A 72,089-nucleotide genomic window follows, 5' to 3' on the forward strand; every position below is an offset into this window, starting at 1 on the left:
ATCTGTTAAAAAGAGGGACACTTCAGTGTTCTTCTCCCTGTGCAGAAACCCTTTGCTGCCTAGGAGAAGCTAATTTTTCAGTTCTGAATTGCTGCAGTTACTAAACTGTTCATCTGCTTAAGGGACAGACTCATCTCTCAGGAATGGTGTTTGAGCTGACTGACATAAATTGTCTCACCATTTAATTAACAAATGTGTGGTCATCATCGTCTAAACCTTCTAGCATATAGCTGCAATGAGTATAAACATTTGCCTCTTAGATCCTTTTTGTTGTGGCTTCTTTACATTTATCATCCCTTAGACTTTGTGTTTGGAAGGCAACATTTTTAATTTATTCCTTTCAAAGAAAGTAGTTGTTTTGAAAAACACAGTTTCTCCATTGAGCCTTCTGGTGAATATCTGATGACAACAGTAACTAATTAATCTGTTTTTAAAGATCTCACAGAACCTTATAAAAGCTTCTAAAAAATTTATCATAGAATCACAGAATCAAACAGCACAGCAAAACAAACTTCAAACTGCCCTTATTTTGGTATGTTTTAAGAACAAGGTTGTATTACAAAGAAAATATATTTCTTATGTGGTGTTAATGAAGCTAGGAAGAGTGTAAGCAGGGTAAGAAGAAAGCAGACAAGATTCAGAAAATCCAGAGGAGGGACCCAAGCTGATATGAGTTTGAATGACAGGATAGGCTGAATGCACTTTATTTGATCAAGAATGCTAAGAAAGACGGAAAAATATGGTACTATGTTATGTAGTAAAGAAGATGGTGAATGGTTTTACTCTATGTCAGCTGAAGAAAAATAAAGACATAAACCTCATTATTAGCAAAGGAGATTCAAGATAAATATTTACAAGAATATCTGCTCATGCATTTCTGTTTAAAACAAATTTCCAATAAGAAAAGTAACTGATATACAGGAAATGTTTAGAAAAATGAGATGTGGAGATAAATAATTTGCCAAAAACCGAAAGACAGTTTACACTGAGTTTGGACTTATCCCAAAGAAAGAAATTGGGCTGAAAATTGGAAGCCAATGCAAAAGGGCAAAAAGTTAGTGGAGGTACAAAAGGTGCAATACAGTCTGCTTAGCTTCAGCACTTTCTTACTTCTAGGCAGCTGCTATTAACAGTCCTTTTATGGTTGCCTGTGTGAAGATCACCTGAAAGGGACTGTCTGCCTGAATTTAAATCTATTTCTTAGGCAAAGTAGAGCCCATTTATGCTTAACATCTGAAGTACCCAGTCTCAAATATCAAGAAATATTTGTGTAGGTAGATGTGTAGAAAGAGCTGAAAGCCTGAATGCCAAAACTATGATTTCACTGAGGGATCAACAGATCTGGATGGAAAACTGCAAAAGCCAGAATATCTATATAGAAAGTTTGTGTTTTTCTATATTAACACAGATTATTTTATCTACAGACTTTGTGTTTTTCAGAAGGACACTCTATGTCCTTCTAATGACACTCTAATGGCCTTCTCAAGGGTAGAACATGAGGGAATCTTAGTCATCTACAAAATTGTTTGAAAATATTAGACCATGACATAACAAGTTTTAGGAGTGTGTTGGGTTTTTCTTTCAAATAGCTGAGTAAGTGACTAAATGGACAGTACAATTTACTTCTGTTGAAAAACATGCTCCCTGATAACACAGACATAAAACACTATCAGCGTAACAACTCCAAATGTACTGCTTACTCAGAGAGGTCATAGTCATGTTTCTATTTTATTGCATCAGGAGCTTAAAAGTGATAGACAAAACAATTTAAATCCCTGACTCTGGAATAGCAGTGTGCAGACAGAAGACTGTAAAACTCAGGAAACTGCTGGATTTAATCTTACAGTATAGTATAATAGAAAAAATATTAATTACCACATGACAGTCTTAAAAGCATAACAAACCACTTGAAGGGAAAGAGAGATAAGAATCACAATTTTAAAAGCATTATAAATGCATTGGAACCTCATAAATAATGTGGCAGGGGGAACAGTGAGATAAACATGATCAGGCCTATGACTTTGCTTTCAAACTGATAGTTAAAGATTGCTTTGTGACAGGGATTTCAACTCTTCTTGCAGGCATGATTAAATCTACAACCACCACAACCAGTGTGGGTACTCAGATAGAGATACCTATGCACACATATTTATGAGAGAAAGGTCTTAGGATGGATTAGTGTGGAATAAAATTTAGGTGGCAAAATATGGGTTTCATGGATGGACCATTTGGTGGATACAGAACTGGCTTGATGGCCACACCCAAAGAGTGGCTGTCAATGGGTCCATGTCCAAGTGGAGGCCAGTGACAAGTGGAGTCCCTCAGGGATCTGTACTGGGACCAGTCTTGTTTGACACTTTGTTAATGACATGGACAGTGGCATTGAGTGCACCCTCAGCAGGTTTGCTGAATGACACCAAGCTGTGTGGTGGGGCAGAAGCACTGGAGGGAAGGGAGGCCATCAGAGGGACCTTGGCAGGCTGGAGAAGTGGGCCCATGTCAACTTCATAATTTCAACAAAACCAAGTGCAGGGTCCTTCATCTGAGGTGGGGCAATCCCAGGCAGTGATATAGGCTGGGCAATGACTAGCTTGAGAACAGCCCTAAAGAAAAAGACTTGGAGCTGTTGGTGGATGAGAAGCTCACCATGAGCCACCAGTGTGCACTTGCAGCCCAGAAAGCAAATCACATCCTGGGCTGCATCAAGAGAAGCACAGCCAGCAGTTCGAAGGAGGTGATTCTCCCCCTCTACTCCACTCTGCTAAGACCCCACCTGGAGTACTGTGTCCAGTTCTGGAACCTGTATTACAGAAAGATATGGAGGTGCTACAGTGTGTCCAAAGAAGGGCCACAAGGATGATCAGAGGGCTGGACCTCCTCTCCTATGAGGACAGACTGAGAGAGTTGGGGTTATACAGTCTGGAGGGGAGAGGCTCTGAGGAGACCTTATTGTGGCCTTCTAATATCTGATGGGGGCCTACAAGACAGTTGATGAGGGACTTTTTTGGATGTTGGGTAGCGATAGGACTAGGGTAAATGGGTCCAAGCTAGATTAGACGTTAGGAAGAAGTTCTTCACCATAAGGGTGATAAGTCACTGGAGCAGGTTACCCAGGGAGGTGGTGAAAGCCCCATCCCTGGAAGTTTTTAAGGCCAGGCTGCATGTGGCTCTGGGCAGCCTGGTCTAGTGAAAAGTGTCCTTGCACATCTTCATTATTCAGAGCTTTGCAGTGAACTGCATTCCTTTTTTCTTTACATCTCATGCTTGTTTGAATTGTGAAGTTTCCATAAGATACTTCAGTCTTGATTCCATCTCTCTGTACATATGAACACAACGGAGATGTCCCCTGGGTGTGAGGTGGGTGAGGAAGGGTGAAATGTCAATTCAGGCAGAGGTAGGTGATGCAGCTCAGAGCATGGGGGACAGCTCTAAATCCTGGAACTAAACCAAGGAGAGGACTGTAGAGGCCTAGAATTGTTTTTCTGTCAGGTTCCTGAGGGCACCAATAATCCAAATCCTGGCCCACCCTAACCATGGCCATGGCCCATATCCTCATTATAGACCAGCCTCATGTCATCAGTCCTTGCCCCAGCCCATGTGGAGCTACTGACCTTCACTACTGTTGGATTTGAATTGTTTTCTTTGTCTCTCTTGAATCTACACCTTTTCATAGGTGGAACTTTATGAAAGAGTCACTGCTTACAAGACAGTTTAGGTATGCCACCTCCCTGGAAAAAGTGATTGTTGTGTTAAATGATGTCTTAGATATTAGCAGGTTGCAGTTTCTATCTTTAGCTGTAGGTATTGATTGGCACAACTTCTGAAACACACAGAAGAAAAATATGTATAAAAATCCCAACAATCAAAAATACAGTGGGAGTTTTCACCACTGCTCTCAAAAAGAGAGGAATTAGGATTGCAAATTCTGCACTATTTGCCAAGATGAAGCTTTCAGCATAGTGAAGGTCCAGAATATGCAGGCTGGGCAGTGTGGAATGTTTGGTCCACACCCTGCAATTCTTTATTCAGGCACATTGTGTTAATTAAACCATATTTTGTGCAACGTTCTTATTATGAACTTTTATGTTTGTTTTCAAGATGAAAAATTATATGAAATATTTAATTAGTGTATTACACTGTTGGTTTTGTTTGGGTTTTTATTTTTTGGTTGGTTTGTTGTTTGCTTCTTGTTGTTGAAAACTATCTTTAGGACACTTTATAAAAACAGTTTAGTTCATGCATACTTTAAGAAACAAATATGGATCTTGTATGCTAGCTCTGTGAAGGAAAAGGGGCAGGTTTCAGCACTAAAACCTGGAAAAAACTCTAAAAAGGAACAATATGATGAGGTTCTCATATAGTCAAAAAAGATCCCTGTGGCTTTTGGTGAAAATACAGAGTAAGAGCGCTGATTTCATTGCCAAATGTTTCAGTATTTCATCCACACATCACTGCACTCGTTCCCTGCTCCAGTTCCTGTTTTTCTGACTCTTGTACTGCTGTATTTATCTCCAGTGCTAGCTCAAAGAAGGAAATTACCCCCAAGAGGATTTGGAGCCCATATCCAGACATTCAATGGATTCAGTGGGGTTAGGAAGTTTGTTACTTCAGCTCCCCCCTGCAGTTTATAGAAAGCAAAATAGAACTAACGTGCTGGAGGACTGAGAAGAGTTAAATACGGTCTGTCTGTGCTTGCACTCACCATTTAGGTTGCCCTTACTTCTCACTATAGACATACTGGTGTATGGTCTTGTGTCTTGACTGAACCTCTTCTGTCAGAGTGTACATACTCAGAGCTGCTGAGATATAGGGTGAAGTCTTAAGCTTGGTGAATCATGTCGGAGAAAAATAATCAGTACCTGATCCTTTCAGTATCCTCTGAACAATACTATGAAAAAAGACCATCTGGGTAAGTAAGTGTGAACTGATTCAAATCTTGAAATTGGGGTGTATTGACTGCAATCCCACTTAAGATGTAGTGCAAGGGGTCCATCTCCATAGATGAGTTTATGGTTAAATGTCCTATGCTGAATAAGGCATATATCTAACCTACACTCATTTCTTTCTTGCTTGCTTGGATAAGCTGTGCAGCTGTTCCTTTGTGCTTTATATGAGGAACACACAGTTCACACTAGGTACTACATGAGATGTTAAGAATCAATCCGAAGTGCTTCAACACCTAAGTCTGTTATGGTGGTATAGAGTTGAGCAACTTGAAAGCATCACTCAGGAGATCTGTGGAAAAACTGAAACTTCATTGGGTATCACACACTATAGGGAAGAGTAATTACCTGTTCCAAATGGAACCAATTCTTTACCTTCTTGTGTACCTCACGTTGGCAACCTCTTAATGCTTTAGTGCTTCTTCCAGCCTTTGGCCCTTCACATGCTTGTTTGATATTTCTGGAATTAGATTGAGAATCAGTGCCTGGCACCAGAGAACTCAAAGGCAAGAGGAAAGCAAGTGGAAGAAGGTACTTTAGTGGGAAAAGTCCAAAGGCTATTTTGTGCAGCTAGGGTCTGAAAGGGCTTCTGATGATCCTGTCACTACATTTCATTATTAATGTCCCTGTCCCTTTATAGCATCTTTCCCAATCTTTTCCAAAGTCTGGAGATTCTCTTCAGGAATTAAAGCTAGGGGAAGCATGACTATGTGAACTCAGAGTGATTCACTGAGGTCAATGAAAGCAAGTAACAGAACATCATACCAGTAAGGAGGCAAAGAGGACAAGGGAATTTCTATTGCAATGCCAAAATTGAGAAGGAAGAAAACGTGATGGTGTGAAGGAAATAATAAGAATTGCTTTGGAGAAAGCCAGATTTCATTGTGGAAAGAAGACTAAAAATTGAGGGCATGATAGGTAAAAGCAATATGAATGGATGATAGTCAAAGAGGAAAATAATAGCAAAATAAAAAAGGAGAACTGTTAGGCATGTAGAGGATCTATTTTAAATTGAATGGAAGTTATTTTGACTTTTAAAGCATTAAATAATAGAAGAAAAAAAGAACAAAACATTGGAATGAAAGTTGATAGGGAATATTTGTGAATATTAATGGAAACCAGAATATTTCCTAAATACTTAATTCATTTTTGTAGGATGATTCTGTTCTTCTAAGAAAACCTAAGCAGGAAATAAAATTTAAAATTCATCACAAAAGCCAGTCTCTTAGAATCTTGAGGCCCTTGACTAACTGTATTTGGAAGTCCCCTGAAAAAAACACCAAACCCTTAACAGTGAAAAACTTCACTCTACTATTAAGCATCTGTTTTGTAATTCAGGATCAAATGAGACATTCAAACAAGTAGCATACTGAATTTCATTCAACTGTGTTAATGAAGAAACTCTTTGTTACTTTAATTAATCCATTCAGTTGGATTACACCTTACACAGTCTCTGGGGCTAGAGATTTCTTATCCACTACATACATGAAGAGAGGCGCACATACCTATAACAGATAAACATCAGAGTGTCAAACAGGTAGCAGTAATCAGAACATCTGTATGCAAGATCTACCCTGCCAAATATTTGTATCTCACTGTTTTCTTTAGTCAAACTACTCTGCAGACTTCCCCAAAATGAAATGACAGGAGGCTACCAGAGGAGGAAGCAAGTTATTGGCAATGGAAGAAGTGAGCAAAAGAGACAATAAAACTTTCATAAAGGTCATCTTGCTAAGCGTACATCTAGAACTGCTCCCCTGTTCTCCTGAACATTTTATTTCTCATAGCTGGGTGAGGATTGTTATAGGAAGAAAAAGCTCATTTTACTCAGTTAAATATCAGGGGCCAAGATTGAATCAACGCTTCTAGTTTTATAGGAAATACTTGATATTTTCATAAGGATATAAAAGCAAAGGAATGAGAGCAAACTATAAGTCCATCTAGTCAAGTATGCTGAACACTACCCAGTAAGAAGAGAGAAAATGTCTTGCATAATCCCCTTGCCTGTAGCAGCTGACAAAGAACTTTTTGTATTAAATAGCTTTAAATAGATTTTTTGGGTTTTTTTTTTTTTTTTCAGGAATCCTTCCCTGTTGTTTTCTGAACTCAAGTAAATGAATGGGAGCAAGTAATTCTACAACTTAGCTGTGCAAAGGTACACCTCCTTGTCTTTTGCATCTGTTTTTGTCTCTTTTTGGTTTGGATTTTATTTGCTTGTTTCTTTGCCTTTTTATTTATTTATTTATTTATTTCCACTCTAAGGGGTAACAGATTCCATTCCTGTATTTGAAAGAAGAACAATTCACTACAGAACTCTGAACTCTGTCGTGTCTTACCTCAGTGGTCTCTGCAGGATAAAGAATTCAATACAGTTCCAAACACGGTGTTTGCTATTCTGGAACTCTGATTCAGAAGACATTCTCATGGAACTGTCAATTGTGTTCAAAACCTTTCATTACTCAGAGGTGAGTTTTCTAATAACAGCTCAGAATCTCAGCAATTTGGGGACTGTTTTCTTCTTTGTATATCACTGTTATTTTTTTTTTTAAGTTATTTAATGTCATCAGAGGTTTCTGTGATTCATCACACTCAGTTGTCATCTTTCATACTTGAATAAGTTTTTATTGTCACCAAATGTGTCAATTCATTATTTCTCCTCTTTGCTTAATCTTTGACATTTTGCTGACCTCCATGAGACTCAGCACAAATCTCTGTGGAATCCCCTGCCGATCTCCTAGCTTTGTTAAAATAATTGAAAATGCTGATTACTTTCTCTTGCTGTCTGTTGCCCATCTGCAGTTCTTCATTTATGGCAGGTTTTTGCTTCTCTTCCTTTGCCACTTTGGTTCCTTCAGGAACAGCTGAACAAGTTTTTTTCAAACTGAACTGACGACATGCATTGGATTTCCAGTGTCCACTTTTGCTCATTTCATCAAAGAAAACTTTGAGGCATGACCTTCCTTGAGAAAGAGGAGGCTTCTATTAATTCTTCTTTGTGAGTAATGTCAGAACAGACTTCACATCGCCTCCCAGGATCATCTAGTTCCAACCCCCCTGCCATGGGCAGGGACACCCCACAGTAGATCAGGCTGGACAGAGCCTAGTCCAGCTGGGTCTTAAACACCTCCAGGGACAGGGCCTCAACCACCTCCCTGGACAACCCATTCCAGGGCTTCACCACTCTCATGGTGAAGAACTTCCTCCTCATATCCAGCCTGAATCTCCCCACCTCCAGCTTCATTCCATCCCAGGCCCAGAGGCACTTCTCAATTTGACATAGGACCAGACTTAAAATGAAATTTTGATGATTTCAGGCCTCAGAACAGGGTGTAGGAGTGGAATTTATTGTGCTGGCACATACACCTTAGTGAATGGCATGAACCCAAGCCAGGTGTCAGCTGATTGTGGTTTTGGCAAAAGGAATTTCCCTTTGTGTAGAAGCCTGGTTGTTATGGATGTAATGTTAGAGACTGGAGATCAAAGTTCAGATTCTTTCTCAGCATGTCCCCTTTCACTCCTTTGCTGTCCAAACACCAAGCTGTGGAACAGTAAAGAGGAAACTGGGACTTAACTGAAATACAGCCAACTTAGACTATTCTGAAGACAAGAATTCATGATTTTAGATGAGCTGTGAAGTTCACCTTGGCAGAAGAAGACATGGTTACTAGCAGGAGATAACTGCTTATTTTTTCCACCTTATCAAGGCTTTCCCAGTTTCACATTGCTGCAAGCTTCCTTCCCTCTTTTCTGTGCAGCCCTTCCCTTTCAGATCTCTGCTCACAGCACCTCTCTTTGGCTATAAAACCTCTGTGCTTTTTAGCTGGGTCTCACCTCCACAGTTTTTACTATTCTTTTATTCTCTTTTATCTGCCTATCTGGCCTGGCAGCCAGCTGCATTTCCTATGGTTGAAACGTACCCCGGATCGCCAGTGCTGATGGTGCAGTTTCACAAACAGCTACTCATCTTCCGCAGGGAACCTGGCAGATGCCACTAACCAAAAGAACTCTGCTTAGTGATTTTAGCTGCAGCTCTACAATTTGTTTCTTCTGCATACATTGGGTAGCTGGCAAAAATTAGTAATTGCATTTCCCCAATGTAAAATAAAACAATATTAATTTAATATCTCCCTGGACTGATTTCTAAACAATCCTCTGCTGTTTCAGTTTGTTTCTAAGACTAGAGCTATACAAGAATAAATGTTCCACAGTTTTTCTGCCCTGCATTTTTAACATCTTCCACTGCACATAAAGCAAAATAAGCTAAAAGCTCTTTGCAATGACAGGGAGTACTGTAGGGCAGCATCTGCATGTCCTGCCTCAGATAGGGAATTTTTCTCTTAATCATTTGTGATCATATTTTTCCAGACTGTGTTTCAATTGTGAGAGACTTTGAACATTTTTTATGGTAGCCTTTCCCTGATAAACTCCTGTTACCAGAGAGGATTTCAGGACTTTGCCTTACAAATTACCTTTTAAATAAATAAGGCGTGGGTTTGTTTAAATGTATTAATTTGATATTCCATCTGAATAATTCTCCAACTGAATTGGAGAAATCTTAAGCTACTCTTGGTCCTTGAAGCTTTTGCCCCAACAAAAAATATGTTGGGACATACAAGGACATGTTGGTCTCAAAAGGAGATTGCATTTATTGCATTAGTTTTGTTCTATACAAACAGGGCTTATGAGCTTGTATAATATGGAATAGTGATCACAACTTAGATTGTGATATAATCTTCCAATAATAATTTTAATTTCAGCAACTGCCCACAGCTCTTGCTGAAGTGAAAAAGCACCTAGCTACTTTTCACCAGTCGTACCTGAATACAGGACAGACTCTTTAATACAGGACATGTAACTGAGCTTTCAGATATCTTCCAAATAAATAAATAAAGTACAGAGAACAGTAAAATGCCACTTCACACTTCCACCTTCAGTCTCCTTAATTCACATGTGATCCCAGCTGCAGATAAACAAAACTCAAAACACAATTAGCGTTAACTCTTTTTGCTGACTATGAGGAAGAATCTTTTAAACCAGTTTTTGTTCCTATGTGCTCAGACTTATTTACTACAATGTTTTTTTTTTCAACACAGCTATCAGGAAAGCAATCATTTAAAGCAGGTGTGTTAAAGTGGGAGGGAAGGAAGGAAAGAAGGGAGGGATTTGCAGTCATCAGTCAGAGCTTTGGTTCAGCCTAGCTTTTGTATTTGGTGGGAGCCATGGCTTGAGATTTGAGGACAAATGTTTCACACTGTGTATGAAAGCTTGGAGCATAATAACTTATTTAATGATCTGGAACAGTTCAGGTAAGCCTTATTTCAATTAAGCACAATAGCACAGTTTGAAAAAAATAATAGTTACAGTGGTGCATCATGAAAATCAGAGTCTCCTGGTACCTCTCATGACATGACAAAACAAATATGACTTTAAAATTGTGTTAATTCCTTTATCCCCTAGCAAACACCAGCAGTTTTATTGCTACTGGAAGAGCTTTTTCCACATACAAGAACTACCTGCATTGAAGATGTTTGATTTCAGCTACTGTGTTTATAGGTTTGGGATTTTTTCCTATCAAGCATTCAGCTCATTATTCTTTTAAAACAGAATCACGGAATGGCTTATGTTGGAAAGGACTTCAGACATCATCTACTCCAACCTCCCTTCCATGGGCAGGGACACCTCTCAACTAGACTCAGCTGCTCAGGGCCTGATCCAATTTGGCCTTGAACACCCCCAGGGGGGAGGCATCTATAATGTCCCTGGGCAACCTATTCCAGAGTCTCGCCACTCTTGTACTGAAGAACTTCTTCCTAGGATCCAGTGTAAACCTCCTCTCCCTGAGCTTCAAAACATTCGCCCTTGTCCTACTGCCAGACACCCTTATGAAAAGTACCTCTGCAGCCTTCCTGCAGGATCCCTTCAGGTATTGGACTAGATGAAATCACCCTCATTGTTTGAAGGTGTTACTGATTTAGGCAGCAGCTGCAAGTGACAGAAATTCTAAGTGCTGGATGGATGACAAGATGCTAGAAATAAGCAATGCACAAAAATAAGCAGTGGAGAAATCATCTCTCACACTTGATCTCATCTTAACTGAAATAAGGTCAGGCCTGTTTGCTTCATGATTGAGAACTGTCTTCCTGGTTTTGTTTATGTACTTCTGTGCAGAGCAACCTTGTGACACTGAGGAATCACCAAAAGATTTTCCTCACAAGCAATGCTTTTTAACTGGGTTTCACTCACTTTTATTCAAAACATTGTAAAAGAATAACCAGTTTTTTAGATGCTGCTGAAATAGTTGCAATCTCCAGAGAAATTTCTTAATTTTTTTCAGTTAAGTGATTGCCAGAGAATCAGAGCAAGTTTAGAAGCATCGGAAATGCTATTCCATAAAACCAAGGCTGTTTATAGAACATTTATTATAACAATTTCCTGCATTTGTGTGGTTAGAAATCTGTGGGCAAGAGCTCATTTTTCAAGGAAGTTCAGAAGTGGTGTCCCAAAGTCTCCTGAGTGAAAATATCCCAAATGTTGAAACACAGAACCACCCTCTGAAATGGGCAGTGGGGATCTTCAGCGAAACCAAAGGAGGCAATCTGCCTCTTCAGGTACTTTATTGAAGTCTGTAATATTGTATTTTAGGCAAACATGTATGCTTTATATATGAACTTCTAAGAGCAGTGGCTCTTGTAATTTCTTCTTAATGGAGCAGGGAAACAGGGAAATAAAGAGTGCTAGAATGGACCACAACCCCCATTTTCTGAACCCCTGTGCTGCTTGTGTAGAGAAGGTAGAAAAATTTGGAGTGAAACTGAGCCTTGGAAGAAGGTGAGGAAGGGAAGCTGATTTTAGATTTGTTCCTCTTGCTCACTGTCCTACTCTGGTTTATTGGTTATGAATTAAATTATTTTCCCTAGAACAAGTTCATTTTGCCCATGATAGCAATCGGTCTCTGGGTCTACTACAGGGTTGCCCAGGGAGATTGTGGAGTCTTCTCCACAGACATTCAGAGCCCACCTGGATAAAATTCTGCCTTAGTGGAGGCTTTGGACTAGATATTCTCTACAGATCACTTCCAATCCCTACTATTATTTGATTCTATGATGTTCTTTTCTCAACCTATTCACTTTTATGGTATTTTCTTTCCCTGTCCACTCAAGGAAAACGAGTGATAACACAGTTTGTTTGGCACCTGGCAGACACCCAACCAACCCACCATACTTACCTAGGTTTTTATTTTGTTTGTTATTTTTAGTATCTCTTCTCAATCTTTGCTTTTCTTCTAATTTGGTTCCACAGTACTGTCATGTTAGAATTGTTAGTCAGAATCGTTAGTCTATTTTCAGTCAAATCCCTTGAGGCTGTTCAGGTAATACTTCTCAAGTCTAACTCTCCATTATTAACATCAGAGTTTCCTTTACCCTTTTACATACTCTTCAGAGCTTAAAGTTGCCTCCCAACTTTGCTACAATTAAGCATTGATTTCACATGTCTGGAACAAAATGATTCAAAATGAAAAGAGAAGCCAAGTATCTTTGGGCTACTAGCCTTTATATGGTCGTTCATGGCACGTATTTAAGTATGACTTGTGCAACACCAAAATATGTTTCAGTCCAAATGTGTTTCTTGCTCGTTACTTCTTTCTTTCAGGCATTGCTGCTATTCTTCCCACAATCCCTGCCAGAGCCATTAGAGACTGAAAGTGCATGTGTGATTCCAAGTCATCACAAAGTGCAAGAACCATTCTTGTGACATTTTGTTCGCTATCTTCCTAACTGAACAAGGATCAGTGTCTGTTACCGCTGCTCAGTAGGGCAAATAGCCTTTAAGCACAAGATACAGACATTTTCATTCTTCACACCAGATTCTGCATTCTGACCCTGATAATAATGCAAATAGAAGATTTTGAATGCAATTTGCTATTTAGGCTTCTTATGAATTAAAAAGTATACATATGCTATAAAGAAAAAGTCAGTTTAGCTCTTTGCTATACTAATTTAAGTTTGTAAATGTTGAAATAAAAGAATGTTCATCCAAGGTATAAATAGAGCAAATTCTTAATGTTGGCCAGCTCACAGGGGAATGCTGCCTCAGCAAAACAAGACCACTCCAGGCATTTGTGTACCTTTATAAAGAAGCCTTTATCTCAAAAATGTAACGTCCATATTAGAGAAGCTTACATCATGTGTATAAAAGCTTAAAAGATAAGCTTGCAAGTAACAAATTCACATATTAAGATGGTAATGTTAATCAGGTCCTCTGATGATATAACTGTGGCCTGATTTCTAAAATTAATTTGGAGAGGCTTTATTTGCTTAGGGTATGTTTTCTACTGAGTTTAGTTTCAGGTGCAAAGACTGAGAGGCTGAGGGAGCTGGGATTGTTTAGCGTGGAGAAGAGGGGGCTCAGGGGTGACCTCATTGCCCTCTACAACTACCTGAAAGGTGGTTGTAGCCAGGAAGAGATTGGTCTCTTCTCCCAGGCAACCAGCACCAGAACAAGGGGACACAGTCTCAAGCTGCACCAGGGGAGGTTTAGACTCGAGGTGAGGAGAAAGTTCTTCACCGAGCGAGTCATTCATCATTGGAATGGGCTGCCCAGGGAGGTGGTTGAGTCACCATCCCTGGAGGCATTCAAGAGGAGATTGGACATGGCACTTGGTGCCATGGTCTAGTCATGGGGTCTGTGTTGATAGGTTGGACTCGATGATCCTCGAGGTCCTTTCCAACCTAAGTTATACTGTGATACTACTGTGACTGGGGAGCTGGGCATGAGCTAATCAACGAGCTCTCTATGATAACATTAGGGGAGTTATATTTCACATTGCTTTCTCTTTTACATCAGGAAAAAAAAAGGGGGAAAAGAAACCTAAGTTCCAGTTCTCTGGGATTGCAGCCTCATGGCTGATTTGTGATGTTATGACTTCTTTCATCTAGCAGCATACACACAGGTTTGGGTTGGAAGGGATCTCCAAAGGTCATCTAGTCCACCCCCCTTGCAGCCAGCAGGGACATCCTTCACTAGAGGAGGTTGCTCAGAGCCTTGTCTAGCCTCACCTTGAAAATTTCCAGGGATGGGGCCTCTACCTTTCTGGGCAACCTGTTCCAGTGTTGCACCACACTCATGATACAGAAATTGTTCCTAACATCTAAGTTTCATCTTCTCTAATTTCAAATCATTGCCTCTTGTCCTATCACTGAAGGCCTTTGGAAACAGTCCCTCTGCAGCCTTCTTGTAGGCCCCCTTTGGGTACTGGAAGGCCACTGTTAATGTGCAAGCAATATATGCTATATTATTTTTCTTATACAGAAAGGAACTCCTTGTCAGCGCTTTGTAAAGCCTGTGGCTTTGCTTGCTGCAATGTCCTATGCCCTTGAAGATAGATTTTTGTAAATCATGAATTTCCAGATGGTGATGTTCCAAGAAAAGATGTGCTGAAACACATGCTGGAAGTTAATGCTCATTGAAAAGCTGTGAGGTGTGCTCAAGCTTACAGTTTCATCAAAAGGTGTTTTACAGATATGGCCCTTGTGTATGGAGAATACAAGTGAGAGGCCAAAGTGAAAGCCAATGAATGGTCTTCTGAGATGAAAACAAATGTTAAGGAACTTTCCATCAAGAAAACAGCTAAGCTTCATTATTTCTCTAAGGTAAATTCCTTTGGATTCCTGTAATTTATCACTTGGTCTGGCTTCTATTTCTGAATCACTCTGAATCCATCCAGGCTCAGCTGGAGAAGGGGACAATTGCTGTCAGCAGTTCTGGACACGTAGGCAGTAGTCTTAGGCAACTGGCTTTGGAAAAATTCCTACTCTGACATTTTGCTTTGAGGCACTGGACATTCTGGTCTCACTGCCTAGATTCAGCACCAATGTCAGCTCTCCCAACTTCCCTGCAAAGCCAGCAGGGATTTGTTGTGAACACTCAATTCCCAGAGCAGATCTGTCAGGAATGGGTTTCATTAAACAAGGAGCTATACCACTTTGGAGTTTCAAAATTCAGACTAGCTTTTAACTGTTGAACATTCATAAAAAGTACTGACACTGCACAAAATTTTCTTTACATTTGTATTCACAGCTTCAGAGAATGTTAGGTGCTCTATTAACTAAAAGCAGGTAGAAATCTGCTTTCAAGGGCACTGAATATTTATAAAGGCTATAAAAGTCCCTTTCTCATGGCAGCAAGAGCCACTGAACACTTCAGGAGCGATTTGGAATTTTTCATTAAAAGAAGTAATCTTCCTATACTGCTACTTTACTTGAAATATCAATTACTCATAAAATGTGCAGTAAATACAAGCTCAGTGCTGTTGTAGTTTCTGAAGAGAAATGCCACATACATAAATATCTCACATTTTTCTTGTTAGAAGAGAATCCATACAGAAAGCCATCTTTTGGTCTTGGGGGTATCAGTAGATTAAAAAATCACCATGAGCCAGCAATGGTCGCTGGCATTCCAGAAGGCAGCCATATGCTGGGCTGCATCCAAATCAGTGAGAGGAACAGGACAGGGAGGGGATTCCGGCCCTCTGCTCTGCTCTACTGAGACCCCACCTGGACCACTGCGTCCAGTTCTGGTGTCCCCAGCATAAGACGGATGTGGAGCTTCTGGAGCGGGTCCAGAAGAGGCCACAAAGATTATCAGAGGGCTGGAGAACCTTCCAGGTGAGGGCAGTCTGAGAGAGTTGGGGCTGGTCAGCCTGGAGAAAAGAAATGCCTACAAGAAAGCCAGGAAGGGACTTCTTACAAGGACTTGCAGTGGTAAGAGGAGAGGGAATGGATTGAAGCTTAAGAAGGGCAGAATTAGTCTGGAGATTAGGAAGAAATTCTTTACGGTGAAGATGGTGAGACTCTGAAACAGGTTGCTCCAGGAGGTCATGGCTGCCCCCTCCCTGGAGGTATTCAAGGCCAGGTTGGATGAGGTCTTGAGCAACCTGATCTAGTGGAAAGTGTGCCTGCCCATGGTCAGGAGCTTGGAACTAGATGTTTAAGTCCCTTCCAGCCTAAACCATCTACGAACATCAGAGGTGTCAAGCATTTGTTAGTATAACACATTAATATCACATAGTACTACATGGTGTGTCTAGATTAGCATACTCCTTTCTAAAACTAAACATTGAACTGATTTATATTTTAATACCTTATTAAGTGTTGAAATTATTTAATGCATATGATGGCTCCTTTATATGCCTTTGAAAGTGCTTGAAGAAAACCACTGGTTGGTATTGCATCAGCGTTTCATGAAGCTTTGGCTCTATGCATTGCAATCACAGTGTTTGACTAATTTTAATTGTTAATTAATTGTGTAGTAAATTAATTTTAACTAATTGCAATTGAGTGAAATAAATAATACAAGAATAAAAGCCAATGAATTAGATAGAAGGAGACATAATAATCATGTTGTGATTTTTGAATCCAGAGTCATAGGGGCTCTTTGAACTGTGATGAAATTCACCATGAGCAAAGTCTAGAAATAATATCCACAGGCTGTTCAAATTCATCTTATGTCATTGTATCACATCTCACCAACTACAGCCACTTTTTCAATACAAAACTCTCTCCATAGCAAATAAATTCAAATTGCAAAATGAGGATGAAAGGTCAGATAAAGCTTAGATTATATATACATTTTTCTTTCTGCTCCCTTCTAATGTCTCATGAAGTTGAATACAGATTACTTCTGAAATCCTGAAAATCCTTCCATATTTTTGGAGTGCATCTTTGCATGCTTTTGTGCAGGTATTATATTGGAAAATACTATTTTGTTTGTTTATTTAATTTGCTTAGGAAAAAGGATAAACTTTGTATCACAGTGGGAAAAATTCTGGGCTAAATTTTTTTTTAAGCAGTAGCCACTTGTGGCAGGTAGTCTATCAAAGCTATTAGTGATTTATCACACATTAAGAATGAGAGGATTCAAGTCCTAGGAAGACAGGCTGATGATGGTCTCTTCTCCCAGGCAGCCAGTACCAGAACAAGAGGACACAGTCTCAGGCTGCGCCAGGGGAGGTTCAGGTTGGATGTTAGGAAGAAGTTCTATACAGAAAGAGTGATTGCGCTATGGAATGGGTTGCCCGGGGAGGTGGTGGAGTCGCCGTCATTGAAGGTGTTCAGAAGGAGACTTGATGGGGTGCTTGGTGCCATGGGTTAGCTGTTTGGGTGGGTTGGATTGGTTGATGGGTTGGACGCAATGATCTTGAAGGTCTCTTCCAACCTGGTTTGGTTTATTCTAATAGAGGTTTATTCTAATATTTTTTTCTCTGTAGACAGTGAAGGGATTTTGGGTAGACATTCTCTACAATGTAGACAACTAAATGCAGATAAGTGAATCCTACCCAGAATGTCAGTTCACTTCTCCACCTGATACATATTGATTTTGAATGGATTAAAGATTTTTCAGAAAATACCAAAATGCTATTAGCTACTCTATGACTCTTTTGTTGTTGTTTGTGGTGGTGGTTTGTGGTTTTGTTTTTGTAATTAAGATCTCTTAGTCCTGGAAAAATTCAATGAAGGTCACACAGAGGAAGTAATGCACTAACTCAGTCCTCCTAACATGCTTGAGGGCTGCACATTACCTTCACAACAGAGCAACAGCAGCATGAAGATTTCCTGCAGTAAGGTGGAAGACATCACAGGTTTGCACTCGATTTTGATCCTTAGAGTTGTAAGATCCAAATAGGATATGTTTTCAGATAATTCAGAGAGATCTGGAAGGGAAGTCAGGTGAGGTGTTTAGACAATACATTTGCACTGGGTGTATACTTTGGGAGTTGGTCTTGTCCCATCTGTAGAATGTGCACTGGGCACATGCCTGCTGCATAATGGGAATTAAACATGAAGTATCAAAATGGTATTTAGATGAGGCATAGTCCCAAAAGTGAGAATCTGTTAATGGACAAATTTCATCACAAGAAAAGGAAGGCTCCACAGAAATGCAGTAGCCACATGAAAGAGTGCTGTAGCACCTCTGAAGGCAGTTCAGTTTAAGCAATACACTAAGCATGGTGACATGCCAAATAAATAGGTCTGTATTACTGCCCCACTCTTCAGGTGAGGAATCAGAATGGTATGAGAAGTATGGCTTGGTGAATGCTCTGCAGGGAATCAGAACACAATTTAAAAGGTCTGTGTAGGCACAAATCCTGATGGCCACATGCATTTCAGTGAGACACAGAGGAAGTTTCCAACAAAACAGTGCAGTTTGCAGGGTATTTACATGATGAAAAATGGTAATAGGCAAGGTTGCAAGAGGCAAAAGCATTCAGCTACACATGAAGTTTCAGGAGACATTCTTTAAAATTGAAACAAGGCAGCTGCTTGCTCAAATGTATGTGCAAGCAAGTATGAATTCTTAAATATTTTGGGGGTGAAAATGAAATATTATTGCCCTCAGAGAAGAGAGTGTTCACATTTTTCTTGGAAATAGAAAAGTAAAATAACCACAGGAAAGTAAAATAACTACAGGAAAATATCTTCTCAAGTTTCAGATTCAAGAAAAGACCCTCTCACAAGGCTCACCAGTTTGTGAAGCAATATGTGCCTGTCATGCCAAGATGAAGATTCTTTTCATTATATGAAGATGAAGAATTGCAATATTTGGATCAGCTACCTCCAAATGGCAAAGAAGGTATCTTTTACCATTTTTTAAAATAAGCTTAATGAGTGTCAGCCATCTTCCAGGAAAGCTGTTAGGAGGACATGAAAAATCATCTCCACTGCAGTAATTTCTTTCTATTATAAAGATAATTGTACATGCTGCTTGAATGTCTTCCTGTTTTCATATAGACCAGAAATAATTCTGGTCAGTGATTTTTACTTTTCTGCTTATACTCTTCTAAGTAACTGCACTTTCTGAAATTAACATGTTTTTGTAGACAGTGTCTGCTTCTAGGAGTAATAAACTGGACATTTCCAGTTAGTACTGAGACCAAGGTCACTGTTAAATCTCATGTACTGTGTGAAGGTGCAAAGTAAAAGGCCACACCTGCAGGGAGGAGCAGATAGGACAAGATTAACTAAACTGACCAACACCATTTCATATATATCATCTTTGGTAGAAAGCTGAGGGGTCACAAGGGTCAAACCTCTCCCTTCCCCTGCCATCAGGAGTTTGAGATTAGTTTGTATACATCTGTGTGTCTTTCATTTTATTATTTTCAGTAGTGTTACTTTTCTTCTCAGTTCAAAAATCTCTCTCCCTTATTCCCTTTCTCTTCCCTTCAGGAAGGCACAGGGGCTGGTAGAGGGTGTCTGTCAGTTATTTAGAGGCTGGTCCAGCCCTAGCCCTTGACAAAGATTCATACGGCCTTTATTTAGGCATGACATTAGAATCTCAGGCACATTAAAACTATACAGAGGCAGAGCACGTAAACTGAGAGCTATCAGCTGGTATATGCCCATGGTGTTTGATCAAGATATTGGTGTGCTCCTCTGGGTGTGCAAACTTTGGAAAATACAACATCCAGTAAGAGCTACAATGTGTAACTGTTATTAAAAGCAGTTCTCGCACACTGAAGTACAGGGGAGTAAGATGTCCCTCTTGTGTGAGGGTGAATTCCAGTCTTCACAGCCAAGACAGTTAGAGGTAAATGTTCCAATATGGGCAAGATTTATCCTGTGAGAGGACGTGGGCAGACAGTCTGATAACAAGGCTTAGGCAAGGATGAAAAAGTCTGTTAGGATCTGGCAGCTGAGAAAAGGAATTGTGAGAGAGGCTGACAAAAGCCTGACTTGAAAACCAGTAGCAGAACACAGTGCAGTATGGAAGAAACAATTCTGACAAGCTGAAGGGACTGATCATTTGAACATCTGTAATCCTGTGGCTGTTACTGTCCAAAAAGTCTTGGGAGTGTCCTGCAGAATCCTCTCCAATACCATTTTGAGAATCTGATAAGTGACTGTTGTTGGTTTTTTGCCTAAAATGGAGAGGGCTGAGTATAATTATACAGAGGGCGTGCACGCCACCACAAACACGCCCAGGGTGTTTGGTGTTGTGATGACATGTTTACAATTCTGTAATCTTTATCCTATGTAATTTCCAGGATTGTTTTTCAATGCTACACACTAAGCAGTGTTCAAGACTTCTCAAAGCATAAGAAAGAGGTGAAGGATACATCCCATTTGCTTTCTAGCTGTTGTGAGGTGGAAGTAAGTTTTGGTAGTCCAGTGTGCCTACTCTGCCACTGGACATATCTGGCCTTGCATTCAGAGAAGTCTGAGGTATTCCCAGCTTTGTTTCAGATGCTACAGGTAAGTCAAGGACAAGGTTTGCTTTTCCTTACATGGCACATCTGTTTCACTGTGTATGGGTGAAGCTGTTCAATATTAATTTTAGGAGTGAGAGGAGTTTAAAGAGAGTGCTGAATGACAACTAAGCAGGGAAAAGATAATGGGCCAGAGGACTGTGGGCTTGACTGTTTTCAGGTTTCAGGAAGGGACACAAAGAAGAAAACATTACAGGATTAAGGGACCAAATTTAAATTATTGTTTATAATTAACCTTTTCAGGTAAGACTAAGTCTGTGTGCCAAAGAGAACTGATAAATCTGACTTTCAGATGCAATCAGCCTTTTTTGATTAACTGCAATAAGATTATATATCAGGACCTCCGGTGAGGGAGAAGAAGGGAAGTAGGTGAACAAAGAAAAAAGTATTATGACAGATTTTGAGGAGTACCAAAGTTAATAACAGCATACAAGAATAGAATTGATGTAAAGGTGTAAACTCGGACAGTGGCAGGGGAAAAAAAAAGAGGATAATTCAGTGGGGGAGGAGACAAAGCAGAGGAGATGCTTGATGGAGGAGTGACTGCTGAGATGATAGGGTGGAAGGTGGAAGAGATATAGAGGGAGCTGGAGGAGGGAGGAGGTTCTTGGGGAAGGAAGCAGGAGTAAAAGGAAGCAAATGCAGAAACAAAGGCAGAAGGGCAGGCTGACAACAAGCTGGAGGTTACAGCTGGGAAAGACACACAGGAAGCAATCAAGACTTTAAGAAGACCAAAGGTAGAACAACAGCATTTACATAAGAGGATAGGTCAAAAAATATCCAGACTAATGAAAATTTTAGGAGTATTTTTGCTTTCTTCCTTTACCTTGTTGCTTCATTTTCTGACTAACTTCAGAGGAGAAATTTCATAGAAAGACAGGCAGAGAGCCTTATGCCATGGATGCCTCTTGAGTTAGTATGTGTGAGATGGCTTTATAGCTGCTGTCATACTGATTCACCTCGGGGTCCTGTTAACCCTCTGGGACAGCTTTTATCTTAATTTTGAAAGGTCTTGGCAGACAGGCTGCTTGCTATAACTGTTTGGAAGGAGGTGTCTCAATCTGCTCTTTGAATAAAGAAATGAATATGCTTAAAACTTTAATATGCTACTAACTTTTAAACAGTTCATTACTGCTATGATAAAAGCATCTAGCAAATATCCTATAGGGTAAGGAAAGCAAGCAGTAGCACTGTCACTTGTCTCAGATGTTCATTTAGACAGCAAAGTTCTGAATGAAAGCCTGTGGAAATATGAACCAAAACCTGTGAAAAGCATTAGAAAGAATCCCATGAGTATGAACAGCTATATTCACAGCTGTGATCTCTCACACTGATCTGGCTCACTGCTTTGAGTAAATCGGAGTAATAAGCCCAGATCTAAAGAGATTTCTCTAGTCTGCAACGACTTACCTAGAATCTAGCCTGTTGTGAGGATTAACTGGAATTAGACTGTTTGCAAAGAATTAGTGTGAAGTGTGAAGTCAATGAAGCTTGTTCTGGACTGGCAACACAAACCTGATACATTGCCTCCATATGCTGGACTACAGCAGAGGGTAAAGAGGTCGGAAGCAGAAGCTGGTGTTGAAAGGATTTCTTAGAGCTGGTCTTTCTTGAAAAGCACAAGTATGAAAAAGAATTATCTTCGGCTCGCAAGACTTATAATTCCTTATCGCTTGAGACAGCTTAGCTACCAAGGAGTTTAAAAGGTCTGTGCAACTTTCTCTTTGTGGCTGATGGAAGATCAACTGACTCGTAGAGCACTGAGCAGTCAGGGTTGCTATAGGGTTGTCACAGCAACTTCATTTTCCTGTGAGTAAGTAGTTAACCTAGCAGGCTCTTCTGCAGCTCTCCCTTGCCCAGTGGCAAGTGTAGTGAGAGCAGCTCTCCTTCCTTAGAGGTATGTGACCCTGCTCCTGGATTAAATGTAGTTTCTCAATACACAGTTGAACATTGCATTTGTTTCTTGTGAGCGTACTATTGCATCCTGGTGCTAGCAAAATGCTCTTACTTGCTACAATTATTTAAAGCAAAGACAGATGCCATTCAGCCTCTATTTCTTCATTGTTTATTACTCTAAGAGCCCATTCACTAAAATTTAGAAAGAGGAAGTATATTGACAATCAAATTATTTCACTTACAGGTAAATGAATGTATTCATATTCTATGGAAGTCCTGAGATCAACTCAATAAATACACCATAGTAGTTTACCTGCTAGTAACCTCTGCTATTTTAACAATTCTCTTTAACAACTGATACAGTAAGTATTATATTTTTTTTTTTTTTTTTTAACTTGGCAAAAATGTCCTATTTATATGTCTAGCTTTTACTTGTCTAGTTTGGGGCATTTTTTACTGCCTTCAAATGAGATTTCAGAAGCATTACATGATTGGCACAACCAGGAAAGATTATCAGAAATGTAGAGTGGTGGGATTTTTGGTTTGTTTGTTTGTTTGTTTTTTTGGTTGGTTGGTTTTTTTTGTTTGTTTGTTTGGGGGGGGGGGGAGGTGTTGGTAGTGGTTTTTGTGTGTTGTTGTTGGGTTGTATTGTTTTTCTTTCCTTTTTTTTATTTTCTTTTTTTTTTCAGTGTAATTCTTATGTTCTGAAACTACTTTTTGTGTAACTGATAGTTACATGCATATTTCTGTAACATGGTTTCATCTGAAAGAAGACTGCCACATCTTAACATCAGAAAATTACATGATCCTAGAAGTTAAGGGTATCTATTAGCTGCCTACTTTATTCACTGCTAGAGCACAGAAATCACTGCTAGTACTTTTCTGTCTGCTCTGTTCTCTTTAGTTGTTGAAGTTTCTTAATATGCAATAATACTACACAAATTTATCCTAATTTATAAAATCAGAAATTCACAAGAGGTTTTCAGCTACTTCCAAGGTATCTCTTGTGGCAAAAGTGATATTATTTTTCAGTTTTGTGGATTTTTTTTTTTGTGTGTGTGATCTATGGTTTATATTTTCATTGGAGTAAATGTTTTCTTAAGAAAAATATGACAAAAGGAAAAGTTTTGATTTTGTCATGCACACAAAGAGTAGCTCATCAGCACCTAGAATAAAAGCATCCTTTGGTATAAGAAAAAATGTATTGTAAATTTTTTTGCATAATAAAGTATTTTAAATAAAGCCTAGCTCACCAGATTCATAGGGAAAGACTGTAAAAGGTGAAAAACTCCATGGCAGTTGGTGCACATTTTCTTAAAACTGTCTTACCCAGACTGGTAGGCAAGACCCACATGATCTGTACCTTCACTGCCAGCTGGAGGAGAAAATCTGCTCATCTGAGACTGCTTCCATAACTCCATGCTGCCATTGCTGTAGTCTCTGAGGTTTCCCCTTGAGGAAGAAAGCTTGATCAGAAAGGGCTTTGGCCTGTTTTAATTCTCCAGATGATTTTCCGTGTCATATTTTCTTCTGGTAGACATCATACATCTTGCTGCCAGAGGGCTGCATTGCCTAGCGCTATCCCAGGCACTGATTCTGTCTCCTAGATATGGGCTGGACACCTGTCCCAAGAAAAGGGGTTGGTTAAGTAAAGGTTTCTTCTTGCCTTGGCCTCATGAAAAGCAGTGATTTTTGTCTATTTTTTTTTTTTTCTGGCAGTAGACTCATGGTTTGTCTTTAATGCCTGGTGTTTGAGGCTGAACTGAAGTCCTGGGGAAGATCTGCATTTTTCTTGGACCAATGACATATCTCCAAGTCTGGAACATGTAAACTGAGAGAAAATACGTCAGTTATTTGGCAGATCTGAACTCTTGGGAAGTCACCAAAAAGTTAAACTTACATTTTCATTAATTGGAAAAATCCCCTGTACACATGTTGGTTTTAATTATTGCACAGACAAAATTATGGTGTAGCTGGTAGGCAAAAGCTAACATAAGGCCTACCCAGTCATTCATCAAAGCTACTGCTACTTCCAGGATGATTCATTAAGGTGACTATTTCTCAACCAGGTATTGCATCAGTGAAGGAGTTTTGAATTACTCCATTATCCTGTGAATTCTGAGCCAAGGATAGGAGTTTTGCAAGGAGTTGGATATATGCAAGTAGGGGCAGTATTTTTGAAATTTCTCTTGACTTTCAAAGGATGTCTGCTTTCAAAATTTTTCTCTCCTAGCATTGGAACCTCCTTTCTGTGACCTCCTTAGGTTTCAGGGAGAAATATACCTAGCATTAATAGGCTGACCTATCCCTTTAGGTAACAGTTTTTTATAGCTCTTTGCTGCTTCAGTCTCACTCAGAAGCTTAAGTTCTTATATTACAGTTTCTGTACTGGGTCCAGTTCTGTGAAGTTCCTCCCTATCTATGTTCATAACTCTCACGTGAACTCACAGGAATGGAACAATCAAAGTCTGTTCTATCCCTGCCTCTCTTAGGCCTTCCTTACCTTATTCCCCTGCTAATCTCACTTGAAAACAAATTTTAAAAGTGATTTTGAGAACTGAGAAATGCAGCAGTTTATGCACACCATAGTCAGTGATGAAGAACTCAGAACCAGCATTTGTCAGGAAAAAATGAACTGAAGTAGCGGCTAGGTTTTCCTTTCCTAAATTAAGCATTTAAGGTAGATAGGGTGAGTCTGTGTAGGTGCTCATACCTCCATTGAGAGGAGAAACCAATTAATTTTCCTTAGGCCAGATGCCTACTTTTATTTGGGTAAAGTTATTAGCAATAAATACTTGTAATTAATTTTAAACAATGAAAGGATTATTCCTATGAAACTATGTCTTTCTTTTCTTTTAGTTCCTTAGAGTTAAGATATTAGTTCTGAATTGAAATTTTAATTTGGGGGTTGCTCTGTGTCTCACTGTTTTCTCCCCTATAGCCTCTGAAGACAGAGAATACAGAAGAACCATTAAGTAATTATGGTTTCTTTTGGCTTACTTTTAGGAAATGGAAATGACTGATATCCAAAAGTTGATAGCTTCTCTCTTAGCTTCAAATCCTTTTAGCTGGTTTCTGCAGTTGAACCTGCAGTCCTAATTTCCCTGCCAAGTACTGACTGCTAAAAGAGATTTTACTTGTATAGAACAATGATAGGATATCATAAATCACAACATTGGCTGATACTCAGCATTTATATGTTGAAAACTGAGCTTCATTGCATCTTTCTTGGTGCCTTTAGTATTCCAACAAAAAGACAGCAGTAAATATTTTCTTCCCTTATGAATGTTGCATGCTGAATCCCATAACTGTGAACAGAGAAAATGAGTGTGGTAGGGAACATCTCATCGGACAGGTGTGGGCAACTGAATTGCTTCCTCTTAGAAGAGAGAAATCAGCAGTGTAGAAGGCAGTGAAGCCTAGGAGAAAAGTTGGGGAATGCAAAATAAGAGCATCTTCAGGAGAGCATCATATGTAGAGATCATCTAATCCAACCTCGCTTCCATGGGCAAGGGCAACTCTCAACTAGTCTCCCACTGCTCAAGGCCTCATCCAACCTGGGCTTAACACCCCGAGGTAGGAGGCATCCACAACCTCCCTGGACAACCTCTTCCAGGGTCCCGCCATCCTCATACTGAAGACTTCTTCCTAAGATCCAGTCTAAACCTACTCTCCCTCAGCTTCAAACCATTGCCTTTTCTCTTATTGCTAGACACCCTTATGAAAAGTCCCTCTGCAGCCTTCCTGTAGGACCCCTTCAGGTATTGGAAGGCAGCTCTAAGGTCCCCTCTGGAGTCTTCTCTAGGCTGAACAACCCCAGCTCCCTCACCCTGTCCTCATAGCAGAGGCGTTCCAGCCCATGAATCATCTTTGTGGCCCTCCTCTGGGCTTGATCCAACAGCTCTGTGTTCTTCCTATGATGGAAACACCAGAATTGGACACAGTATTCGAGGTGGAGTCTCACAAGAGCAGAGTAAAGGGGCAGGCTCTCATCTCTTGCCCTGCTGGCCACATGCCTGTTCATGTAGCTTTCACAAATATAGTTCATGGGAGCCATAATGTGAAGAACTGATTCTTTCAGCAGTTGAAGTCCATTCTTTCATTAGCAGATAGAGGGAAACAAGGTTACTCTGGTTTTTAAGGATATGAAAGTGGTTAGTCAGGGTCACCAGCTTTCTGAGGCAGCATGTCTTGTACAGGCAGCTTTCAAAGGAGAATGCTCACTCCCTCTTGTTTTCAATACAAGGAGGTAAAATCTCAAATTCATTAATCTTCATTCACATTACATTTACTTGGCAGATGTGGATTAAAAGAAAGCATCTTCATCCACAATAGTAAAAAGAACGGTGAGCAATCAGTCAAAATGCAGAGGAAATACTAAATGTGATTACCAAACCATTCAACACTATACTGTGAAAGTATTGGTTTAAGACTCTATTTTTTAAGAATATTTTATTTCTTATATATTTATAAATATAAATCACTTCCACTTGCTACTGCCAGAAGAATCTTTTAAAAGAAGACATTCATTTTATTCACCAGGGATATGAAGATATTTAATAAGAAATCTGCTCAAATGCCTGCCAAAGTGATTACTGTTAACTCCAGTTAGACACTGCTGGGATGACAATTTGGTGTACACAGATGCCAGTGTAAAAATAACTGATTTTTAGACACATTAAGAAATATATCTGGTTCATTGAACTTACAGTCAAAAAAGGAAGAGCATTCACACTTTGTGAGGAAATGTTGTAATATAATCTGTGGGAAAGAAAACCCCAAAACCCTAACAAAAAATTATTCTGACATTTCCTGATTTTATTTACTTGAAAAGATACTACCACAATGATTAAGCTGCAAAGATGTTTAGCTTGGATTTTGACAATTACTGCAATAGTAAGGCTTTATTTATTTATACAGCACAGCATGCTCTATATCAAAGAATATTTGAAAATCCTCTGTATCTTAAGGAAACTGATAGGAACTGGTTTGTCATAACTTGCAAATATGAGCAGTTTTAAAGCAAATGTCTGTTAGAGAAGTGACCAGGAGCCAAATAAGTTAAGTTACCCTTTTGTCTCCTTGACCTTTGACTCACTTGGATCAAAATCTGACAAAGATTGCAGCTGCTAAGTATATTACCACGCGATGTAGGTAGTGGCTTTTAGTCAGTCTGTAAAAATAACACACACACCCCCCACCCCCAGCACCAATGCAACTTTTTCTTCTGGCAAAAAAGGATATCGAGGGAACTGACGTCTCTTGGAATATATAAACACTCCCTCAGAGTTTAGAGGCTATGTGCTTGGTGGGGAGATTTAGCTGCTTGTCTTTTTGTAACTTGATGCAAGTCATGTGTTAAGCCCTTGTGTGTTCAGCTGAAAAGTCACTTGCCCTTATTCAAGGTGAGTCATATGATACATTTAAAATCTGAGAGTTTTCCTCAGAAATACTTTTAAAATCAGTTGACTGAAAGCTTTTGAAAATATTTATTTGTAATATGAAATAAAATGGCAGGATTTTGCAAAGCTATTTTCAGGGAACAGTGAAATTTTGCATGTATTATTAAAATGCTTCATTACTATATTAGTAATGATATTTTTTAATATTTAGTATTGTTGGCTTTCCCAATTGCATTCTGCCCTTTGATGTTTAATATTTTTGAAGCTACAGTTCTGGAGTCATGTGTCTAAGAAATGCATCTTTAAAAAGTGATACTTATTGCATTTACAATGACAGATAAAAAAACTATAATTTTAATGTATGCAAAAAAACATTCTAAGCAAAGCAGAAATAACCTCTTCCTTGCAAATGTATCTCTTAATAATTTCAGGATTTTAATCCCACCATCTGTCCTTGGAGAATCTGGAATTATATTTCAAGAAACACAATGGGTTTGGCTTGAATCTTTCAATAGGAGTTTTAAAAACTCATTCTAATTTTCACTGTACAGACTGCTTCTTCCGCATCTAGTTGCTCTCATTTGGGGCAATAAATCTGATTCTCTGTCAGTCCCTGTCACACATTGGTTAAAAATTATTATTAGAGCTGGAGAAATCATTAAGGAAAAAATGGAATTTATGTATATATATGTGTGTGTGTTAATAAGAGCATGCTATAAATTGACATATAGAGAAGTATAAGTTAAAGAGGGAAGAAAAAGTTTAATAACATTTTTGGTCTTTCCTCCAATTCAGTCACTTCTAAATTTGCATTTTTTTTTTTCTTTTGGGATCTGAATGGACCATTTCCATTGCCAATATTCTATTAAGGACATGGAAAACCACATGAAAAAGAAATGTTAAAAAGAATGGAGTGAATATTCTTATCAACCCTGTAGTCAAATCTAAGTTTAAATGATACCATAGTCTCACAGGCAATATCTAATTTTGTTATGGTACTTTCAGTTCTGCTTAAGGTAAATTGATTTTCATTTGAATATGAATTCCCAAGCACATCTGCATTCACATTGAAAATTTCCACTTCAGTCTTAATATTTTACATCAGATAGATGACAATAGCTTTCTGACTTTATGTGAAATTGAGTGTTCTGCTGTGAGTGCTCTTCATTGCAGTTGTGTAACGGATAATTTGAATTGCATAAATGGAGATATGTCTAGACTGCTATTGCATTGTGTTTGGTGGGAGAAGGGTGAATATTTTACAGTTTGCAGAAGATTGAAACTGACACAAGTTATTAGCAGTCACTTGCTTTCTAGCTGTTTATTGATAGTGCTCATGAGAGACACCTAGTCTGCCTGGCAAAATCTGTTGGAACATCTTGTAGAGACTTAGATGGAGATGTATTCCACTGGAAGGTGCATTTCTGCTGAATTTTAAGCTTCAGTATGTAAGACAAGATAAAAGGTCTAACAATATCTAAAAGCCTTCTTACAAAACTTTACAGCAAAGAGACATAATTCCCATTTTAAATTTTACAGTGTGTATTTTCACACTTAGAAGAAAAAAGAATTGCTAAATGGATACCATTAGGAGAAAAAAATTAACCTTGAAATAAACGCTTTTCAGAATTTGCTTTCCTATAGAATTTCTAATTCTCTTTAAATTTCCTACAAAGTGTAACAGCAGTCAGGTTTTCAAATCCCCACATCACTTGCTCCATGTGTTGCACAGCTGTATTACTGCATTACCAGACTGAAGATCCTGAGCTGAACATACCTACCAAGTTGATTCTGTGGCTTTCTCTTTAAAGTTCTTCAGGTCTAATGAGTTTTTAACTTGAGCTTACTTTGAATTTTGCCATTAGCCACATTATGCATCCATCCACTATATCAAAGAGCCTTTAATAACTTGGTGGTTTTTATAATCCAGTCAAGTCATCTTTCAGTTATCTTTGTGAATAGTGTAACAAGTTGCATTGAATAGTGCAACAAGTTGCATTAAAAGTTTGGGGAAGTGTTGGCTTTTTTGGTAATGTTACTCCCTCGATGAATTTCTGTTGCTGTTCTGTGAAAGGCACAAAGCAACAGAGTTGATAGAGAGGAAAGCAACTAAGGAAACTTGTGGTTTAAGTCTAATGTGCTTCCTGCAACAAAAAAGCCAGGTTAGCAGCTGTAAAGAGAACGTTCCAAGTCCCTGGTTTAGCCAAATCTGATTTATTTCTTGGTTCTTTGTATGTACAGGTAAACATCAAAGAGTAAAGTTTTGATGTGGGCATCACAAGGAATGACTTGATGACAGGTGGATGGACTGGCTGACTGTTATAGGAAAGCTATTTTTTCTGAGTTACAGATAGTCTTTTGGTCGTTCTGCTTGAAAATATCCAAGGAGAAATGACTAAAATACCAAACAAGCTCAAATGTACAGAAATAGTTTATGGCAAGGGAGCCATAAAGTGTGGCTAGTTCAAAACCAGGCAAAAGGTAGGTTTCCAATACAGATAAAAGGAGCAATCTGGGTTCAGATACAGAGAGGTAGGGCCGGGGAGGGCGCATCTTTAGCCTGCTGACCATGGTACCTTATATGTCAATGTGTTCTGTAGGAGTCCTTTTTTTAAAGAAACATGTGCTTTCCTAGACTTGTTTTACTATTTACTAACCCATGAAGACTTCCTAACCTATTAATCCTCATGAACAAACTGGGAATTCAGGTTGAGTTGCTCTTCTGCTCCATGTTTGTTTTCCTTGGCTCTCTGTGTTTGTCCCTGAATGTGTAATTAATTCTGCAGTTAATAACTGCTTTAAAATTGATCTAGTGATGATTACAAAATGTTTACAAACAGGAATTGGTAAGAATAAGAAGTCTACATACAGTGACATCAATAATAGAAATCAGCAGATTTTTTATTACTTTGAGGTCTAAAGAAAATATCAAACTTGCACATTCTGTGGATATGATTAACTCCTGAGCAACAATAAATTGCAAATAATGCAGGCTTTGGTCTCAGTTAGTCATAAACAGGAAATAGGAAAAATAACACTGGGAGCTTTTATTTCATGGTATCTCCTAGCACTGGTATCATTCTGATTTTCTTTACAACACCAGATCTTAAGATACATTAGCATTTGTTACCAGCAACTGTTATTTCCCAATGAGAATATGCAGACATGTTTTTCTTTTTCTATGTCTGAATGGTCTTGAAAAAATAACGTGTTACATCTTTCAAAGATCAAAATCTAGACTCACTTTAGAAAGTCTGCCTTTCCGTAAGACAATTGAGATTGATGAAACTAGGTGATGGTAAGGATGCAGCTCTAAAATCCAGTCACGCCTTTTTTTCATCAAGTTCTGAAACAAAATTTTATCACATCAATAATAAACTGTGGACTGACAGAGATCTGGGAAAACAATCTTCTTGTAGATGCCTTGCAATAGAGGCTCCATCCTGTCAAGGTGCTGATGGGCCTTGAGGGTCTTGTTGAGGACTTTCTACTGGCATACTGCAGAAACAGCCTGGTTAGACCACACCAGTGGTGTAAAGTTCAGGTTTTCCTGAAGTGGGAGCCATAGGCATTGCAGGCTGTGGCAAAAGCAGAGTCTATAGACTTGTCCTTTGACACAGAGAAATTTTAGAGAGTATTTTGCTTAGGCAAAGCCTCAGCTGAATAATCATTATGTCAATTTGTCACAGTGCAACAGAGCCAACCCCCTCCCTTACCCTCCCCCCCCCCCCCCCCCCAACCCCAAACCACAAACAAATAATGAAAGAACTTATCAGTCTCTTTTAAAGAATTGGAATAATGATAATGTTATGTAACTAGCTTCCCATTTTTGGCACTGGTTTTGACTTGCTATCTTCCTACCGGTTTCACCTAATGTACTTTGTACTTTGAGCTTCGGGATATGATTTTTGTTCACTCTCTCTTTATATTAGCAGCTTCTCTCAGGAAGATAAGTTAGTCCGTTGGGACCAAGAAGTGAGAGGAACCTGTCAAGACTTCCAGTAGGGATACTTTTACATTCTCTGCCTACTCCCTGACAAAGGACAGGAATGGGTTGTAACAGAAACTGTGGGCTCCTCAGTGGGGCCATCATCGGTGCTGTACTGGCTATCTTTGGAGGAGTTCTGATACCAGTTGGAGACCACATTATAGGCAAAGCTATAAAAAAGGTAATTTTTAATTATTTTTATTTTTCCACAGCTTGTGTTATTTGCGGCTATTGACTAATCATTATTTCCAAGTCTTGTGTTCTGTTTCTACTTTTTTTTTCCCTTTTCTTTTCATTTTTTAATATGCAATCCGAACTTCTCTGGCAATAGATGCTGAAGAAATATTTATTTAATATATTAATTATATTGCTGTGTTTACTTGCTTACTCTCATTCTTCACATGAGAAACCAAAATATTGTTTTCAAGATGTTGTCATTAATGTACTTTAGAAGCAAATATTTTTCCTTATTATTTTATTTATGACTATTTATCATTTCTTTATTTTTTCCCCATTATGATCCACATAGTTATCTTCCTGCACTTTTTTTTTTCTTATTTTGCTAGTCACTCCATGCATTTAAATAATATAAACAAACTTCTAATGCAGGAGCTTGTGCTAATTCTAGATTTGCGTGCATTCAGCTCACATTTTGTTGCTGTATAATCTGAGTCAGCGTGTTCCACAAGACTACAGGATCTGATCATATACATCTCCTTGACTCAAGGAATGTGCAAAATAATAGACCTGAACAGTTTTTTTTCCCCTCTTTCTTTAATTTGGTTTGGTTTGGGTTTTGTCAGTTTTTGGTGGTGGTGGTGGTTGTGTTTTTATTAGTTTTTGTTTAGGTTTGAGTGTGTGTGTGGGGTTGTTCTGTTTTTTAAATAATAGTTTATTTCCTTAAAATCTAGGATTTTTTTATTTATAGAAAAAATAAAAAATAACATTTTAGAGCTTTGGTGAAATGGATGTAAAGGTGAGGGACTAAATCACGGAATAAACTAGAGTGAAAGGCTGCGGAAGCTCCAGAGTGTCCACCATGGAGACATGGATCCTACTTGGGGTCACTGCAGCCAAGGTTGACTCTGCAGTTAAAAATCTAGAGGCCTTAAGGTCTTTGGCTGATGGTTAGTTGTACTGATGGTGTACTGTAGCACTGAAGACTGCTACAGAGAAGTCAGTTGTGGAGGTGGATATACGAAATGTTAGGAATTGTTCAACTGTTCATTGAGGTTTTGCCTAACGTCACTTGTAACCGAACAAAATTGGCTTCCACACAACATTTTAATTTGGTCAGCTATTTTGTATTGTATTTTTTCAGGAGATTTTCAAATTTTATTGAGAAGTAAAAGGTAATTATCACTAGATAATCTCTCACCCACCTTGAAACATTTTAAAAGAGAATAATACTCTATATTGGCAAATAATTTTAACTGATTGACATACTGAAAAAATAGCAGGTTTGTTAGAAAGCACAATGATTTAAAACCCTGTATGTCCTTGCATTAACTATTTAACTGGAGTTAATCCAGAGTGTTGTCACCTTGAAGTATTTTTTCAAAGCAAATTACATATATTAGCAATGGTACATTAACTTATAATAATGAACCAGTTATACAACATGATTTGCAAATATCTACATATGAAATAGTAATTGCATGAGTAGTTCTTAGTGGTAAAGTAGTAGACTGAGTAATATTCAACCTCTTTATAATTTTCTGCTTTGTGATCTTGTTTCATGTTGGTACCTATTTTCAGGTAGCTTTTCTAATGTCTATAAAAAGGAAAGTTCATACCAGTATTCAAACAAAACATAAAAGACTAAATTTGTAGAGTCTGTGTTTGTCCAAGTAAATGGATACTTTTCATTTTCTCCTAAGCACAAGTCATGATATGATTATTTTTTTCCTATTTATCATACTGACTATTTAGTGAGACCATGAAAATCTAAGTCAATTCCTTCTCAGAAAAGGTACACCAAGATGCAATAGCTGAAATGTGTTGTCAGTTCAGCAGACACTCAAGAAGTACTTAAATCTAACTAATTCTGATTTACCTGTGTTAATGAAAGGGCTAAGGGAAAAAAAAAAAAGTTATTAACTGCAGCTGTATTTAAAATAAATGTATAGCTGATTGCAGAGGAAGCAGAACTGTTGAGCAGAGCATACTGAAAATACATTTTTTTTTCCCCATGAAATCCTTCACTTTTGAAAATGTAATTTCTTTAAGAAAGAATTTCATTGAAACAGATCCAGTCCAATGAAGTTTTATTTGCAATTTCTCAAGAAAAGAGACTCTAGTACAGGAGGAAACCTAATCAGCAAGATGTTCCCTCAGATATGGCCTGCAAGCATTTCTGTTTCCATTGGAAGTCATATAAGGCTGAACTTGGATCCTGAACTTGAATCCTGATCCACTGGGTGAAAACAAATGTCAAAATTATGTATTTTTAATAAAAGGGAAAAAACATTTCAAAAGCAAAATCATGCCTGGAATTCTATCCATCCAAAGCTCAAAAAAGACAGCTGATTGTTTTTCTGCCTATCCTATCTCAGAGTAAATCCAAGTTCTTTGAACGAATTGACAGCAGCACAGTAAGACCAATTTTATGTTTCTAGGGGAAATGAATTTTGCTGTAAAATGTCATTGCTGGATTAGAGATACAAATGTGGGTGTTTTTCCTCCAAAATAGAATTTTTTTTCTAATGTTCTAGAAGAGTTCATACTATAACAAGAGAAATCATCATAAATTCACTTGTGATTTGACTAAATTTTGATAACATTATTATCAAGTTACTCTCAAGCAGGTCCTGTTGAGCTTCTTAGCACGTCCCAATAAATATGGACAACTTTAGTTTCAAAAATCAGTAGCAGAGAGCACCTGAGCATGATTCTTCCTTAAGCACACATCTTTGCAGTTTACCAAACCCTACCAGCCTCATTTATCTTTTATTGCATTTATTGAGGGATTAACCTGAGTAAACACTGAAGCACGTATCTTGCTGGAAGGCATTCTGTTGTCGCAGCAAAAAGAAAGTGCACATAGACAGTGTCTATCTCAGATGCCCTGACAGGTATTCTGTTATCTCCTAGCAGGAAGGAGCTGTTCTTCACGAGTGAACAGTTCATGGGTCCACAGCCCAAAGTCCATTGACTATGCAATGCCAAGATGTTACCTCTTCATGGGTTCCAGTTTATTGACATACTTCATACTTTGTTTCAGCACAAAACAAGTTGCCATCTTCTCTCACCCTAGACTGCTCTACTTGTGTATGAGATCTTTTTGAGATAACCTGTCTCCAGCAGGTTTCAAAAATTTCAACATTACATATGTTTTCTGAAGGTTTTTTAGAGGCATTTTAAAGCATAGAGTCCTAGAATAGCTCAGGTTGGAAAGGACCTTAGAGATCATCTACTCCAATCCCCCTGCTATTGGCAGGGATGCCTCTCAACTAGACTCAGCTGACTCAAGCCCTCATCCAACCTGGCCTTGAACACCCTCAGGGAGGAAACATCCACAACCTCCCTGGGCAGCCTATTCCAGAGTCTCACCACCCTCATACTGAAGAACTTCTTCCAAAGATCCAGTCTAAATCTGCTCTGCCTCAGCTTCAAACCCCTTGTCCCTTATGAAGGTCTCTCTTCAGCCTTCCTGTAGGATCCCTTCAGGTATTGGAAGGCAGCTCTAAGGTGCCCCCGGGGTCTTCTTTTCTCTGGGCTGAACAATCCCATCTCCCTCAGCCTTTCCTCATAGCAGAGGGCTTCCCTTAAAGAGCTGACTCAGAATGACACCACCAGCAGCATCTTATCAAGGACCCACTGAATGAGATTAGTACTAAGCTATTTCAATTCTGATGCTGTTCAGGGAGAGGGGATATACCCCTTAAAAGGTGACTTTGATTTGAACATGAAAGGGCAAAATTCCTAGTTTCCTCATACACTGAATCTATCTAGGGAGAGATCCATTTCCATTAAGGTCTTAGCAGGTTACAAAACTGTCCTTTATAAATCAGGAGTGAAATATGAAAGTTTTGGAGCTCTTTACAAAAGCAGTCTTTTGGTTTGGGCCATAAATATGTAGCTTTTTAACTAAGTAGATGACCTTTGGAGGCCCCTTCCAACCCAAGCTATTCTATACTTATTTGATTCTATGACTCCAGGTATTTCAGTTACATCATTATTATTAAATATTATTGTGTCCAGGATTAATAAAAAATAACCAAAAGGCAAGGAGAATTCAAAACAAATCAGAAAGTGGCATCTGATATTGTTGGAAGATCATATTTTGACATGACTTAACTACTACTTCTTACCTCTCCTTCCCTTAAAACAATATTATTTATTGAAGCAAAATTCCTATTTGATAATTATTTTTTTCCTGCTCATCTCTTCTTTTTCCACCTAGGTCCAACCATTCCACCTCACAGGTATCTAATTTATTTGCCAGAAAATTCTTTATCACTAGTTCTTGTAAGAGCTTTTGCTTTATACCTGGCTATGTGCTCTCAGGAAGTTATCAGAAACCACATAAATTATATTTAATATATTTAATTAGTGAGGAATTGATAACACAGAATGATGTATGATTTGCCACAGTAATTTGGTGCTACACTCTTTCTGTAGAGCCCTTGGGGTTAGTTTCTGCTATTTTTGGAAATAAAGCTATCAATTTTAGGTGTTATTATGTTTAGCCACCTGTCTCTCTACATATCTGTTGTATATGTTTGGCCAGATTATACCTCCTCAGCTACTAGAGGCAAAAGAAACACTTCTAATTTAAAATTATGTTTGTAGCATTCATATGCTACTTTGTCTAAATTAATGAAGCTAAAGCAATTGCTCAGCAGAACATAAATGGTTTAATTGCATATATTGGTTTCCATATTTTTTATGATCAAGGACTGAAAAATGACTAAAAATTTTGATCCAAAAAAGGCTGACTCGAAATATTAATAATAAGCTAACAATTGTCACTTAAAAGGTAATAAATGGCTGTTTGTGCTTTCAGCAGCACAGTGGAGGAAGATTATTTGTTTTCCAGAACTTAACTTACTCAGTTTTATAGAAAAATATTGTTTGTTTCCTCCAGTTTACATATGCAGCCAAACACAGAAATTAGTAAGAGTTTGTTGCAGCCAAAAGTATTCCTGGCATCTCTCACTTCCCAGCAAATGGCATCTCTTGTCCATCTGGACAGATCCTTTTTGTTTTTATTTGGTTTTTTTTTTTTTTTAAGACAGCAACTTTGTCTTACATTTTATGTTTCTTTGTCATGGTTGAATTTAGCTTAAAGCAACAAAACACAGCAAGCTCCTATTGCTGACAGCTCAACGTTTCTTGAATTCATGTATTGCCAGTCGAGCCATCACAAGCTGGACAAAAACTGTGTCAGAAACAAAAGTGATTAAAGTTCCCGTTGATTTCACTTCAGTTTGGCAGAGTTAGGTCATGACATGAACTCAGATATGTGGCAATCACATATTGTAGAGCTACTTTTGCTAACAGTTAACTCTTGCATGAGTCTTTCACATTAGTAGTCTCCCAAATTACACTATCTTTCATAATTTCACAAATTTTGGGCTTTGTTGCTAGGGGAATATACAAGTGACCAGTCATAGAGAGGTGCAATATTTAGGGCTGGCCTCACCAGTGATCAGACAGTGAAAATTCAAGGATTTGCTGGTGTGAGGATATGAGTTTTATTAACTGAAGACATGAATAAAGACAGAGTTTTAGATTTTCCTCCACGTTAAGCTGCTATTTGCACTCTTGAAGCATGTGACACAGAATTATACACTCCTCCTTTATGGGAGAAATGTTAATAACAATAATGGCTGAATGCCACCAAAAATAATGGTTTTGGTCCCTTCCTCCCCCTCCCTCCTTTGTCCTGCTGCTTCCCTTGTTTTAACTCTTGTTGTCATCTGATCCTTCCCCCTGCCCACACTGCTGAGCCAAGTAGCTCACTGGTAAAAAGGTAACCCAGCTATAAAAAAAAAAACCATCCTCCTCTACTCTGGCAGGAAGAAACCTCTGCCTGAGGAATGAGAGCTGGCAGAAAGGGAGGGAGAGACATGTGGCTCAGGTACCAGGAGCTGCAGGAGCCAGCTTGACCCTTTGGATGCAGCACTGTCATGCTGGATCAGCTGTCCCCTTGAAGCCAAGAGTGTTCACGGTGGCATTAGCATGGAGTAAATGGTAGGCTGCAAATCCACGGAGTAGTCCCAGGGACACCTTCATGCAAGGCCCAAAGTAGTTTTTCTCTGTTGACATTTACTGTGATATGGACATAGTAGTTATTCTTGCATGAAAAATATAGCAGAGCCATGCCATCTCTTCAGGTGGACAGCAACTTTGTTCTAGATTGTTAAGAAAGTACCTGGTATGGTAGAGTACAATAAGGGCCAGTAAAGAAAGCACATTAAAAGGCTTGTCACAGCCTACAGTCTCAATTTCTGTGGGAAGGTGAGGTGGCCTCGCTGTACTAAAAAGCTGGTATAAAGTCCTGCACCCTCAGCTTTCCCTGAAAAATGAGAGGACTACAGCAAATATCCATCCTATGGTAAAAATAAAATCCTTTACATGGAGAAAGCTGTGAGGAAGCATGTTCCTTATATTCTTCCAAGTGAACACAAAGTCCTAATATATGATCATTGCAGAAAATGTTTTTCAGTGTCTAAAATACCTAAAGCTGGAGGCAGGCTGAGGACTATTTCCATCTCTCCTCCCATCCTGGAGATACATCTTATGGCTCAGGTACTCTGAGAAAACTTCAGGAGCAGGGGAGTGAGCATATTATTCTCTGCTGATTTAATCCCTAGCAAACGGTGATAAGGGGATGGAGGGATGGATGGAGGGGAAAACTTCTTTTAAGAAGTAATTAACACTAGTTCAAAATTTTTTCTCACAAAGTTGAAACTTCTCTGTTCACCTCTGTATCTGTGCTCTGTTGTGAGAGCTTAGTTTGTCCTCTTGACCATAAAGCTGTCAGGAATCCTTAACTACTTCCCTAGCCCAGCTACACAGAAACAGAAGGTTGAATGTTGGCGCCTGTCCCTGTTGCAGGACTCAGCTGAGTACAGATCACAGACTGGCTGAGCAGAGTTGCACCTTTCTATCAGCCTGCTAGTCTCAGAGTCTTTGAGCAATTCTCTGTGGAAACTGAAAAGGTGATTTCCAATCCATGTAAGTTTTTCTCTCTTCATGATGAAGATGGGGTCTGTCCATGTTGTACCACAGCTGTGATAGCGTCTTTGGCCTCTTGTGGTTAGCAGAACTAAGGTGAAGATAATTTTATCTGTTGAATCTGAGTGAAAGACCTCGAGCTGATAACACATTTGCTGCAGCATTTCCTGCTCTCACACAAACACACATGAATTATAGCAGCAAACCCTATGCTTTACACCTCCAGCAAGACATGTGGAATTCTACCATACAAAGAGGCTTTCCACAGACAAAGCCCTGACTGGTTTATGAATTCTTCAAGACATGGGTTTGGTGGTTTTTTTTCACAGTATCACAGTATAACTAAGGTTGGAAGGGACCTCGAGGATCATCGAGTCCAACCTATCACCACAGACCTCATGACTAGACCATGGCACCAAGTGCCACGTCCAATCCCCTCTTGAACGCCTCCAGGGACGGGGACTCCACCACCTCCCTGGGCAGCCCATTCCAATGACAAACGACTCGCTCAGTGAAGAACTTTCTCCTCACCTCAAATCTAAACCTCCCCTGGTGCAGCTTTTCATTGGTTGTGGGCTTTGTTTTGTGTTTGTTTGGTTTTGTTGTTGTTTGTTTTGTTTGTTTGTTTGTGGATCTTTTTGTGGGGTTATTTTTTTGTTTGATGGGGTGGGGTTTTTTGTTCTTTTGTTTCATTTTGATTTTGTGTTGTTTGCTAAGCAAACTCCAGAGGTGGAAACTTAAGCTAGAAAGAAAATCTATCAATTTGTGATTTAAAATGACTTTTCTCGCTATCTGGAGGGATTCCAGCCTTTCAGTTCCTGAGGGGACTCTATGAGGTGTGCAGATAAACTAATGAATATCTCACAACTCTGAAAAAACAATTATGTGTTGGAGTCACACTGGCTGGATTTTTCATTCTATGGAAAAACTTCTCAAAATTTTTACCACCAAGAGGAAAAACTACATTATTCCAGGGGTATGGGAAAATACATAGAAAGAGGTCTGATGTATGCCAGCTAAATCAGACATTTCCCTGACAATACAGGAAACATGCTGTCAAACTCTCCTCAGTATACAGTCTCAAGAACTGAATTCACATTTACTGTACTATAGCTGAGTACCACAGACATAAAGCTGTTGGCTGTTCTAGTGTGATTCCTGTGGTCCTGTCTTCACAGAATCACAAAAAACATCCAGTTGGAAGAGACCTCAAAGATCATTGAGTCCAACCTTGGATCCAGTTTAGGGTCAATCCTAAACCATGTCCCTAAGTGCCAGGTCCACATGCTACTTAAACACCTCCAGGGGCAGTGACTCCGCCACTGCCCTGGGCAGACCATTCCAGTGTTTGAGACCCCTCTCTGTGAAGAAATATTTCCGAGGCTGGACCTCTCCTTGCTCCAAACTCCTTTCAGGTAGTTGTAAAGAGCAATGAGGTCTCCCCTCAGCCTCCTCTTCTCCAGACTGAACCACCACAGCTCCCTCGGACCCTCCTCATTGCCATGTGCTCCAGGCCCTTCACCAGCCTCGTTGCCCTTCTCTGGACACATTCCAGCCTCTCAGTGTCCTTCTTCCCCTTATATCGAAGTCAGGCAAAAACACCCAGCCCTTCAGGAACTCAGTTTGCTTTCTCTGGTTGCAAAATTACTTGTTGCTTGAGTAATGCTCACATTTAACCCTTCTTTCCTTCCCTTTCAAATGTATGAAAAGTAGCTCAGCAATTTAAAAAAACTGCTTGGTATCATTTAGCCTTTCAAAGATTTTCTTTTTACAATTCATCAGTGGATTTCACAAATATTTTGTAACATAGTCGGCACCTGACTGCAACAGTAGCAAAATTTTGTTATTGGCTATAGTGACAGCTTTGTGGGCTCTTATTTTAGCACTCTTGAGTGCAGGCACGTCAGGCTGCTTTCAAATGCTGACCAAAATTGCCTGCTGCATGCCTCATACTGATGATAAGATTGCCTTTGGTTGTTGTGGTTTTGTTTGCTTGTTTTTTAGAAATCTCCTATAATCACCTGGAACGTCAATGCAGCTTGTCACTGATTTTTTTTGTGTGGTTAATTTGAGCTTTGGTTTTTGTCCTTTTAGCAAGCTGTCATTGTAAACGGTACCACTGCTTATGAAAATTGGGTTGTGCCAGGAAGTTCGGTTTACAGACAGTTTTGGATTTTCAATGTGCAAAATCCTTCAGATGTATTAGACAGAGGAGCACGTCCAAAGCTTGAACAAAGAGGGCCTTACACATACAGGTAAGCAAAGCCCCCTGAATCTGTGATGTGTCACATCAGAAGTTTTGTTTAAGTCAGAGAAGGTTCTGCTGAGTTAAGATCTAGTTTTGAAATTCCAGTTTTATATTTTAGTCAGAATTGACCAAAAATAAATATAAAAATAAAAATAAATAATAATTAAAAAAAAAGCCTAAATTGCAGCTACACACAGTAATCACAAAGACTTTCTGTACTGAGTCTCATGTTGGAAAAACAGCTCTAGATATAGGGAATGTGGCATAAAGATGTTTGCTCTTGTGAAAAATGATTGCTCAGTAGCTGTGTTTCCCACCAGTTGACACAGAGGTATGGTTGCATTTTTTGCTGTTCAGTTTCTGCCAGCATTTTGCATAGAAGAAAGTATGCCAGGTGCCCTAAACCCAAGATTTTATCATCCATGTATCACTCATATTTGTTTTAATAATATGTTTGGGGATGTTTGGTTCCTTTATGGCTTCTTTTTAATCTATAGTTTTTCCTTTTTCATTTTTTTCCCTTTGAATTTCCTTGTTCATTTTTTGTTTGAAAAGCCGCCTTTTTAGATGAGTATACTAGTTAGAGCACAGGTGCAGCTGTCCATTCCCATTCAGGGAAGCTTTTAGTTATTTGTGCAATGTTAAATGTGATATTGACATAGGACATATTTCTCATAGAAATAGAGAACTCTTGGTTTGTAGAGTACTTGAAACGTACTTGGAAGTCACAGGAATATGATGTCTGTTGAATGGTTCCTCAGCAGAGAGATCAGCAAGAGGATGGGGATTTGAAGAGTTGAGCTGAAGCCAAAATGCAACAGCTCACAGATTGTGCCTTAGTGATCTGCTGATAAGGCATTTATGGGAGGCTTGTGAGGATCTCAGTGGAGATGAAAGACTGCTTGTAAATCTCCACAGGTGTACAAAGTGCTATCAAAGTGACGCCTACTATGGATTTAACCTGTAATTCGTTTTGTTGTATCACAGGCCTATCAAATCAAAATGTAAAAGTATTTATTAACCACTCCAATTCATCTCCTTCTAATTGCATTCAATCGTGAGAAAGCTTAGGGGGAAAAAAATGACAAAATATAATTAAAACAAAATGTAAAAAGATACAAATTCCATTACTGGAATAAAAATATAAAAGAATTCTTCTTTTTCATATTAGTATCAAGGACAAAAATCCATAATTAACTAAGGAAATATTTTCAAATGAAAAATCTTCTACAAAAAAAAATGTATTATATTCACATGAAAATTCAGAATCCTCTCAGTGGTTATAAAATGTTCAGCATTCCAATTCTGGTGTCCCCATCATAAGAAGGGCACAGAGCTGCTGGAGCCAGGGCCACAAAGATGATCCAAGATTGGAGCACCTCTGCTGTGAGGATAGGATGAGGGAGCTGGGGTTGCTCATCCTAGAGAAGACTCTGAAGGGATCTTAGAGCTGTCTTGCAATACCTGAAGGGATCCTATAGGAAGGCTGCAGAGGGACTTCTCATAAAGGTGTCTGGCAGTAGGACAAGGGGGAATGTTTTGAAGCTGAGGTTTAGACCGGCTCTTAGGAAGAAATTCTTCAGTATGAGGGTTGGTGAGGCTCTAGAATAGGTTGCTCAGTGAGATTGTGGATGCCTCCTCCCTGGGGGTATTCAAGGCCAGGTTGGATGAGGCCTTAAGAAGCTGAGTCTAAAAGTTGTCCCTGCCCATGGTGGGGAGGTTGGAGTAGATGATGTCTGTGGTTCCTTCCAACCTAAGCCATTCTATGAAAATATTCATCAACTATTCTTAAACAGTTCAGTCAGGCATGATATGTTGTCTTGAAAACCAAATGTCAAAGTTATTCTATGTTTTTATTTTGTATTTGAAGGGTGCGATATTTACCCAAAGAAAATATCACAGAAAACTCTGATGGCACAATATCCTACATGCTGCCTAATGCTGCCCGTTTTGAACCAGACATGTCTGTTGGGACAGAGGATGATATCTTCACATGCCTCAACCTTGCTGTTGTTGTAAGTAAAGAAATAAAACCTATAGGAAATAGAGGAGTTACTACTGAAACCTTCACAGGATAGGTTTTCTCTCTGTGAACATGACATGAGCATCAGCTACACTGAGGATAGTTGTATTACTGTTTCTAAAATGAGTAAGAAAAAACATTCTGAGGACATATTGTACTTATTTTAAGGTTTCCTTATATTCCAAGGGTAATGAAAACTGACTAGGTCTTGTCAATGGAAGCAAAGTCATCACTTTGGATGGGATGTGTCAAAAAGCATCCTCCTAGTCAATTTTAGTGTGGGAATGAATGAACAGTTTGTGAGTGGATTCCCTTTATGTGTGAGGTACAGCATGAACAGTGCAAGATGGATTTAATACACTCTTTCCACAATTTCCTCAGTCCTGTCTTGCAGAGGAGGCCGTATTAAATCCCATGCTTGGTGTACGCATGGCCTCACTGCCCCAGCTGCTTGCTCACCATGGTGCCCCTTAGCACCTCTACAATGGCATCCTCTGAGCTTTTCTGTCCTACTGAGACCTTGTTCTTCACAGAAAACCCCAAGTGACCCCACAGAGGTGTGTGTGGTAGTTTAGTGCTAAAGTCCAGTTTTAGTGCTAAATCCAGGTGGTTTTGTGCTGTCAGAGGCTAAGAATGTTTACCCTTGTGTGAAGGAATGTACTGAAAAATTAATGAAGATATAGTAAATGCAAATATTAATAACAATATTAATAACTTTTTATTAATATGAAAAATGTCCAAAATGTATTAAGTAGGTTTGATGTGTGGTTAGAATATATATTTACAATGGGAATGTACAGTATTTATATTAATCAATGATTGTCTTGTACTCACTCTGTGGTGTCTGCATATGAGTGTTCAGGACCACTGTAAGAGGGTGAGTGTTAGGGGCAGAGTGAAGAAATGATTAGTGTCAATGTACTATAGAATCACAAAATCAGTCATAGAATGTTCATAGAATGGTTCATGTTGGAAGGGACCTCAAAAGATCGTCTGATCCAATCTTTTCTGAGAAAAGGAGCCTATACGAGATTTTATAGAAACCTGTCTGATTGTACCTTTAAAACCTTCAATGCTGTGGACTCTGGGACATTTCAGTGATTGACTGTTCTCAACATAAAAAATGTCTTTCTTCTGTCAGCGTGAAACCTTTCCTGGTACTATATATAGCCATCATCCCTTGTCTTCTCCATGTGGTTTCCTGTGAGGAAAGAGCCTCACTCAGGCTTGTAGCCACCCTAATAAATAAAGGCAAATGATCTTGTTCAGACCAGATATATTCTGCCTGTTTTCTGACTTAGGCCAACATCTCTCTTTTGGAAAGCTGTTCTTGTTTCCTACACTCAAAGTCCTTCATGTCACAGTATTAACGCTGCTCAGTTCCTATGCTTTGGACCGTATAGTTCCTTATAGGTCTAAGCATAGGCTCATGTCTGAGAACATCAGTGTCAGAGGAGATGGGAGCAAAGGGTCCAAGTTCCATTTTGCTTCTCAGAAGCAAATTGATTTAAGCCTAAATTCCCAGAGAGACTTTAACTACCTTGGTTGACAGCAGTGACTTCAATCAGTCAGCTCACTTTTTATATCATAGCCTTGTTATCAAAATACTCACAAGGGAATTCAGAGAGATGTTTTTCACACCTGCCTAAACCTGAGAGGACTCAGCCCATGTCTCCACTATCTCATCATCTTTTCATATCCATGCTTTCAGGTTCAGGCATATGCATTGAAGTTCAGACATCAGCTATCTGCATTCAAGTTCAGACAAAAGTTGAGAGGTTTGTGGGAGAGGAAATGAGAGCAAACAAGATTCTTTCATTGCTATCCTCATGTCACTAAGCAGAAAGAGATGGCCCCTTAACAGGCCTTGGCTGAGCAGTTGCTTTAAGAGAATCATTTGGGTTTTACACAAATTTTCTTACTGTTTGCTTCACCAAACAGGCCAACACAGATCATTTCTGTTTGCTTTCCATAAGCTATTAATTGCCTCAAGGGACTTGTCTTAGTGTTTATGCCCCTAGGAACATTTATTACAATTAATGCTGGTAACCCAACATTGTCATTTATTGAATTAGGAAAGATTGTACATTATGTAGAATTAAATCTGTTTGAAAGGGATGTGTTTGTTGCAAATATGTATTCTTACTAAGTAAAGAAATAATGCAGACTGAAGACTTGGTCAGTTTTATGCAGGGGATATAGTTATAGCTAGTGTAGCTAGTGTAACAGCAAATCTAAACCATTTATCTAAGCTAAGAAGTAACAAGATGTGTACATTTTTCCTTACATGTTTATAGTGCAAGTGAGTCTGAAGAATATGCAGATGACAGAAAAGAGGTAGAAAGCCAGAAGTGGTACAACCCATGTTCTACAGAAAGGGATCCGAGGTTATTGTTTGGAGATATTCAAAATCCACCTGGCCATGCTCCTGGGCAACTGGCTCTTGACTTTAACAAGGAGGCTGGACTAGATGGCCCCTTCCAGCCTCAACTGTTCTGTGATCAGGGACAATCTAATGAAGTCATGTAAACAGTAACAACAAATTGTTTGCATTTGTGTAAATTATTCCCAGTATTTTGTTGTTGAGGAGTGTTAAAGTGGAAACTTAACTTACAGTAAGCTGCAACTCTGTCAGCCAGCTCTGCCAGAGATTTCTTACAGTAATTCAATGTTATGCTAAACACTAATTTTATTACTGTTGTAGGCTGCACCTTCCTTGTATACAAACACTTTTATACAGTTACTATTGAACACTTGGATTAAATCTTCTAAGTCATCAATGCTGCAGAACAGAACAGTGAAAGAGCTACTGTGGGGATACAAAGATCCTTTCTTAAACAAAATCCCCTTTCCTGTGGATCCAGTTCTAGGAGTCTTCTACCCGGTAAGTGAAAACAATGGGGAGGCACAGCCAAGCCTTCTGTGAATAAAGGTTCCCTCAGCTACTGTGAGGAAGATAAATCTGACAATGCTACAGTCTGGATGAATACTTCTAACTGTTTTTCCTTTTTCTTTGTCTGTTACAGTATAATGGAACATCTGATGGACTTTACAGAGTCTATACTGGGACAGAAGATATTACACAAACAGCAATAATTGAAAGCTATAAAAACAAAAGGTATAACATTGTACAGTTAAAAGCTGCACATATTTTCAAGGCATGCCTTTTAAGGCTTGATTCTCTAAGAGCTATAGATAAATGATAAAACAAACAATTCAAAGGAAGCTGGATCAACCCCTGGGTTTAGCAAAACCACCTCTCTCAGCTATTAATAATTCTATTAGGAGCTGGGATTTAAGACCATTATTGATTCTTTGTTGCAAATAGTTTTGTATGTTTACGTAGCTAGATCCCTTATATACTATTCTAATGAATCATAAAGTTTATCTGGGTAAATTAATGAGCATCCTTATCCTCTGACTTTGCTAATGCATCAGGCTTATACTGGAGTAGTTATGTTTATCAATACAGGTAATGAGATTAATTACATGGTGTAACATACTACATGCAGCATGACTCTTTTTTTATCTTAAAGGAATCTTTCATACTGGGAAGGTTACTGCGATTTGGTTAATGGCACAGGTGAGCCTATAAAAGCTTTATAAATCTTCAAGACATGTATTGATATTGCTTGGGAATAATGAGATACAATATTTAATTCCCCTTGCTTTGACAGTTCTATATTCTGTATATTAGTTGTATACATAAATATCAACATATACATACTACCACTATTACCACAGAATGTTAGGGGGTTGTAAGGGACCCCCAGAAGTCACCCAGTTCAATCCTCCTGCCAAAGCAGAGCAACCTAGGGCATGCTGCACAGGAATGTATCCAGGTGGGGTATGAAGGTCTCCAGAGAAGGAGACTCCACAACCTCTCTGGGCAGCCTGCTCCAGTGCTCTGTCACACTCACCATAAAGAAGTGTCTGCTCATGTTGACATGGAATCTCCTGTCCTTGTAGTCTTATTCCTTGTCCTATCACTGAGCAGCACCAAAAAGAGCCATGCACTTTCATCTTGACAGCCACCCCTCAGATATTTATAGACATGGATAAGATCACCTCTCAGCCTTCTTTTCTCAGGACTCAACAGCCCCAAGTCTCTCAGTCTTTCTTCATAGCAGAGACATTTAAGTCCCCCTGTCATCCTCATAGCTCTCTGTTGGACTCTCTCCAGTAGATCCATATCTCTTTTGAATTGGGGAGCCCAAAACTGGACACAGTATTCAAGATGTTGTCTCAGTGGCACAGAGTAGAGGGGGAGGAGAATCTCCCTAGTCCTGCTGGACACACTTTTCTTAATGCATCCCAGAATGGTGTTGGTCCTCTTGGCCACAAGGGCACATTGCTGACCCATGGATAACTTCCTGTTCACTAAGACCCCAAGGTCTTTCTTCACAGAGCTGCTTTCCAGCAGTATGACCACTAGTCTGTACTGGTGACTGGTGTTATTCCTCCCTAGGTGCAGGACCCTGCACTTGTCCTTATTGAACCTCATGCATATCTGTGTTATGATATATGTATTATACATTATTGTATTATAATACGATATACATTAATTATGTAACAACACTATGTATTATTTTGCTATAATATATATTATAGATTATACATAATTGCATTTTATATATACACGTACACACCCTCTCTCCAGTTAGAGTAGATGTGGAAGAGATAAAATTAAGGAATCCGGCTTTCTGTTTCTCTTAAGTATTCTAATGGTACAATATAACAGTTTTTTCTTTCCCACAGCAGTGGAGAATTATCTTCACATCCTAATAATGTACATTCACTTGCACTGTTGAAAGATAAAGTTAAATAAATCAGAATGGACAAAAATTTTTGTAATAAAATAGGCAAAAAATTTGAAGTGGCAAGGGAGAAAGTGTCAGACTGGTGATTTGGAAGGCACTGACAAATAAAAATGGATGAATAGAATAGAATAGAATAGAATAGAATAGAATAGAATAGAATAGAATAGAATAGAATAGAATAGAATAGAATAGACCAGGTTGGAAGAGACCTTCAAGATCATCGCGTCCAACCTATCACCCAACACCACCTAATCAACTAACCCATGTAACCAAGCACCCTGTCAAGTCTCCTCCTGAACACCTCCAGTGACAGCGACTCCACCACCTCCCCGGGCAGCCCATTCCAATGGGCAATCACTCTGTGTAAAACTTCCTCCTGACCTCCAGCCTGAACTTCCCCTGGCGCAGCCTGAGACTGTGTCCTCTTGTTCTGGTGCTGGCAGCCTGGGAGAAGAGACCAACCTCTGCCTGTTTACAACCCCCCTTCAGGTAGTTGTAGAGAGCAATAAGGTCACCCCTGAGTCTCCTCCTCTCCAGGCTAAGCAGCCCCAGCTCCCTCAGTCTCTCCTCATAGGGCTTGTGTTCCAAGCCCCTCACTAACTTTGTTGCCCTTCTCTGGACTCGTTCCAGCAAGTCAACATCCTTCCTAAACTGAGGGGCCCAGAACTGGACACAGTACTCGAGGTGTGGCCTAACCAGTGCAGTGTACAGGGGCAGAATGACCTCCCTGCACCTGCTGGCCACACTGTTCTTAATGCAGGCCAGGATGCCATTGGCCCTCCTGGCCACCTGGGCATACTGCAGGCTCATGTTCATCCTACCATCAACCAGCACCCCCAGGTCCCTCTCTGCCTGGCTGCTCTCCAGGCACTCTGACCCCAGCCTGTAGCACTGCATGGGGTTGTTGTGGCCAATGTGCAGAACCCGGCACTTGGCAGTTTACTTAGAGATGAATAAACTGGAGAAAACTTTTTTTTGACTCTGTTTTTGGAACAGATATGAAAATAGTTGAATCAGAATTGAGGCTGCAAGTTTCACAGTGGAGGTTTTTGCAAAAAGCCGTAGGTCTTCAGTGAACCAGTATCAAAATAAACCTGTGTTTACATTTTTTGCAACTTTCTGTGCTGCTTTACCTGTCATAAATCATATTCCTTATAACCCAGAGCACATGACAAGTTACTGTGGAATCTGACTTCCCAAAAGTGTGTGCATGAGGATAGATTAGCGCCTTTTTATCTCTGTCATTAATTTTAGAGGCAATATTTTTTTTGGTTCTGGGGCTTTCCTGCTTTCTTATGGGGCCTGAACTCTTTTTTTTTTCTTTTGGTTTTGGTTTTGATTCTTCCACAGCTGATGGAATAAGCATACTCAGCTAACTAGACTAAATGCTTCAGTACATGAATATATGGAGCTTTTCCTTGTTAGCAAAGGTTATTGAACTGTTTAGAAGAGCAGTGTGGCTGCTGAGGAGAGACCACATGTTTAGATGAGCAGCAGATTTAAAAAGTCTTGTAAATGTGAGACATTCTCCTAATCTTGTGAGCAGTCACATCAAAGAGCAGCATATATACTATAAGTAAATTTCTAGATAAAAATGTTAAGCAGTATTCTTGTATGGGTGTTGCTTGAACTGAGTCCATGTTTGTAAACTCTCCAAGACTGCCAGGATTCAGAAATTGTGTCTAGGATAATCTTGGATCTTCTTTAAGTAAGAGTTCTTCTGTCAGCTGTGGGCAAGAGACAGTATATAATTTAGCATTTTCGCTCCAGCCAACTAGATGCAAAGATATCACAGATGTTTTCAGTCCTTTAGTTATGGCTGCTGACTAAGAAACTAAACAGAAATTGGGGCAAAAAGTAACAGATGTCCTGGTTAAAGTTTTGTTACAACACTTTGTTTGGGAAAATGGCAGAGTACTCTTACTTAACCCTGGATGCTTGCAATGCAGAAACTGACTGTCTGTGTTCTTTTTATAATGAGTGGAGAAAAAGACATCACAAAAGTGCAATTCCTCTGACCTATTTTGAATATCTAACATGGGGTGAGATGAATTTTGCCCTAGAATTGTTCCCTTCTCTCCATTAGCTACAGAGGGTATCTCAGCTTACAAAGAAGAGGTCTGCTTGAGCAATGTTTGGTGAAACAAAGTTTAGCACTGTGTATTAAATAGCCAGTTTTGAAATCAATTCTGTTTCCTGTAAGCATTGAGTGTCATAACTGCAGGTGTACCAAGCACCCCTGAAAAACTGCATTAACCTCGAAGAAGTGGCAACAGGTTTGTATTAAGCAGCATTTATTTTCATATGCTTTGTTTTTAATGAAGTCATTCATATATCTTCACATCTGGGAAAAAAAATAAATAAGTGCCATAGCTTAGCTTCCTTTCAAAGCCAATTCAGTCTTATCTGTGCAGTGCCTGCCACTGTGCAATAACTTACAGAAATATTTTCCTCATAAATGACTCATTTTGTTTACCTTCTTCACCACTTTATAGGAAAGTAACTGCTGAGCATATATCTAGAATTCAAGCTTGTCTTCTAAACGGAATTGCTTTCAAAGCTCTTGTTTTGTTTTGTTTATTTTGTTTTAATTCACAGACGGGGCATCATTCCCACCATTCGTTAAGAAGAATCAGGTACTGCGCTTCTTCTCCTCTGATATTTGCAGGTAGGCTGTGTGGATATGCCACCTGCACGTGCCACCCAAATGCTCTCTTATTTCAAAGGACATCTGCATTGGCACTGCTTAGATTCAGGTCACTTAGGCAGTTAAGCATGAACATTTCACCTCAACACAAATAAATTCATGAGCTGTATCCATGATTCAGAACCTGATTCTATCACTTTTATTTGTGTCAAGTAGTGAGCTATTTATTGTGCGTTTTATTTCAGCCAGCCACAGAGGTATAATTCAGGAATATCTGATACTGTTGTGAGCTGTTACAGATCTGTAAAAGACATTGAGGGCCACAAGGTTCAAAGTCTTGAGCTATTCTAAGATGAGGACCCTGCTTAGGAGATGGAGTTGTTCAGACTGAAGATGAGAAGGCTTTGGGGAGACCTAATTGCAGTCTTCCAGTACCTGAAGGGGGCCTACCATAAGGCTACAGAGGTATTGTTTCCAAAGGCCTGTAGTGATAGGATGAGGGGAAATGGTTTGAAATTTAAAGAGCAGATCTAGACTGGATTTTAGGAACACGAGGCTACTGGAACAGGTTGCCCAGGGAGGTAGTTGAGGCCCCATCCCTGGAGATATTTATGGTGAAGCTCAACAAGGTTCTGAGCAACCTACTCTAGTTGGGAATGTCCCTTCTGACTGAAGACGGTTTGGACTACATGTCCTTTGGAGGTTCCTTTTGATCCAAACCATTCTATGATTTTATGATTGTTTGATCTTAGCAGGCAATAGGTACAGCAGGGGCCATCTAGGCCCATATTCAGCATTTTTGCAGATCATCATCTATGCAGAACAGGATGTTCTGTCATCCACTTGATATTCAAAATTGTTTTCTCACAGGATATTTTTACATATTTTATTTTTATGTATTTACAGATAAACAAACCTACATAATGCACTCCACACTGATGGCTTTTCAGCCTGCTGCTTCTGCTGTGGCTGTCCAGTGTCCCTCAGTTCTCCAGTGGGATCACTGAAAGCAATGTTAAAAGATTTAAAGTGCATCACAGTGTGTTTACTTTGGGAGGCTCAACCACTTTATTTATTCTGCTGTCTGGAAGACAGCTGCTTCCTTTTAACTAGATTTAAAGTGGCTATTTGCTTTGCAGACTGTTTGTTTTTGAAGATCACTGTTTTTATATGAAGTTAAAGTTTTTGTGTGTGTGAAGTAATTGTATCTCTAAACCAGAAATAATTTCACAAGTCATTGAAAAGGGAATTCTGTGCAGAGGAGACATGATAGAAGTCTTTGGATTGATTGCACATGGTTTGAGAGGTCCCTCTGGCCATTTAATTCTCACTATTAATAACCAGTAAGAGCTGCCCAAAGGTTGTACTGAAACAGGGTCATGGAAAAGGTTTCTGTCCATGTTGCAAAACCCAGAATGCTTCTTTTATTTGGCTGCAGTACAAAGTCTTGCTACCCTGGTTACATTACTGCGTAACAACCCTATCTCTGTATCTGTAGATAGTGTATCAGCCAAAAGAAGCTTAAGTGGCATTCTGATTCATATGCAATGAAATAAATTCATAGAAAGAATGTTGCTGCATCATAAAACTTAGATTAGTATCCTCGGGTCAGAAAAAACCTATAGCAGAGCTGAATTATACTGCTGAGTATCTCTACCATAGTCTAGAAACTCTCCAAAATGTCATAATAGTGTTGTGTATAGGGAAAAGAGCTCTGAAATAATTTGTTAGTTTTGCATATACTGTTTATTAGTAGTTTGGTGTTGGTTTTGTTTCTTCCCCCCCCCCCCCCCCCCCCCCCCCATTCTGTCTTGTTGTATACGGTCGTGCTCACCTCTGAGCTTTTGTGAGGGAGAGAAACATTCTCCACAGCACCAGAACCCCCCTTTGAACTCTGAACAGGGATTCTGAGCACTGGATCCCTGGAAGGCCTCTTTTTTTGAAGAGGTAGTTGGGTGATCCTTAGGCAATATGGCCATGAATTCAGATTTTAATTTAAATGACTGGAACATGTTTCTCTTTTATATTCAGATCAATCTACGGAGTTTTCCATAGCAAGCAGAAAGAGAAGGGAATCCCTCTGTATCGTTTCACCGTTCCTCGTGAAGCATTTGCAGCACCTGTTGAAGTTGAAGACAATTATTGTTTCTGTACAGATAAAGTCATATCACAGAACTGCACACTAGGTGGACTTCTAGACATTAGTGCCTGCAAAGCAGGTATAGTAGTGACATCACACCTCCAAACAAGCCATTTAGCTGGGGAGAAAAGACATGTCTTTCAGCTGAGCTTTATTTTCAGATCCAGGACATTTGTTTGTCTGTGAACTCTTCCACAGATTGCATGCGAGACCTTTCACATTTCTGCAGCCTCATTTCCCGAAATAAGGAGTATAATAATTCTGTATTTTGTGTGGTGCTGTGCAAAATGGTGTTACAGAAAAGAAAGGAGGGGACACTGTGTAAAAGCCAGAGATGGTCACTGTCCTTGTATTTATGATAATACAAACATGGGGAGGGTGGTGTTTGTGAGGGGTGGGGGGTGTATGTGTGTACACAGCTATGCACACATGCAGGGACTGACATCTCTTGCTTAGTTTAGCATCAGCATAATAAAATTATATATATACAGAGTAGGCATTTGGTGTAGCATGGACAGCATGGGTTCACTTCAGGCTTGCTTTCTACTAAAACAAGGTTCTGAAGGTGGGGAGAAACAGTGACAGCCAAGTCCTCACCTCAGCTTGAAATTGGGAGCTCGGCCAGCTGCACAGTGTAAACGCAGACAAACAGGCTTTGTAACCACAATTTATTTCACCCTGTAAATTTTCCTTGTGACAGTAGAATCACAGAAATGCTCAAATTTATTTTGTGGGGTATGGGACTATTTTTATGAGGATTGTGTATCTACAGGAAAAAAAAAAAGTTTGCATGGAAAATAGCTTAAGGTCAGGACTGAAACAAAGCTTAATTATTGAAGTGAGATTTTTTATTTGTTTGGTTTTGTGACTTTTTTTTTTTGGCTATTTTTTTGTTTTTGTTTTTCCAAATAGGAAGACCAGTGTTCATCTCTCTTCCACATTTTCTTCATGCAAGTGAATCTGTATTGCATGGTGTTGAAGGCTTGAACCCAGATGAGAAGGAGCATGAGACATTTCTAGATATAGAGCCTGTAAGTCCAAATATTTAATAACTGTAACTCACTAAACTTGTAATGTTTAAATTTCATTGCAGTATAGAACAGATCTTTTGCCAGAGGGATGAGCAGAAGATACAATATTTTCTTGCTTGCTTTTGCAAGATCTGCTCACAAAAGTGTTATGGGTTTAGCAGGGGAAATTTAGAGGAGAACCTTTTCTCATTTGGACCTCCATCGTTTGGAAAATGAGTTTTGATTTTTCCTTATTGGGAACATGGAATTAAACAGATCCTGAAAACTTAGAAATATGCTTTTCTATGACCTTCAAGTATTTTTATTACAGCTCTGATTTTGATGGCCTCAAATTTTACCTCTAGCTCTTTATCAGTAATTCAGATTGCTCATTTTAAGTGTATTTACCAAAGCTTTCTAAATTGTGTGATGAATTATAAGGCTTCAAAATTTTATTTTGCTTTGAATTTTTGATTAAAAAAAAAAAAGTAAAACCTCAGGATTTTCCACTAAATATTTTTACTCACATAATTTTACAGTTGAGCTATGTAGCATCAGTAAAGAGGTCTAAAGTTAACACTTTGTTTCACCTTATTTGGAATACAGACATCAACCAGAATTTCCTAAATTTGACACAGAATTTTCAAGAATCACACCCTGTCTTGTTTTTGTGGAGGACAAAAAGGGTTTGACCTTGTGCAAGTTACACATCCTTCTTACTGAAAATGAAAAAATTACTATTATCTGGATGAAAAAAAACCCACAAACCTAACCCAACATATTTTTATATGAAACTTTTCATGACTAAATATTTTTAACCCTTTTTTGATCTTCTGTTTTAATTGTCAATTATGAAAGTCATTCTGTTAAAACTCTGCAAAATCAGAACTTCTGTGAGGAATGAGGCCCTTAGAAACATCAAAATTTCATAAAAATGGAATCCTTCAAAACATAAAGGTGAAACAACACCTGGACACAATCCAGATTCTAGGCTTAGGCATTCAAAAATTTAAATTAATGTGTGGTGGTTTTCTTTTGTTGTTTGTTTGTTTGTTGTTTGCTTTCTGGTTTTAGACCACTGGCTTTACGCTACGATTTGCAAAAAGGCTGCAAGTAAACCTCCTTGTGAAGCCTGCACCAAAAATAGAGTAAGTAATACTTTGTTATTTTGCTTTTAAAGACTTTTTTTCCAAGATTACTGATAAGTCTGTAGGAGGGTTTGTAGAGATGGCTGGTAAAAGAAGGAATAAAAATATCTTTCAAAAGGCTTTTTCGTCTTTCTTGCAAAAGTTTCAGTTGTGACTTCTGAGAGAACATAACTTTCAGCATTCTTGAGGAAGGCATTGCCTAAGTATCACAGAATGTTAGGGGTTGGAGAGGACCTCAAAAGATTGAGACCAGCCCCCCTGCCACAGCAGGATCCTCAAGGGCAGGTCACACGGCAAAGCATCCAGGCAGGTTTGGAATGTCTTCAGAGAAAGAGACAACCTCTCTGGGCAGACTGTTCCAGGGCTCAAGCACCCTCATAGTGAAAAGGTTTTTCCTTATGTTCTCATGGAACCCTCTGCATTCCAGCTTGTACCTGTTGTCCTATCATTGCACATCACTGAGCAGAGCCTAGCTCCATCCTCCTGACACTGCCCTTCACATCTTCGTAAACATGAATGAGGTCACCCCTCAGTCTCCAAGCGAAAGAGATGCAGCTCTCTCAGCCTTTCCTCAGTAAGGCTTTCCACTCCCTTAGTCGTGCCTTAACACACATTTTATGTCCTCACAGAAGCTTCCAAAGCAGCATATTAACAATTACAACAAACATCCTCATGGCAATTGTGAGGATGAACTAGAAGGCAAAACTATCACGAGAATTTCTATGTGCTCTGTCACTAGATGAATTAGATCATAAGGATTGATGGTTCTCCAACTATTTCTTTTCTCTTTGTTGGCCCAAATGCAATGTACAGACATGCATGTCAGGATTTTGTACATCTGGCAAGTGAAAACCACCCAGACTTTCAGACCCTCCCACCAACACCTGGAATAGGTTACCCAGGGAGGTTGTGGATGCCTCCTTGCTGGGGGTTTTCAAAGCCAGGTTGGATGGCACCTTGAGTAGCTGAGCTAATTAAGACACATCACTGCCTGTGGTTGGGAGGTCCCTTCCAACCTAAGCCTGTCTATGATTCTTTGATTCTTTCTGACTACGCACATATGAAAGATGTGACAGAAAGAGGTGGTTGCCCAATATGTACAATGGCTGTTATTAGTTGTAGGTGTTTATTTTCAGTACAAAACTAAACAAAAAAGGTACATCTGGAAGGTAGAAATCTATTTAGAGGGGAAGAAAAAATGCTTCAGTAGAGACTGGGCTTATGGACCAAACTAAGAATAACATGCTGGTTTTATTTTCTCATTTCAGAGCTTTATCAAAAGTTAATGAATCTTATGTCTTTCCTATTCTTTGGCTAAATGAGGTTAGTATATTTTCTGTCTGTTAACCTTCACTGTTTGAAACAAAACAAAAAAATCCTTGGCCTAGCATTTTCACTCTTGGTGCCCTGAAACTGGGCAACTGAAGTCATGGCGTGGTTTGCACATGTCAAGAATATATTCAGCAAGTGAATGCTTGCATGCTTACCTCTCAGTGACATCTTTTTGCACTTTTTCAGTCTGCTGTTATTGGTGATGAGAAAGCAGAAATGTTCAGAAAGAAAGTAACTGGTCCAGTTTACTTCCTGAATGTGCTGCAGCTGTCATTACTGATCTCAGGTTCTGTGTTGTTCCTGGCATTCATGGGCTCCTACTTTGTATGCAGATCAACAAAATTAAAATAGGTAAGCAAGCACTAATGGATCAGTCCTCAGCAGTAATGATTCCTCAGGGTTCTCAGGGTTTCAAGAAGTTCATAATCATTACCTATTTAGCTGCCCTTTTTGAAGTGCTAGTAAATTCAGAAGTGGTTCTGTGGGAAATCATCCAGCTTTACATTTTTTGAATTCTCTTCCCATCCTTAATCTTTTTGGATGCCCTTCACATGTTCAGGAGACAGTACTGGGAACTGTATCAGAAAACCAACATTTTTTAATTCCAGAACACAACATGATTGTTCTGAGTTCATGAAAACATGTTTTATCCCAAACTGCTAAACCACTCAGAAGTGCCCTCTACCTACTTCTCTGGGACAGAGGCCATACAGCTGCAGATTCAAATGCTCTACCATGACATACCCCTCTCTGGGGTTCAGAGAACCCACTGTAAATGACATTTTTTTATTGAGTGTTGGATAGGACTTCTCAATTCTTTCTCTCAGTTATGCATCACTGTTATGTCAGTCTAAACATCTCTGGGACATACCTAACCCACTAAGACTAAATATACCCCATGGTGGGTGGAACAACCAAGTGATGGATTAATGCACTGACACCTAGAGGAAAAAAACACAGTTTTTGAGTGATTTAAATGAAGTGAAGAGACATTACTATTAGGGGGTAACAGCAGTAGTAAAGAGACATATTTAGGATGAAGATTTAACTCATCACATGCTGAATTCCACTTTTATTTCGCTACAGGTAATGAAACTCTCCAGAAGTAGTCAATGTTTAATTGACATTTCAGCCAAGCAGCATGTTAAAATTCAGAGACAAAAGGTATGGTCCAAGGCACAGCCAGTCTGCATGCTGTGGAATTCAACATGCTTTTCCATTTTGAGAAGACCAGCTAACTAACCAAACAGGATGATGTTTCCAAGGTTCACAGTTCTGACATCACTAAAGAGGCCACCATGGAAACTATTCTATCAAGTATCTCTGATTATTTGAACCTTGTTGCAAATTTTAAATGACATTCAAGCAGACCAGTGTTGAGGTGCAGTTGGATCTTAGTCCACCTCCTGCCATTTATGCAATTTACTACTTTTTTTTTTTTTCTTTTTTTTTTTTTTTTTTTTGTTTCTTTTGGAATTTGCAAGACAAAAGAAAGCTGTTTGCTGGTGTTCCGTTTCTGAGCACAGCCTGGCAATGACAACGTCTTTGAGCTCATGCTGTGCTCTGGATGCTTTCACTGAAATGTTTCTTTATATTCTGTCAAGGAATGGAAGCTGCTGTAATAGACCTGCTCTCTGTCCTCTATTCAGGGATGTGAATTGCATCGAATGTGAAGTTTATTATGTTAAGTTACTAACTGTAATACACAAAGTTAATAAAAAACTTACTAAAATATGTGGTCTATACATTTTAAGCAGATCTGGCTCACAGACACACCACAGTCATTCATATGTCAGTGCAGTTCATGAACATTTGGCTCCACATCTGTTTAGTAATCCAAACGACTCCCTAACCCCCAACCTGCTCCATTGATCTTGCTTGCTCTATGCTTTTTCTCCTGGCTCTTGCTTGAACACCAGCTTCTACTCTCCACTAACACCACTTTGCCCAAGGCCTCCCTTAAAGGTCAAAAGAAGATACTCTAGAATGTTCTAGGCACAGGAAAGACTGATAGTGATTTTGATCAGACATCAGAGGGTTCTGATTCCTTGATATAAAAAAACAAAAATGAAAACAGGTAGCCCAAATTCCTTGCTTATATTTGTAACTGAACCATCTGCCACAAGGAAATTTGTGCAACCATTTGCTTAATGAGGTGCATCAGCCTCATTAGAGCAGGTAGCAAACACTGCCATCTGCATGGATGGTTTGCTTTTTCATTCAATCTGAATGCCATATTTAGAGATGACAGTTCATGGGGCACGTATTGAGTATTGTAGGGTCTATTCTTTTCCCATAGACTCACTGAATTCAGAATGAGAGGATAATTTCAGTGCTTTCTAAGATTTTTTTTCCCCTCAGATATTCTGTTCCCTTAAGTAAGAGGTGCAAAGAAAAAGGAAAATTAATCATGTCCAGCCTCTCATAGCCTGGTGTTTGAAAATAATGCTACAATGGACTTAAAACCAGAGAGGTTTATCTTGCTAGTGAAGGACTGTCTTTTGGCTGAGAATCTTTAGTAAGGTGGTTTTACCCTTTGGAAATAAAAGGGAAAACCCTATAGACTAAAATGCTATCAATAAAGGTAATAAATCACAATAGTCCCTAAGGAATATTCTTGAAGTCAAGGTCTATGTGGTACATGGCTGCACTCTCTTTTTCCAGCCATGAGCAGATATGAAGAAGGCAAGAGACTCAGCGGAAGCTGTGCTCTCACCTAGACAGCCTGAGCAACTAGCAAGCATGGTGCTTGCTAGTTAATACAAAACAAGCCCTTTTTGTCATCTCCACATTATTGCTCTGTTCCCATACTAGTCTGGGGACAGTCTGACACAACTGAAGGTATCCCTAGAGTCCTATGGTTCAAGATCTGACACAAGGTTTTTACGCTAAAACTAATCTTTTGTGCCAAGATCTGTCATAGGAATCTTTTCATGAAAGGTAACAGCAATGCTTCTTTTGTTTTTGGTGCACAAGCATTTCATCTTCATCTTCTTTGGCCACTGACTACAAGTTAGTGTTTGCTCTGTTAGTGTTGTTTAGTGTAATGTGGTGCTCCAGCAGGAGCAATCCAGCAAATCAGGCCATGATTTTAACTGTCTCAGGGCCCAATTTTGCATTCGCACAAATGGTTTGTTCTTCTGTGTAATCTCATTGATCTCAATGCAGGTTTGGACTTTGAAACTGTTCAGCACCTAGACTGCACTTGAAATAAAAATAGTGGTTATTTTGTCCAAGCATCAGTTACAGTTCTTGTTAATCCATGTTATCAAGGCTAACATTCAGTATTTACATTTGTTCAAAAAATGCAGGAGAAACATTTATTAGGAATGTTAACAAACTCAATACAAATAAAATAGAGCTCAAGCTCTTCTTTCTGTCTAATTGTAAATAAAGTCTTCTGTGCTGAGTAATGAAGTAGCTCTGTTTCTTTTCTTGGTATTTTGGGTGTTTTTCTAGAGATTGATTTTATAAACTGATGAATAAGGAAGCATATGGCTAGCCTTGTTACGCCACTGTGCTCTGGCACATAATAGCTGGCTAGAAGTGCCTATCACCTTGTCCTGTTAACACATGATATTTAAAAATCCCAATGACACACAGCATTTATCCTGTGGATTACAAAAATGTGGGGACTCTGTGGGCAGAGCTGAGAAAAGCATGTCTTGACTGAAGCAATTCTAAATCAGACTCAGGAAACCAAGCTCAGAGATGTGTTTCAACTGCCTTGAGCTGAAGGTGTCAGCAGCTTCGTGTTACCATACCCAGCAGCACATTTCATCACACTTTGCTGGTTCTGCTAGCCTGGCAAGTCTAGTGAGAGATCAGCCTGGGTATGCTCACACCTCACATTCCCCACTTGCCCCAGGTGCCCGTGGGTGAAAATCAATGGTTAAAATCAGATCTGACCTGAGATCTAACTGCCTACATACTTGCACCCCACAGCAGGTGTGCCAGCTCTTGATCTCTAAGCATAATTAGTCTTTCAAAGCCTTTCTTAAAACTATTCCTCCCACCTAGTGTACCAGTGTTTAAGATAACATAAACATGCTGTCACACCCTAAAAAAATAGAAGATTTGTATTTTCTTTATTCTTTTAACTGAGAGACCAGAAAAATACTTGTTACATTCATGGATATATACAGGAACAGCATTTAAAATAATAATAAATATAATAACTAATAAAATGTGTTTACAGGTTGGTTGTTTGTTTGCTTTTCCAGTGACCGTATAAAACCAAGAAACAGGGAGCTAAATGGCTCACACTTACCAAATGTAAATTGCTTTTTTAAATTGATATTAATAATTATATATTTTTTTGTCCCTGTGGCTCTGTAGTCACACCTTCTCCCAGCTGTACCAAAAGGAGCCAGTACCTCAAGGCCTACTCAGCCAGTGCCAGTTTGGGACCTTTCTCAGCTCTCCTAGGAAGACACTGCAGGGAGACCTGGACAGGTTAAGTCAATGGGCTGAGGTCAGCATAGTGAGGTTTAACAAGCACTGGTTCCTATTCTTCGGTCACAACAACCCCAAGCAATGCTACAGGCTTGGGGCAGAATGGCTACAAAGCAGCCTGATGGTAAAGGATCTGGGGATGCTGGTTTACAGCTGAACATGAGCCAGCAGTGTGCCTAGGTGGTCAAGAAGGCCAACAGCATCCTGGTCTGGATCAAAACTAGTGTGTCCAGCAGGAGTAGGGACATGATGGTGCCCCTGTACTTGCCTTGGTGGGGCCACAGGTTCAGTACTGGGTTCAGTTCTGGGTGCCACAGTATGGGGAAGGGACTGAGATGCTGGAGTGTGTCCAGAGAAGAACAACAAGGCTGGGGAGGGGTTTGGAGGTGTCATACAAGGAGTGGCTGAGGGAACTGAGGTTGTTTAGTCTGGAGAACAGAAGGTGAAGGGGAGATCTTATTGCTCCCCAAAGGTACCTGAAAGGAGGTTGGAGTGAGGCTGTTGTTGGTCTCTTCTCCAAGTAACCAGCAATAGGATGAGATAGACTAGACTAGACTAGACTAGAATAGAATAGAATAGAATAGACCTTTGAGATCATCGAGTCCAACAGATCTAATCAACTAAACCATGGCACCAAGCACCCCATCCAGTCTCTTCTTAAACACCTCCAGCAACAGTGACTCCACCACCTCCCTGGGCAGCCCATTCCAATGGCCAATCACTCTTTCTGTGAAGAATTTCTTCCTAACATCCAGCCTGAAATGAGTTTAAACTGTGTCAGGGGAGGTTTAGATTAGACAATTAGGAAAAACTTCTTTATTGAGAGAGTGGTGAGGCATTGGAACTGGCTGCCCAGGGAGGTGGTGGAGTCACCATTCCTGGAGGTGTTAAAGAAACTGTAGATGTGGTGCTTCATGATATGGTTTACCGGTCATGGTAGTTGGGCTGCAGTTGGACTTGATGATCTTGAAGGTCTTTTCCAGCCTCAGTGATTCTATGATGCTAAAAGAAAGCAAATGCTTTGCAGTAGGCGCCACCCAAAGGACACAGAGTTTTTCACAAGGTCTCCTGCTTCATTTCAGCACAGGCAGTCAAAAATAATGCTGGCTGAAGTTCATTGTTCCTTCCTCTGCCAGATGATATCACCAGAAACAGTTGCATCATCACTTAAAAAACAGTGTGAGGAAAAGAAGCATATCCCAAGTGTCTTCTAAATGACATTTTCTTGGATGCAGGACTAAGACAGACATTTTAACGCTAAATAATATTCTGGAGGGTTTTGCTAAGGCCAGAGCTTCCTTTGAGTTCTGTGAATTGGTGTTGTACAAAACATGTGCTTGGTTTATCCAGGTGCCATCACTTTTGTAGCACCAAGGATCTGTGGACAAATAAGTATTTTCTTTAATAACTATTCATGTGCTCTTTTATTTGACCTAGCTCTTGGATACACCTTAAACACATTTGTAATTTCAGCCCCCCTAGAATATTCGTGTGCAGGAATAGGAAATTTGCATTTTTATGCTTACTTTTTCCTGCTATATTTTTTTGAAATGCAAAGCACAGACGGGAATATTTCTAAAGGTAAATGTCTCCACTGATACTTTCTGTCATGATAGGTGCTAAAATATGATTGGCATCTCAAACTAACGGTGGAAGGTAAAGCCTGCTGGAAGTACAGCTACTTTTGGGTACCATATAAAATCCAGGCTATTTATTTATTTATCAACCACATAGGTGTAATCATATCCTTCTCTCTACATTCACACTACAGGTGTAACTATTTATCTTTGCACTGGTCAAATACAGGGCCTGCTTTCCAAAAATCAGAAATTATCACTACAATTAATGCACACAGACATACACTGACTTTGACGTGGCAGCAGCTGCATTTCATTCTGCAGTCCAGATAACATCAGCCTGGTTGTCTTCAGCAGAATAAATTGAAGAATATTGTTGACATTCAAGGGCTTGTACTGGCAGAAAACAAAGACAAAGGGGAAAACAGGACCCTCTAGTTATTTTCATTTTTCCTATGAGCAATGGGAAAAAGCACTAAGAAAGAATTTTTGGCAAAGCATGTGCTTTAATTCAATAACAAGTTAGTGCAGCTAAGAAATGCTTTCCATCCACCATCTAATCATCCAGGCAGAAGATAGAGTCTTCCTTGAGCATCACTCACTTTGTTAAATGGATGGATGGATGTGTCTCCTGTGTAAGATCATTTGCCACTTAGTACAGTCCTGAAAGAGTCATATCTGATAGGTGCACAATATTTTTAGCAGTGCAAATAAGTTCATTATCAGAGGCATCATCCAGAACATGGAATATTGTGGCTTCCAAAATTTCCTATTTTCGTCAATCCATTTACATTACTTTAATTCAGATGAAGAGTGTAGGCTACGATTCAGGTTATTCTTTAAAGTGAAGCTGCTCTTTGTGGGTAGAAGAGAGAAATGAATGAAAAGCTTATCCAGCTAAATAATTCAGGAGTTGATTTCTACTAGCTTCTCTTGCTAAACTTTTCTGAGTTTTTTTATACAGCCATTTCTTGGGTGTTTCAAATTCAGTTTATTAAGAAATGCTTTCTTGTAGTTTGATGCCCTGAATGGCACATTTAGGTATAAAAATACATGCCTTACACTTTTGACAACACTAAGTTTTTGGGGTCAGTGTGCATCCATGCAACAAAACTTGGGAATGCAACACACCTGATAAAAGTGGCAGAGATCAATGCTTCACAACTCAGTGAGTCACTGTTTGCAGTGTTGGAGTGCTATGGAAATCAAGGAATAATCCCAGGGGGAAACTGAATAGATTTGAATGAAAAATGAGAGTTATGTATTTGCGTTCTATTTGCAGGCAAATACTGAGCGGAAAGAGGAAGTGCTGTACAAGGCTTACCTGCAGCTTGCACTTTCTGTATTTACAGTAGGGGTTACACAGAAGTTTCATAGTTTCATAGTTTCATTCAGGGTTGGAAGGGACCACAAGGATCATCTAGTTCCAACCCCCCTGCCATGGGCAGGGACACCCCACACTAGATCAGGCTGAACAGAGCCTCAGCCAGCCTGCTCTTAAACACCCCCAGGGACGGGGCCTCGACCACCTCCCTGGACAACCCATTCCAGGGTTTCACCACTCTCATGGTGAAGAACCTCCTCCTCACATCCAGCCTGAATCTCCCCACCTCCAGCTTCATTCCATTCCCCCTAGTCCTATCACTACCTGAGATCCTGAGAAGTCCTTCCCCAGCCTTCCTGTAGGCCCCCTTCAGATACTGGAAGGCCACAATTAGGTCTCCTCAGAGCCTTCTCTTCTGCAGACTGTACAGCCCCAACTCCTTCAGTCTGTCCTCATAGGAGAGGTGCTCCAGCCCTCTGATCATCCTCGTGGCCCTTCTCTGGACATGTTCCAGCACCTCCACATCCCTCTTGTAATAGGGGCTCCAGAACTGGACACAGTACTCCAGGTGGGGTCTCACCAGGGCTGAGTAGAGGGGGAGGATCACCTCCCTCGACCTGCTAGCCACACTTCTCCTGATGCAGCCCAGGATCTGATTGGCTTTGCAGGCTGCAAGAGCACATTGAGAGCTCATGTTGAGCTTTTTGTCCACCAGCACCCCCAAGTCTCTCTCCTCAGGGCTGCTTTCCAGCCAGTCACTGCCCAGCCTGTATTTGTGCCTGGGATTGCCTCGACCCAGATGCAGGACCCTGCACTTGCTCTTATTGAACTTCATGAGGTTGGCTTGTGCCCACCTCTCCAGCCTGTCAAGGTCCCTCTGGATGGCCTCCCTTCCCTCCAGCGTGTCTGCTGCACCACACAGCTTGGTGTCATCAGCAAACTTGCTGAGGGTGCACTCAATGCCACTGTCCATGTCCCCCACAAAGATGTTGAATAAGACAGGTCCCAGGACTGATCCCTGAGGGATCAGTCTTCCCCAGGTTCTCCTTCATCAGAGAAAGGAAAATGGAATGGTTGAAAGCTCCAAATTTCTCTGGCTGTTTCCTCACAACATTGTTTCTCACTCCTTTAGAAAAAGAAGGAAGGAGACTGGAGAAGTGCTATAGGAATTTCCTGCTGCCATTACACAAAAGCCCTTCAACAAAGCATTTCGAAAGCCCTCCTTGCTCTTACACATTTGTGTGTGTGTGGGGGGGTGCAGCTGAACTTTCATGACTCGCCACGCATTTTCTGCAACGAGCACTAGATGGCAATGCAATATCTAGCTGAAGACCCAAGAGCTCCAGATGTCCTGTCCAGGGGGGCTGACCCGGCACCAGGGTTTGGGTGGATACACTTGGAAGTGGGGAGACTTCAGCTGAGGCACTCTTCTTCACCTTAATCCGCAGCATAAAACAGGGTGGTGTCACCACTTCACACAACTAGCTAGTGTTGCAATGGTCACCTCATGTGTTCAGATATGTTAGTGCGTGGCTTCCGCAAGAAAGAGATGATACAGTTGCATGCTGAGATAACTTCTGCACCAGTAACAACAACATATAATTAATAGGGTGTCCCTGCTGGCACCCTATGACAGGAATAAAAAACCAAACCAAACCAACAAACCGAACCCACAACAAACAAACAAACCCTGAAAACTTGACTTTGCAGCCTACCTTCAAAACATTGCCTTTGGGGTTGTCTGCGTGAGCAGGGTATGAGGCATTTCTGATCCCCATTGTCAAGGCAGTGTTGCAAGTCCTGCTGAGAACTCAGCAGTCTGGTCAGGAGGTCTATCTGGAGTTACAGTTAGACCATATTCACCTGTGCCCATTATTTATGGACATAAAGTATTTATATATCTATGTGCATTTATCATCTTCAGTCATTACATATGCATACTTCTTGGATTTAGGAAGATTGGAGAGCAGTCCCTCTTTCATTTGGAAAGTAAACCTTTAAAAGTTAGATGTTTTGCCTTATATGATCATGTTTTTAAAGCTTAAAATATAAGAAATAGAGAAAGTTCTCAAGAAGACTGTTGAAATGATGTTTCATAAATAAGCTGCCCTCAAAATAATATTCTTAATTTTTTTTTGTTTTAATATCATATAATGATGAGAAATTTCAAGTCCCTCTCTGAAATTCAGCTAAATTAAATTGAACATACCATCAAAGAAGGAAAAATAAGGGACCTTTGGGGTTTATCATCTCAGTTTTAATTTCCAGGACTGATTATCTGTGTATGTGTGGGAAGGATGACATTCATCCATCCATCTATCTATCTATCTATCTATCTATCTATCTATCTATCTATCTATCTATCTATCTATCTACATCCCTTTCTATCTCTATCTATCTATATCTCTATCTGTATCTATCTGTCTATGTGTGTGTGTATGGTTTTTTTTTCATATAGTTGCTGACCAAAAGAGAAATGGTGAAGTCTGTTCTTGATAAGTTGTGGGCTTTTATCTCTTATCGCAGTGAGATGGCATCCTAATACCTACATGAAAGCACTTCTAGTAACACTCAAGAAACTCTTTGCCATAATGAATGATCAGTTTATTTTTCACAATCAAACAGCTTGGACAAAAAGTTAGAACTAGACTCCAAGTTCTTCCTTAGAGAAATAAGGACCAAGTTGTTATATCAGAAGTTATCTGCATTGCTAGACAAAGTGCTAAATGTTGGGCTTGGTCACTTTTCCCTCTATCTGCAAAATTGATGTGAGTGTTCTGAAGATACAGTTTCAGTTGTCTAGCCTCCATCTGGTATGGGTAGGATATTGAGTGTTTCCAATTGTCACTGTATGTTATGGAAGATTTTGGTAACAATTTAAGGATGAGGATTTCTTCCTAAATCTCCTAGTAATTTAGTATAAAATGTCTCTCATGGCCTTTTCATATATGTAATTACCACATTAGTGTTCTCATATATTCTAAACAAGAAATCTCTGCCTTTATCTACTGACTGAAATCATTTCCTTCCCACCTGCCTTTTGCTGAATAAAATTGAGTTTTCAATAACTTTGAACATATAAAATGAGCTTGGCACAGAGGTGACCCTGATACTGTAGTGAAGGCTTCTGTGTTGTTGCATTTTAAATTATTTAGAAACTTGTATCCATTATCCAAATTAGCTCTGTAAATGAGCTTTTCAGAATGTCTTGCCTGACTGAAGCTCTGCACATAGTAGCTTGGCATCCCTGCTGAAGAGTAAGCATTCATGCTGAGTGCCTGAAGGGCAGGAAGAGTATTTCCAGGTCTGAGTAGGTGGTGAGGCATGTTACAATTACAGATATGCAATGAATATTAAACTTTCTCCATCACCAGATTTGCCAAAGAAGATTTCAGAGGCAGCTGCTATTGTGTGAATTCATCTCCAGCTGCTGACTCACCAGGGAGTGCACACAGATGCAAATATATAAAATACTGCCTTTTGCTACTTCTGTTCTCATTGATGTGCTTCCTCCAGCCCTCAGCAGTGATGGCTGATGGCTCCTCCAGAAAGGCATTGACAACTAGCAAGCACACAAAAAGCTATTTTGTGAAGCAGACAGTTGCTGCACACATGACATTATTACCACATGCTCACATAAATAAGAACAAAAAGTAAAACTGCAACACTTGATAAAGCTGAATTCTCCATTACATCATCTGCAGACACACCCATGACAATGTATACAAGAACACACCCTCCTCACCCAGTTCTTCTGCCTTGATAACTACTGTTTTCCAACTTCATGCACAACAGTACCTGAAACTGCTTACTACTGGAAGTTGATAAAGTCAGATAACTAGCAGTGTGGCAATCCAAATGCATTGGAGGAGATAACACAAAGTATGGCCATTCAGCTGGGCGTGACCCCACACTCTTGACCAACATGACCATCATAACACAATAAAATGAAAGCAAACAAAATGAAAGTAAATGCTATAGGGGAAAAGACATACAAATATGTCTTGGAAATAATCTCCCCCCCCCCCCCACCCGCCTAACTCAGCTCTTTATCATAGACTGATAATGTGTCTAAGTATCTGCCAGTCCCTTTGCTTGAGGAACTCCTTGGTGTAGTGCAAAAAAAAGGTTCAGAGACTTTTCATAAGGGTGTCTAGCAATAGGACAAGGGGGAATGGTTTAAAGCTGAGAGAGAGTAGGTTTAGACTGGGTCTTAAGAAGAATTTCTTCAGTACAAAGGTGGTGAGACTCTGGAGTACATTGCCCAGGGAGGTTGTGGATCCTCTTCCCTAGGGGTGTTCAAGGCCAGGTTGGATGAGGCCTTGAGCAGCCAAGTCTATTTGAGAGGTGTCCCTGCCCATGGTGGGGAGGCTGGAGTAGATGACCTCTGAGATCCCTTCCAAGCTAAGACATTCTAGGATTCCATGATTCTATGATTTACAAAGGCTGCACAGCCTGAAGCTAGGCAGACTAGATGCTCGGGCAGACTACATGCTCTGGCAGCCTGATGGAACCCGGCCCTCTGCTGAGGAAGGGCAGTGGCATTTTGAGGTGCCATCAGTTTCTGAGCTTTACAGGAGTAGGAAAAATTTGAAAAAACTCACAGATTTCTTGGCAGGATTGAGGCATTTTAATTACTCTGATACCAAGGGATTAAAAAACTCTTTAGTCATTTACCATCCATGGTTTCAGCTCTTGGTTGCGGGTGGGCTTCAGACCTGTGTTTCCACAGGCAGCAGTCCTGTCGTCCAGAGCTAAAACCTCCATATACAGGACATTCACAATTCAAATGTTCAGAGAGATCTGATCACTGAAGTACTGCTTAAACCTACGACTCCTGTTAATTTCAGTGGTTATTAAGTAACAGCTACCCCTGGACCTTGGGCCCAAGACTCAGGTTGCTCTGCTTCTGAAGAGCATTATGACCTAAGGGTGACTGCTCATGAGGCCCACTGATACTCACCTTACCAAAAGAGCACTGCTAAGTATAAACCAAAGCTAGACTATAACAGATAATGCTTAAACGTCACAGGTTTAGACTGCAGACCATACATGAGTTACTGCAAATGGTAACCTACTCTGTCTTCATACATGTGGCTCACTCCAGTTCATGCTAATTTAATGGAAGATATCCCATTAGTTCAGTCAATACCAATTTGGTGCATTGTACCTCAAATGAAAGGTTTCCTGCAAATAAAAACTCATCTGCCTTGTCTCATTCCTGTGTATAGAGACTGAGTGCTGCAAACCAGAAGTTATGAAAGCAATAAACATTTAGTGAAGTCCCAAAGAACACCTTCCCAGTAAAAGATTTTGCTCTCCATTGTGTTTTTGTAATGAAAATCAGTGGTTTGAGTCAAAAGTTAATAAATGTACCAGTTTTCATCATTTGGCCATCATTTCATCATCACAGGCCAAAATAAATGGTATGCTTTGCATACTGTTTAGCTCTGGCGTGGTCACTTGATTCCTGAGGAATGAACATATTCTGTGTGTGTAGGACAAATGCTTCACCCTAAGAATGCAAGCTAGCAAACACCAGCTGGTTAGAATTTTAGCCAACAGAACAGGAGGAAAAATATTAAATAAAAAAAAAAAATCTAGAAAGCTGTATTTACAGCTGCATTAGCACTTAATACCACGAATTTCTTTCAGACTCAGAACAAAACTGACCTTTAAGAGTAGTAAACTTGGAATACAAGTGCAAAACATGCCCTGATTATGAAAGCTCTGATGCAAAGCAGATTTTATTCTTACAGTGCTTGTCAAGCCCTCGCCTTGGAACTGCTCTTTGGCTGCCATGCTTTTCCAAGCAGATGATAAATCTCCCTAGCTTTGTGCAGTTTGATATGACAGCATGGCTCCTGCAATTCTTTTAAGCAATTAAGTATGCCTGAGATGAAAAGATTGTGTCACAAATAAAGGAGCTCCCTCTTGCATTGTTGTTTCTTTCACAGGGATGCTAAGGGTATTGAAATCCTCCTGGCTCATGCATATGTGGTCACTTATTGATTGGTTCTATACATCCAGTTACAGTAAATGACATTATATGCCCTCCTCCCTAATTACTTAATGAAATCCCCTTGGGCTGAAGCAATTTCCATATCAAAGTGGGTGGTTCATGCATGCATTTAATAACTGGAGCTGAAGTAATCCTTTTAAAAGCAGAGGCATAAGGCCAAAGGCCATTTCCTACAATTAAATTAGATAATTCAAAATCAGGGTGGATCAGGTGGCTTCCTGTGGTCATGGAAATGTTAGACAGCCTGAGTTACACTGTCAGAAAGAACATCAAGGTTGTAATATCTCATCTGTTTGTAGGGGTCTAGAAGCTGAAAAGGGTGGAGGAGGTAATTCCTGGGAGCAGTTCTCCATTGGCATTAAGAGGTCAATGAGCCTAGAATCATAGAATCATAGAATCAATTATAGAATCATAGAATCGTAGAATGATAGAATGGTTTGGGTTGGAAGGGACCTCTGAAGGTCATCTAGTCCAGCCCCCTCTGCAGTAAGCAGGGGCATCCTCAACTAGATCAGGTTGCCCAGAGCCTTGTTGAGTCTCACCTTGAATATCTCCAGAGATGGGGCCCCAACCACCTCCCTGGACAACTTGTTCCAGTGTTCTGCTACTCTTGTGGTAAAGAACTTGTTCCTAATATCCAAAGAACTTGTTCCTAACATCCTGCAGATGTATTCACCAGAGTCAAGTAACTTGGTCCTTGGCCTTTTAATGGTCCTGCTCTGTGTCTGCTTCTGCTTCTCACTTGTTTTTGCTAAACTGAATGGAGGCCATTATTTGTGTATTTGGACCAGAAAGAGTAAAGGACTGCTGCTGTAGCCTGGGGCCTCTATGCACTGTTATAGTGCTGTAGGGAAGAGGCTTGTACATGTCCCAGTGCATAGCCCGGATTGAGCTGGCACTTACAAAAACTTCCAACTGACCCATGCTGTTAGTGTCACTGCTCTTTCTCCCTTCCAGTGCCTGACTCTTCAGTCATCCCAGGAAGCAGCTATGCTGAGGCTTAACTCACCTAGTGTTAGGTGTCTTTACCATAGTTATTATGCCAGCACAATGCACCCTTTTCAGAGTTAATGGGAGAAAAAAAAAAAAAAAGAGAACTTGTGGGTCGTGATTCCTCTAAGTTTAAGACTTGAGACCTAACACAAATAACAATGGCTTATTTCTAACCCCTCAACCAAGGAACTGAAAGAAGTAGCTCATATGAATGCCTCTTCTCATGATATTTCGTGTGTTTAGGGCTGCCCAGCACTAGAGAGAAGGGTTTGGTTGTTATTTTGGAAAGAATCTTTCAAGTTGCTATCTGTGCCATGGGATGTAACTTCAGGAGAACTGTCTCTTCAATATGTTGCACCTGGCTCTGGACACCTAAATCAAAACTCCCACCTGACCGAAGTAAAACTTCCTGGATATAATCAGCTAAGCTTCATCTGCCCATATGAGCACAGCAGCTACCTAAGGTCTTGGGAGTTAGGAGGATTTCTACAGCAGATATTAGTCTGATTACAAAGCAAGAGCCTGTAGTTGTTCTGATACTATGTGCAACTTCATTTAAGCACATCCAGAGAAAGGCTGCTTCCTCCCTTTTCAATCACAGACCATGGGGCTAACTCAAGTACCAATCCCCCTCCAACCAGAAGATACTTTAATCCAATTCTTACAACATATTTGAAGCTGAGTCGCTCATTGCATCTTAGGCAGAGGTATCTAAGTCTGGATGGAAAAGAGAAGAAGAAAGGAAAAAAGAAACCTCACAAGTCTCAATAACACAGTACTCAGGGCTGTCATCTGACAGAGAAAACAGCACTTTGCTCTCAGAGCATTGAAACCTCCCTTCTGTACAGATCATAAGGAAATTCCAGCCCAGAACCTCCATCTAGTTGCTACTACTGACACTATGAAGCAGCCCAATGTTGTCACCTGAGACTTACTCAACATCTCTCTTGATCAAGAGGGAGGAATGACAGCAGCATATCCTACAGGAATGAATCAACATATTCTGCATTGGCAGGACAAGTTTCACTGCAATAATTCAAAACTTGCTCCTCCAGAAAGTGGGTTAGTGTTTGTTTGTAAAGCCTTTGACCTTATAAAGGTACTGTTTTGCTCATCAGACAGTGCAATAAACAGCTGGATCAATATTTACCTTGACTGGTAAGTGTTTTCTCTCTATCAATTCTCTTCTATTGCTTTATGTTCATGGGCTGCAAAAATTCCTGCTTATTTCATTCATGTCTGAGCTGTGATCAGCTTTCTTGTGTGGCTGGAAGTCGCTGTGCAGTGGTAGAAATGATGCTGCTCCTGCAGACTTTGTAACAGTCAGCTAGCACATAGCAGCAAAACTCCAACTCATCCAGACTAGTCATAAAATGCCAGCTGTCAAGCAGAATATGAGGACTGCATTGATATGCACTGTGTTTATTTCCTATAACTCATTTTTCACCAGTTCAAACCCTTTCTTCCATCCCTGTGAAAAGGCCTGTAGGTAATCTGGGAACAGTGATGAGAAGTTGAAAATATGTGAGGTTAAATATCCTCTGAGACTGAATATTTTCATTTCAGCTGTTGCTGTGTGTGTGCAGCCCTCCACAGAACAGAGTGTGAGATCTGGGATGACACATTCATTTTGAATTTGTGTCAATTTTCTGACCAGCCAAATGAAAACAT

At 39.7% G+C, this 72,089-nt stretch overlaps 1 protein-coding gene across 4 annotated transcripts; it reads left to right on the plus strand.

Annotated features, from left to right (window-relative positions):
- The first annotated feature begins 20,800 nt into the window (after nucleotides 1–20,800).
- CD36 (CD36 molecule (CD36 blood group)) lies at nucleotides 20,801–59,460 on the plus strand. Of its 4 annotated transcripts, none has more exons than XM_068167649.1 (15): nucleotides 20,801–20,945; nucleotides 22,349–22,466; nucleotides 31,439–31,675; nucleotides 40,774–40,934; nucleotides 42,798–42,942; nucleotides 45,655–45,834; nucleotides 45,977–46,068; nucleotides 46,487–46,533; nucleotides 50,369–50,438; nucleotides 52,449–52,636; nucleotides 53,470–53,588; nucleotides 54,642–54,715; nucleotides 55,984–56,038; nucleotides 56,234–56,398; nucleotides 57,134–59,460. In XM_068167649.1, the coding sequence occupies exons 3-14, from the start codon at nucleotides 31,556–31,558 to the stop codon at nucleotides 56,396–56,398; spliced, it is 1,416 nt and encodes a 471-aa protein (XP_068023750.1). In that variant the 5' UTR covers nucleotides 20,801–20,945; nucleotides 22,349–22,466; nucleotides 31,439–31,555; the 3' UTR covers nucleotides 57,134–59,460. The 4 variants fall into 4 exon arrangements, with proteins under 4 accessions (XP_068023750.1, XP_068023766.1, XP_068023741.1 ...); XM_068167665.1 differs by having other exon boundaries at nucleotides 31,442–31,675; XM_068167640.1 differs by lacking the exons at nucleotides 20,801–20,945; nucleotides 22,349–22,466 and adding an exon at nucleotides 27,390–27,509.
- Nucleotides 59,461–72,089: the final 12,629 nt, after the last annotated feature.

Source organism: Melanerpes formicivorus, unplaced genomic scaffold, assembly GCF_026170545.1.
Source record: "Melanerpes formicivorus ecotype bairdi unplaced genomic scaffold, bMelFor1.0.p_v2 SCAF_3, whole genome shotgun sequence".
Taxonomy (NCBI): domain Eukaryota; kingdom Metazoa; phylum Chordata; class Aves; order Piciformes; family Picidae; genus Melanerpes; species Melanerpes formicivorus.

Bases quoted from the DNA above. Each gene is read 5' to 3' on its own strand.
- CD36 (XM_068167649.1), top strand. From the start codon at position 31,556: ATGGGTTGTAACAGAAACTGTGGGCTCCTCAGTGGGGCCATCATCGGT. The intron at 46,069-46,486 runs GTATAACATTGT...TTTATCTTAAAG, and splicing joins GAAAGCTATAAAAACAAAAG to GAATCTTTCATACTGGGAAG. The intron at 56,039-56,233 runs GTTAGTATATTT...GCACTTTTTCAG, and splicing joins CTATTCTTTGGCTAAATGAG to TCTGCTGTTATTGGTGATGA.